Below are 71,633 nucleotides of genomic sequence, written 5' to 3' on the forward strand. Positions count from 1 at the left end.
ATGGCATAGGTGCAGGACCCGGTCAGTCAGTTGGCAACCCTGCCACACAGTCTCAAACAAAACAAAACAAAACAAAAGGAAAGGAAACAAACAGGCTTTGCTTTCCATGGTCTTTCATTCACTTACTCGTTTAGTTATTCTGCAAACCAGCCTGCTCAGAGAAGCCAAACTTGGGTTGGCTAGCCTCCCCTCCACCTGCTCCCTCCTCCAGCCCCGCCCGAGGCCCCCTCCTCGGTTGGCTAAAAGGTGCTAATTGGGCTCCGGGGAATCCGCCCACAAAAGCCTTCGCAATTAGGCGGTTTTCTTTTTAGGGGCGCAAAAGAGCCTCTGGATCGCTCCAGGTCGCAGGTAAGAGGTGGGGAGGCGCTTGGCTGGAAAGGGGGCCAGGTGCGGAGCTGTTTCAAGTCTCCTCCTGTGCTGTGTGTGTGTGTTTACCCCAGAAGCAGCCTTTCCTAATGCCCTGGGGACTACAATTGCCATGCGGCTGCCTGCCTGGTTAATTGAGCTGGCTGTTGTAGTCCGCCGGGCGCGAGGCGAGTCGCTTTGGGAACAAGGCTGCCTGCTAAGGCGTGCCAAGAATGAGATGCGTTTAGGTAGCAGGTGCTGCGGGTGAGCGCAAAAAGGGCCCCCGAAGGATTTGGGGTGCGCGTGTCTTTGGGGGCGAGGGCGCAGCGGCAGAACCCGGCTCCCCCCCCGCAACACACACCGCGTGGTTCCGAGTGCGCGCTTGCTATAGGGCACGTGGGACCCAAAAGCCTGGGATCCCCTCTCCAGATCCATTTCAGAGAATAGGATCCACAAGTATTTTGCTGCGCGCCTTTCCTTCTCCAGATCCTGCTCCTTCTTTGCGCCCTCCTAGGTCGGTTGCTTTATCCTAGCGAGTCTTTCTCAAACCCGAGTAAAATGATCCAAAAACGGGGGGGAAAGTTGGATAACGCACGAATTTAATACTGTATTACTAAACGCAGAGGCATTTAAAATATTTTTTAAATTATGTAATGAAAGGGTATCCTTTTGGGAAGCAGAGTCCCTCCCATCAGAGTTTGAATCAATTTCCCCTTAAGCCACAATTCGCTAGGTTACTTTTCTCAAGCCAGCATTGGGGGTTCTGTTAGGAGCAGGGTGTGGTTTGAAAAAGAAGCTCAGTTTTCATGGAGAAGAGGGCTGCAAGGTTTATTTCCAAAAGGCAACTGGACTTTTTTCTTTTTTGAATATGTTTTGCTTTTTTCTTGAAGCCAAACCTTGGGGGGGGGGGGGGGGGGAGAATCCGACTGGGTTTTGGAAATAAACCAACCAACCACGTGGGACTTCTTGTAGCTAAATTCAACTTGATGCTGTTGATCCTTGACATCTTGCTAAGGCCCATAATGTGTTTGGGATTGGATGAGTTTGAATGAATGGGTTTAATGTTGGGAAATTTTAAATTTTGGGGTTTAGGGCGGGGCATATAATTTTATCTGTAGTTTTGTAATTGATTTTATGTTGCAAGACACCCTGAGTCCCCTGGAGAAGGGCGGCCTAGAAATTAGATAGATAGATAGATAGATAGATAGATAGATAGATAGATAGATAGATAGATAGATGAGAGAGAGAGAGATACAGATAGATAAGATAGATAAATAGATAGATGATAAATAATAGATGATATTAATATAGATAAATGATTGATAGATAAATAATAGATGATAGATGCTGTAGATGATCGATACATAAATGATAGATGATAGATAGATATAGAGAAATGATAGATGGTAGATAGATAGATAGATAGATTAGATGATAGATGCTGTAGATGATCGATACATAAATGATAGATGATAGATAGATATAGATAAATGATAGATGGTAGAAAGATAGATAGATACATAGATAGATAGATAGATAGATAGATAGATAGATTAGATGATAGATTAGATGATAGATAGATAGATTGATAGATTAGATGATAGATAGATAGATTAGATAGATAGATACATATATAGATAGATTAGATGATAGATAGATTAGATGATAGATACATAGATAGATAGATTAGAATCTAAAACCCCTTACGCAATCATCCACATTCATACCATTCAATCATTCATTCAACTCATGGTCCCTATGCCTGTCGGCAGAAATGGCTCTTCAAAACTTTACGAAATACTAGGAGGATGGAGGCGGTACATATCTCCGAAGGGAGTTCGTTTCAGAGGGCTGGGGCCACCACAGAGAAGGCTCTTTCCCTAGGCCCCACCAGATGACATTGTCTGGCTGACGGGACCTGGAAAAGACCAACTCTGTGGGACCTAACCAGCCTCTGGGATACATGACGCAGAAGATGGTCCCATAAGTAATCTGGTCCTAAGTCATGTAGGGTTGTATAGGTCAATATAGGTCAACAATCAACTTGCTGAATATTTATTTATTTGATTTTTTTAATGCCGCCCTTCTCCTTAGACTCAGGGCGGCTTACAACATGTTAGCAATAGCACTTTTTTAACAGAGCCAGCATATTGCCCCCACAATCCGGGTCCTTGTTTTACTCATCTCAGAAGGATGGAGAGCCATCGTGGGGCTTCCTAGATTCGCCCACTTTTCTGCAACACTCCGTGGCCTGCATTGGCTGCCGATCAGTTTCCGGTCACAATTCAAAGTGTTGGTTATGACCTTTAAAGCCCTGCATGGCATTGGACCAGAGTACCTCCGGAACCGCCTGCTACCGCATGAATCCCAGCGACTGATAAGGTTCCACAGAGTTGGCCTTCTCCGAGTCCCGTCGACCAAACAATGTCATTTGGCGGGCCCCAGGGGAAGAGCCTTCTCTGTGGCAGCCCCGGCCCTCTGGAATCAACTCCCCCCCCCGGAGATTAGAACTGCCCCCACCCTCCTTGTCTTTCGTAAATTACTCAAGACCCATCTATACCGCCAGGCATGGGGGAGTTGAGACACATTTCCCCCAGGCTTTTTTATATTTATGTTTGGGTATGTATATGTTGTTTGCTTTTTTAAATATGATAGGGTTTTATGTGCTTTTTAATATTAGATTTGTTTTCGCTGGAATATTGTTTTTATTATTGTTGTGAGCCTCCCCGAGTCTTCGAAGAGGGGCGGCATACAAATTTGTTTGTTTGTTTGTTTGTTTGTTTGTTTATTTATTTATTTATTTATTTATTTATTTATTTATTTATTTATTTCCGTAGACTCGGGGCGGCTCACAACACATTAAAAGCAGTTTATAACAAATCTAATAATTTACAATATAAAATATTAAAAAAACCCATTATTAAACAGACACACACACAAGCATACCATACATAAATTGTATAGGCCCGGGGGAGATATCTCAGTTCCCCCATGCCTGACGACAAAGGTGGGTTTTAAGGAGTTTGCAAAAGGCGACGTGGGTAGGGGCAGTTCTGATCTCTGGGGGGAGCTGGTTCCAGAGAGTCGGGGCCGCCACAGAGAAGGCTCTTCCTCTGGGGCCTGCCAACCGACATTGTTTAGTTGACGGGACCCAGAGAAGGCCCACTCTGTGGGACCTAATTGGTCACTGGGATTCGTACGGCAGAAGGTGGTCTCGGAGATATTCTGGTCCGATGCCATGAAGGGCTTTACAGGTCATAACCAACACTTTGAATTGTGACCGGAAATTGATCGGCAACCAATGCAGACTGCGGAGTGTTGGTGTGACATGGGCATATTTAGGAAAGCCCATGATTGCTCTTGCAGCTGCATTCTGCACGATCTGAAGTTTCCGAACACTTTTCAAAGGTAGCCCCATGTAGAGAGCATTACAGTAGTCGAACCTCGAGGTGATGAGGACATGAGTGACTGTGAGTAGTGAGACTCGGTCCAAATAGGGCCGCAACTGGTGCAACAGCTGAAAGATGGTTCTCTAATGTGAGCTGTGGATCGAGGAGGACGCCCAAGTTGCGGACCCTCTCCGAGGGGGTCAATAATTCCCCCCCCCCCAGGGTAATGGACGGACAGGTGGGATTGTCCTTGGGAGGCAAAACCCACAGCCACTCTGTCTTATCTGGGTTGAGTTTGAGTCTGTTGACACCCATCCAGGCCCCAACAGCCTCCAGACACCGGCACATCACTTCCACTGCTAATAAATTGAATTGAATTGAGTTTAGGAGTTCCATTTTAGCTGCTCCCAATTTGATTCTGGGGTGAGTGGGTGAGTGGGTGGGTGAGTGGGTGGGTGGGTGAGTGGGTGGATGGATGGATGGGTGGGAGGAAGAATATTCTGGGAAATTGCACATGTGCTCAAATAACTTGACTTCCTATTGTTTCACAGTGAACCAGCCATGTTGGGTTCTAGAAGATGCCACGGGACAGAAGAACCTCAACCTGCAGACCTGCCCTTCACCCCCCCGATTTTATGTCCACTTCCCGACTCAGTAAGAGTTGCCAAAAGACCAAAGTGGCCCATCCTCTTCACTATCCTTTTTCTTTTCGTCACCACTGCCGCCAGCAAGGAAGATAAACACTTTTTAAATTCAGTTTCTGCTACCAGTTGGCCAAGTGGCAACGTCACAACCATCTCAGCGGAGAAACCCACAAATCCTGGACACACCCAGTGGGTCCAACTGACAACGGACTTGTCATTTAGTAGGTTAATTAATCAAACTGGTGTAAGTCAGAGAAACGCCGGGAAGACTCGTACCTCTCTTTCTCAACATCTCGACTCTTTCAGTGATGATGGAAAGAGGACCAGAAGATCTTACTCAACACCGTCCAGCTTTAAATCAGTAAGTACAAGTCTTCAGGATATGGTTTCTTCTACTGGATCAGAGACTTCTGGCACCGTGGAGGGAAGATCAGTATTTCTCCCATCAAGAAGTGAAGGAACATCTCAGAGCTCTGGTGCTTCCAAGTTCTTCAGCTCTCGTAGCGATAACGTCCTGGGTCCCACGTCTATTCCATCCCAGATGGCAAGCTCAAGAAAGACCACCATTGACCAGGCACCCACATATAATGAACACTATGATGCTTCTCAGTTGGCTGCTACCAACCCACCAGCAGATGTCATCATTCCTGTAACTCAACATCTCTCCTCCATTTGGGTCTCTGCTACACACCCAGTTGAAACCAACACTCGTGTTCCTATGCCTACATCTGTAATCTCAGAAGAGACCACTGGGGTTTCCACTCGGCAGCAAGTTGAACCTTTGAGCCTCAGTTGGTCTTCACGTGGACCCATTTCCGGAAGGATTGAGCCCCGTGAGCTTTTTCCTCCATCAACCTCAATGGCTGGACCCCATCTTGAGAATTCCACAGCACCCCATCCTTATGAAGAAAATGCCCCAGCCTCGCCGTCTATCCATAAGTTCATTACAGTGGTGACTTCTTCAACCCAACGATCGACAGCAGATTTCATCTTGCAGGCATCTCAACGGCTTGAAGTCAGTTTCACGACGCCATTGACAAACTCCAGTCCACCAGGCTCATCAGAGTTGTCTCTTGACGTGGCTAATAATGAGAGTGATAGGATGGTGCCAGGGTCTCCTGATACTATTCCTATGTCTGTAGCTGAGACATCAAGACACAAAGTTTCACTTGGAGTGACACAACTTGCTTTTGCAAGTGCAACTGTTGGCCTTCTGAAGGAAGCCAACCCTACTCTTGAACCCCGGAGTTCTCTGTCGAAAGAACACATTGAAAGCTTTCCAACAACTTCACCTTTTGGAACTTCAAAAGGAGATGAGGTCTCCTTGGCTTCTCGTAATATGCTAACTATCTCTCTTGTGGAAGCCATCAAACTGGAACCAAAGGACAACACTGTTTCCATAGTTGAAGGTTACATTGATCCTACAGTGAGCACCATCTCAAAAGGCGAAACTGATGCAACTAGTGTTGGGGTCAATGTCTTGAATCATCAGACTTCTTCACCGCTTACCACATTGCTTTCTGGAAATGCTAAAACTGGACCCTGGGTTTCCTTTCAAACCGATCTGTTGGAAAGTACAAACCATGCTACTGATTACAGGAGTCCATTAGAGACCCATGGAACAAAGAGACCGACCTCAGAAAGTATGAAAGAGATACCTACCTCGAAGTCTCCTCTAACTGCTACAGAACCTGATCCAGTCAGAAAACTGACCAATGTTCAGCCAGTAGATACCTTGCCAAAGAGGGGAACTGGAGCTACTCCATCATCTCCTCTAAGTTCTACCACTCCTGCTTCCAAGATGTGGCAAACATCAAAGGATTCTTCTGAACCTCAGACAGTTACAGATTTGCTGGTGACAAAGGTATTTAGTCTTGGTACCACAAAAACTGACTCTGCTGTTCCGTCACTCCCATATTTAGATATAGGAGATGTTCTACATCCAATTGGAGCAACTTCAACTAGACTGACCTACACTGATCTTTCAGAAGGACACAGCATTAGTGCTGCAGTGGAATCTTTTGGTAGCCCTTCTGTTGAACAGAAGTTTTCCAGTCTATCACAATCTCACCCCACAGTTTCTCTTCCAGATTTGATAGAAATTGATAGATCTTTAATCATGCCATTCCACCGTTCTTTATCATCCATTCCCTTCTCTAGAACCAGTGTTGCCAAGTTAACATCGAAAATGTTTATTAACGTTACGGAGGGCCACCTAGCCAGAAGAGAGCAGATGAGACCTAGAGGTACAAAATCATTTGGTGCCACACCACTTTCTCTAGAGTCACGGAATACAGTGGGTGGAATAGCACCGTCTTTACCTACAAAAGTTCCTACAGTTGGCTTACGTACGTCTTCTGAAATGGCCACCTTGAAGGACACAGGCACCTCCACTGCAGATAATATACAAACAACCAGAAGAACAACTTTGCCCGTTCGTAGCTCAAGATTCACCACCTCCAGCAATTTTGGTATCCCTGCCTATCCCTCTTTCCTGGAGAACAAATCCAACCAGGCAACGGCTATATTTTCTGCTACAACCACGCTGGGGGCCAGTCAAAGAACTCTTCCAGTTGAGTCAAAAACTACTTGTAGGAACATCTCTTGCCCAGGGAGTATCTTCACGCCACCTCCAAGTATATCGACTCAAAGCATGACTTCCCAACCGCTCTTGGGTAGAAAGTTTTTGAGTCCTATCTTAGGGACAACGGAGCCCAAGAAGAACATGACCCTTGCTGATGCCAAGGTGTCCCGATCAGAAGAGAGAGACACAACTACAATACCCAGAACAAAAATTGTGACACAAGTCCAAAGTGATCATTCTTCACAACAGCCGAAGTCCAAATTCACCACCTTGCCGTTGGACCCATCAGCGAAGGAGAATTTGACCCTGGGTAAATTGGCTTCAACTCTTCCACCAGTCCGTGTGCTGTCTTTGTGGTTTCGTCTCATCAAAATAGATTACACCGTTTCCCTGATGAACAAGTCTTCGGAAAGTTATAAGAAACTGGAAAGAGAAATAAAATTAATAGTAAGCATTTTCTTCTTATCCCCTTCTTTTCCCTATCTGGAAATTTCTTTTTTTTTAAATCCACTGTTGATGTTCTTGCTAGATTATTCATGCACCGATTTCAGTCTACAATATTTCCATGATTGTTTAGCGGCCCTCGAGATTAATTGAAAGATAGCAAACAGCCAGAATTCTTCATATTGCATGATAGGTAACTAGGATATTTGATCAAAGATCAAAAAAAGGGTTTTTAGGAGGCAAACACTCCTGACTTTTGGGACCTAGCTGTAGAGATTTTATTTATTTTATTTTATTTATTATTTATTTATTGGATTTGTATGCCGCCCCTCTCCATGGACTTGGGGCGGCTAACAACAGTGATAAAAACAATATGTAGCAATCCAATAATAAAACAATTAAAAACCCTTATTATAAAAAACCAGACATACATACTGACATACCATGCATAAACTGTAGAGGCCCAGGGGGAAAGAATATCTCACTTCCCCCATGCCTGATGGCAGAGGTGGGTTTTAAGGAGCTTACGAAAGGCGAGGAGGGTAGGGGCAATTCTGATCTCTGGAGGGAGTTGGTTCCAGAGAGCCGGGGCCGCCACAGAGAAGGCTCTTCCCCTGGGTTCCGCCAAACGACATCGTTTAGTTGTCGGGACCCGGAGAAGGCCCTCTCCGTGGGACCTAATCAGTTACTGGGATTTGTTCGGCAGAAGGCGGTCCCGGAGATAATCTGGTCCGGTGCCATGAAGGGCTTTATAGGTCATAACCAACACTTTGAATTGTGACCGGAAACTGATCGGCAACCAATGCAGACTGCGGAGTGTTGGTGTAACATGGGCATACCTGGGAAAGCCCATGATTGCTCTTGCAGCTGCATTCTGCACGATGTGGAGTTTCCAAACACTTTTCAAAGGTAGCCCCATGTAGAGAGCCATTACAGTAGTCGAGCCTCGAGGTGATGAGGGCATGAGTGACTGTGAGCAGCGACTCCCGGTCCAGATAGGGCCGCAACTGGTGCACCAGGCGAACCTGGGCAAATATTAAATATTAAAAAGTATCAAAGAGATTTGAGGATTGGGTGAGTAGGCCTCTTGAAACACTGCTCCTCGGTGTAATGTGATATTATCAGGGGTGGGATGCTCCAGGTTTGCTCGTGCAAACTCGTACAGCTTAACTTACCATTCCAGGCAAGTGATCATCCAGAACTTCTGAAGGTAGGTCTTCAGAACTTGCTATTGACAAGGGTTGGAAATATACTGCTCAAAAAAAATAAAGGCAACACTTAAACAACACAATATAACTCCAAGTAAATCAAACTTCTGTGAAATCAAACTATCCACTTAGGAAGCACCACTGATTGACACTCAATTTCACATGTTGTCAACACATTCAACTTTGTACAGAACAAAGTACAGTGATACCTTGTCTTACAAACAAACGCCTCGTCATACAAACTTTTCGAGATACAAACCTGGGGTTTAAGATTTTTTTGCCTCTTCTTACAAACTATTTTCACCTTACAAACCCACCACCGCCGCTGGGATGCCCCGCCTCCGGACTTCCATTGCCAGCAAAGCACCCGTTTTTGTGCTGCTGGGATTCCCCTGAGATTCCCCTCCATGGGAAACCCCACCTCCGGACCTCTGTGTTTTTTGCGATGCTGCAATTTCACTGATGCTCCTTCACTGGGAAACCCCAACTCCGGACTTCCGTTGCCAGCGAAGCGCTCGTTTTTGCACTGCTGGGATTTCCCTGCAGCATCGCAAAAACACAGAAGTCCGGAGGTGGGGTTTCCCATGGAGGGGAGCCTCAGGGGAATCCCAGCAGCACAAAAACGGGCACTTTGGCTGGCAAAAGGGGTGAGTTTTGGGCTTGCACGCATTAATCGCTTTTCCATTGATTCCTATGGGAAACATTGTTTCATCTTACAAACCTTTCACCTTAAGAACCTCATCCCGGAACCAATTAAGTTTGTAAGACGAGGTATCACTGTATTCACTTAGAAGATTTCATTCATTCACATCTAGGATGTGTTCTTGGAGCGTTCTCTTTATTTTTTGAGCAGTGTATAATTTCCATGTCTTTGTTCATCCCAAAATTTAACATTAAAGAGACCTTACTGAGATTTGCAGTTCTTACTTTCTTGATCTCGTATAGCTCGATACCTACCATTGCAATAAACGTGGTTGTTGAAAAAAGAAACGTTTTGTAATAGCCATGAATTATCCAGGTAGAGTTTTCTCTACTGGCTCCCTACATTCTTAACATTCTTCTGGGCAAAACTACTCCTTTAACCCTCTATTTTAATGTTCCTCCAGTTGAAGAAGATGCTGTCTACCTATGAGAATTTTCTCTACGCAAAGGTTCTTCGTTTCTTGTGAGTATGCTTCCAAATGTATCACTCGGTTTTTAGACACAAAGAGAGCCATGGAATTAAGGATAAGAAGGGGATGAAATACCAGTATGGAGCCTCGAGGTGATGAGGGCATGAGTGACTGTGAGCAGTGGCTCCCGGTCCAAATAGGGCCGCAACTGGTGCACCAGGCGGACCTGGGCAAACGCCCCCCTCGCCACAGCTGAAAGATGTTTCTCTAATGTGAGCTGTGGATCGAGGAGGACGCCCAAGTTGTGGACCCTCTCTGACGGGGTCAATGATTCCCCCCCCCCCGGTAATGGACGGACAGATGGAATTGTCCCAGGGAGGCAAAACCCACAGCCACTCTGTCTTATCAGGGTTGAGTTTGAGTCTGTTGACACCCATCCAGACCCCAACAGCCTCCAGGCACCGGCACAACATCATACAGCTGTGGCAAACCGGGAATCGTTTTCCAGTGGTTGCATTAATTAAGACAACCTGGACGGCAATTCCTGGAATTCTAACATGCTAGGAAAGTGTTGTGAAGGTCCTACCCATCCCATCTGACAAAACAGTGTCTCTAGATGTTCTCCTGAATTCTGTCCCATAGGAGGGGATCTCTCATGGTGGAGAGCCAGCTGGTCTTCCAGGCAACGGGCTTTTTGCCCACCCTCTCGGACATCCTGCGGACAATTGTGACAGAGATTAAGATCAAGAGAACAGATGACTTTTTTAACTGGAAGATAGATTTGAGATCTTTGAACTTAAATGGTGAGTCACTAAACAATGGACGTCCGTCATCTTTGGTCGTGGCCATGATTTAACCTTTTTATTTTTCCTGCAAACAGTTTTAAAAATTTTCTCCACAATCAACATACAGCTTCATATACCTTCAATACCTCTTAATGTACATATATCATTATGTACAGGTTTGCTTTATACTGTATTACCTCATCTATATCCAACTTTTGTCCTTCTACTTCCTTCTTTCTAACTCAGGCGGCTATTCCGCCTCTACTACCTACTTACTTTCAATTCAATTCAATTCAATTTATTAGATTTGTATGCCGCCCGTCTCCGAAGACATGGGGCGGCTCACGACAATGATAAAAACAATGTTATAGTGAAACAAACCTAATATTAAAAAGAAATATATAAAACCCTATCATATTAAAAACCAGACAACACATACATACCAAATATAAAATATAAAGAGCCTGGGGGAAAGGTGTCCCAAGTCCCCCATGCCTGGCGGTAAAGGTGGGTCTTGAGTAGTTTACAAAAGACAAAAGGAGGGTGGGAGAAGTTCTAATCTCCGGGGGGAGTTGATTCCAGAGGGCCGGGGCCGCCACAGAGAAGGATCTTCCCCTCTTCCGCCAGACGACATTGTTTAGTTGATGGGACCTGGAGAAGGCCAACTCTGTGGGACCTTATAGGTCGCTGGGATTTGTGCGGTAGCAGGCGGTTCCGGAGGTACTCTGGTCCAATGCCACGTAGGGCTTTAAAGGTCATAACCAACACTTTGAATTGTGACCGGAAACTGATTGGCAGCTAATGCAGGTCACGGAGTGTTGTAGAAACGTGGAATACTTACTCCATCTCCCTCTTCCTCCTACCTTTCCTTTCTCCTTCCTCCTTTTCCACTCTTCCTCCTCTCTGTCATTCCTTCCTACTTCCCTTTCACCCTCTAAATCCTTCTCTGTGGATGGTTCTATTATCATTACATAACAAATTAAAATTTGTCTCAAGCTCTTACCTATCATGATTGTCCCTGTTTATAAACATAGAAACATAGAAGACTGACGGCAGAAAAAGACCTCATGGTCCATCTAGTCTGCCCTTATACTATTTCCTGTATTTTATCTTACAATGGATATATGTTTATCCCAGGCATGTTTAAATTCAGTTACTGTGGATTTATCAACCACGTCTGCTGGAAGTTTGTTCCAAGGATCTACTACTCTATCAGTAAAATAATATTTTCTCATGTTGCTTTTGATCTTTCCCCCAACTAACTTCAGATTGTGTCCCCTTGTTCTTGTGTTCACTTTCCTATTAAAAACACTTCCCTCCTGAACCTTATTTAACCCTTTGACATATTTAAATGTTTCGATCCTTTTCCTTCTGTCCTCCAGATTGTACAGATTAAAATCTCCTATCTAATATATTTAAATCTTGGCTTTCCATATATGTATTTTATCTTGTGCTGCCTCTTTATCCTAGTCTTGTCTCCTGCAACTACCACCAACCAATTCATTTTTTCCCCAGTTTAACCTTTTTAGATACTTCTGATTGAGTCTTCATTTACATAAACATTGGGCTTAGTTAAGGAACTTAATTTCCTTCCTGCAACAAGGCAGTAGCAAGCTTCCTTTGCATACTGAAATTTATTTGTTTTGATTTATATCTATTGGTTGATTTGTAATTGATGTAGAACGGGAAGATGCTTCTGCTTATAGTCATGTGTCTTAGAATTGTCCTCTGTTTTCCCTAGGCATCAAGTTGAAAAATTTAGAACCTGAGAAGTTGCCTGTATTTTTCACCCTCCTGGAACAGGGGTCGCTATCAGCTTTTGGTGACGAGAACTTTGTCCAAAAACACTTGGAAAGTGTGAAGATCAAGGTAATGGAACAAGGTCTTTGACTTCAGGCATGGAGGACCTCTGAGAGAAGAGAGGCCCATGGTGGATGAGTTTAGCCAGTCCTGCTTGGTTAAATTAGATGAGTAGGTTTCACCAATGTTTAGTCTACTTCTTCCAAGTTCAGATCTCAGATAATTTTCCTTGATGAACTTCTGTGCCAGGAAACTCGAAGCTTAATGAAGTATAGATATGTTCCAAGATTTAGGGAGGGATAAAAAATTAAGAACTTACCCGTAAAGGTCTTAAGTACAGTGGTACCTCTACTTAAGAACTTAATTCGTTCCGTGACCAGGTTCTTAACTAGAAAAGTTCTTAAATAGAAGCAATTTTTCCCGTAGGAATCAATGTAAAAGCAAATAATGCGTGCAAACCCATTAGGAAAGAAATAAAAGCTCGGAATTTGGGTGGGAGGAGGAAGAAGAAGAGGAGGAGGACAGTTGCTGCCCAGAGCGAAGGGAGTGTTTCTTTTCTCTGGGCGCTGGCAGAGGTTTATTCCCTCTCCAAGCGCCCAGAGAAAGGAAAATGCTCCGTTCGCTCTGGACTGCCAAAGCCTCCTTAAGCACCACCAAAAGGCTCCTCTGGCAGCCCAGAAAAGCCCGAGATATCTAGGATTAAAAGGGGAATGGCAGGAAACTGGCCGGGCCTTTGTGCCGCTCTCAAATTTCCTGGGAAATTTTTCCGGGCTCAGGTTCTTAAGTAGAAAATGGTTCTTAACTAGAGGCAAAAAAATCTTGAACACCCGGTTCTTATCTAGAAAAGTTCTTAAGTAGAGGCGTTCTTAAGTAGAGGTACCACTGTATATGTCTGTTGAGATGCAGAGTTAATCCTTAATTCTGCAAACTGAATTTATGACTCAGTGATACAATAATTTCTGCCCATACAGATGAAACTGTTGCTTGCAACCCAATATGACGTTCATTTGATCTCCCTTGTTGATAACCGGTAAGTAGCAAAATTCTGGAAAGGGACCATGAACTTTCACATCAGACGTGCCTGAATTATGTTTGTCTTGTATATATGTTAGATTGGGGGATTTTTTGGTGTGTGTGTGTTATAATGGGTTTGTTAGGGTCATGGGTTTTTTTAAATTGTTGCTGTCTGACTTCTTTTTTTTATTGTACTATTGTATTATTTTTATTGTTGTAAGCTGCCCATGTCCTATGGGATTGGGCGGCATAGAAGTTGATTAAGTTAAATTATTTTTTCGGAGTATAAAGTACAGTATACCAGAATATGTTCTGTCGAGCTCTCTGGTAGAATCCTCCCGAAAATGCACAGATACAATTTCAGACACACACACGTTTGAAAATTCAAAACAGTGTTCTTTATACCAAAAATGCAAATAAACTAAGCCCTCTTTGTATAGCAAAGAGCCCTCGTCTCCAAACAAACTGGTAATTTGTACAAGTCCCTTATCAGTTCTGAGACACTTGCAGCTGTGAGGCAATTCACAGTCCTTCTTCTTCCTCCACAAAATGAAACACACTTTGCTCTGGTTTAGTTTCAAAGCGGGGGAAAATCAGCACACAAAAGTCAAAGTCAGCAAAGCAGTCACGAAACACAACGATCAGATAATCCTCCACAATGGCCAAACCCACAGGCTGCTATTTATAGCAGCCTCACTAATGACCACAGCCCCACCCAATGGGGAAAACCCTGCAAAGACTTAGGGCTTGGAAAACATTCTTTGCAGAGAGAAACAATGAAAAAGCTTGCAAGCCAGTAAGAGCTGGGAACATCGTTAGCAGTTAGTTAGGGCTGAAAAAAAGCTACGTTCAGAGTATAAGAGGCACCCAAATTATCAGCCTCTTCTAGGGAGGAAACAGGTGCGTCTTACGCACCGAAAAATAAGATAATTAAATTCTCCCAAAAAAATAGTGGGCTGGATATTTTCCAGGCTGGACACTTGACCAATCCAAAACAGCTTTATGGGTTCAGTTGAAGATTTTAAAAAAATATTTTTTTTGCTTATAGTCAAATGTATATCAAATGCTGAATTTTCACATCATCTGGAAGTCAAGTTTTAATTAACAGAAAGTAACACAATTTCTCTTGTACAGAACTACCCAAGGTGGCATTGTTATAAATGGAAATCTCTTCATCAACACCGAGATTCATGTGGACGTCGACTGGATCCTCAAAGCCCTGATTGGGCTTTCAAACATTTCTGTGGACCTCAGCTCCCTCTCCATCAATGGTCAGTAGGTACAACTCCATGACTGACCTCAGGTTGTTGGGTTCAGGTGAGAGGTACATTTTTCCTTAAGTGCAACTCTTTGAATTCCAGGTTCAAAGCTCAGTCTCCAGGTCTTCCCCGTTTCCTTCTTGATAACCAACAGAATATTCAATGAGAAGATGTTGGACCGTTCTTCTGAAGAACGTCAGGACTTTGCAAAGGATCTTTCCGATACAGTAAGTGAGATTGAACGGTTGCTGGAAACCCAAATTGATCTTTTGCTAAATACAGTGGTACCTCTACGTATGGACTTAATTCGTTCCGTGATCAGGTTCTTAAGTAGAAAAGTTTGTAAGAAGAAGCAATTTTTCCCATAGGAATTGATGTAAAAGCAAATGATGTGTGCGATTGGGGAAACCACAGGGAGGGTGGAGGCTCTGTTTCCTCCCAGGAGATTCCTGGAGAGGCCCCATGGAGGCTTCTTCCTGCCTTTTCCGGCCCTGTTTCCTCCCAGAGATTCCTAGAGGCCCCATGGAGGCTTCTCCCCGCCTTTTCCGGCCCTGTTTCCTCCCAGGAGATTCTTAGAGGCCCCATGGAGGCTTCTCCCCACCTTTTCCTGCCCTGTTTCCTCCCAGGAGATTCCTAGAGGCCCGATGGAGGCTTCTCCCTCCCTTTTCCGGCCCTGTTTCCTCCCAGGAGATTCTTAGAGGCCCCATGGAGGCTTCTCCCCACCTTTTCCAGCCCTGTTTCCTCCCAGGAGATTCCTCGAGAGACCCCACGGAGGCTTCTCCCCGCCTTTTCCGGTTACAGTTTTGGAGGCTCGGGTTTGTAAGTGGAAAATGGTTCTTGGGAAGAGTCAAAAAAATCTTGAACACCCGGTTCTTACCTAAAAAAGTTCGTAAGTAGAGGCATTCTTAGGTAGAGGTACCACTGTAATTTCATAATTTTTTTAAAATAAAGACTTATGGACTTCCAAATCCCAGAATTCCTTGGTGGCTGGGAAATTCTGGGAGTTGAAGTCCACAAGTCTTAAAGTTGCCAAGTTTGGAGACTCCTGCCAAGTTGGAACTGGGACCAGTCTAGGGCAGGAGTGACGAGGGGGTGTAATAGGTGAAAAGGTGATGAGTATACAGCTTGTAAGAGGGTTCACCTTGTCCAATTGCTTTCCAGCTTATGCGGATACTTGGCAAATACGAAAACCTCCTCCAAGTAGCAATCCGTAATATCACGTAAGTTAATTGAATTCTCTGTCTTTCATAGCCTGCTGATTAGGTTGGTGATGACATTTGAGATCGCCTTTCTTCAACTTAAGTGTCTACCAGTTTGGTTGGGTATTCTGTTTCAAGTAGAGGAGTGAAGGGCTCTTCTGGTGAAGTATCTTTGGACATTTTCAAGGGTGTGATTAGACAATTTACAACTGATCTGATCTAACAGTAGTTCATACATTCAGATACCAAAATGTCCTTCCTGTTTAGTGACTACTACACCTTCAACTACAGCAACACACGAGCATGTAATAGATTTAAACTAAATGTCAACTGCTCTAAACTAGGCTGCAGAAAATACGACTTCAGCAATAAATAGAGTGATCAACGCCTGGAACGCTTTACCTGATTCTGTGGTTTCTTCCCCAAACCCCCCAAATCTTCAACCTCAGATTGTCTATACAGTAGTTGACCTCTCCCCTTTTCTAAGAGGTTTGTAAGGGGCGTGCATAAGTGCACCATTGTGCCTACCATCCCTGAACTATTGTCTTCTTTTATCATTATAGAAACATAGAAGATTGACGGCAGAAAAAGACCTCACGGTCCATCTAGTCTGCCCTTATACTACTATTTCCTGTATTTTATCTTAGGATGGATATATGTTTATCCCAGGCATGTTTAAATTCAGTTATTGTGGATTTATCAACCACGTCTGCTGGAAGTTTGTTCCAAGGATCTACTACTCTTTCAGTAAAATAATATTTTCTCATGTTGCTTTTGATCTTTCCCCATTATTTACTACTTCTGTTATTTATTTGCCATACAAATATATAACATAATATAAATATAAAGTAGAGATAGAAAAGATAAAAAGACATTAGGCAGGAACGGTAGGCACATAAGTGCACTTATGCACGCCCCTTACAGACCTCTTAGAAAAGGGGAGAGGTCAATTGTAGATAATGTAAGGTTGAAGATTTTGGGATTGGGGGAGGAAACAACAGAGTCCGGTAGTGAATTCCAGGGGTTGACCCCTCTATTGCTGAAGTCGTATTTTCTGCAGTCTAGTTTGGAGCGATTTACATTTAGTTTGTATCTATTGCGTACTCTTGTGTTGTTGTTAAAGGTGAAGTAGTCGCTAACAGGGACTTATACAAACTACAATCCTATACTTGTTCGACGAAATACATAAGTAAATAAATAAAGGTGGGCTTGGAGAACAAAGTAGGGGCAGTGGACGAACCTAGCTGGTCACTGTGAGATTAGCAACCTGGGTTTTAACACCAGGTGTGAACCAGATCAACTTCCTTCAGCATGGTCTTTCTCTTGCAATTGTAGAGGTGGCTCCCTCGTTTGTTACGGGGATGTGATATTCCAGCAACCAGCCCCAAGCAATAAGGACGTTCTCCAGACGTTGGCGGTTTCGGTCGATCCGAAGAACTACCTAGATTCCTCGAGTTTTCAAGTGGATCGGTTCTCCTTTACTGTGGCAGGTAGGATTTCAGGTTTTTTTTTTTAAAAAAATAATTTTTATTGAATATATAAATATTAAAAAAGACATTTACAGTGTTCCCTCGATTTTCGCGGGTTCGAACTTTGCGAATAGCCTATACCACGCTTTTTCAAAAAATATTAATTAAAAAATACTTTGCGGGTTTTTTTTCTATACCACGGTTTTTCCCACTCGATGACATCATACGACATTGCCAAATTAATAATTTTTGCAAATAAATACAAAAAATTATTGTTAATAAATAATTATGTTTATAAATATCAGGATCACTAAGTGTCTTATTCAATGGTGAGTACCAGTAATAATGGTGAGTAAAGGGTTATTAAGGGAATGGGAAATGGTAATTTAGGGGTTTAAAGTGTTAAGGGAAGGCTTGTGATACTGTTCATAGCCAAAAATGGTGTATTTACTTCCGCATCTCTACTTCGCGGAAATTTGATTTTCGCGGGCGGTCTCGGAACGTATCCCCTGCGAAAATCGAGGGAACCCTGTATTTATTTATTGGACATACAGTATATGCCACTCTTCTCCAAGCACACAGGGCAGCTTGCCCATCACCAAGCAACATTCGTACCCCCTCCACCAAGATTTATATTTTCTACATACCATTTTAACTTAAGAGCTTAATACAGTATACCTATTTACATATTATAAAGTAATTCTAATTTATTCTTTATACCTTGGTCTTGAATTCTAGTAACCATGTATCCTCTTACCTTGTCCCATCATCCCACCGCCAGCAACATATAAAAAAATACAAAATGCAATAACAGATCCAAAAAGTCCACTATTAAATAATCTAAAAGCCTCATTAGCAATCTACAAAACCCATTTAATAAAAACCATACCCTCACACTCATTTATACCACAGTCAGATTCAAATTGTTAAGCCCAACGGCCCCAGATGAGTTTTTAAGGCCTTCCGGGGGGCAGTGGGAAACTCTGGAGGGAGTTGATTCCAGAGGGTTGGGGCTGCCACAGAGAAGGCTCTGTCTAGCTGTTGGGACCTGGAGAAGGCCGACTCTGTGGGACCTGACCGGCTGCTGGGTTGTATGGGGCAAGAGGCGGTCCCATAAGTAAATCTGGCCCGATGCCATGTAGGGCTTTAGAGGTCGTAACCAACACTTTGGTTTTTTAAAAATAAACTTTATTACATTTTCATAAAAAGACAAACATAACATACATAAAACAGTTATTTGGGGTTACAATTACCCCTCTTAGTTTGAAGTCACACTAATACAGAAATAAAAAATTCACTCTTAGCTTATAATATTAATATAATAAATCAAATATATATATATTAAAAAAATTGTTATGATACCCTTATTTCGTAAAACGTTGACAAGATAAAACTATTTTTAATATCCATACATGCTTCCAAATTATCTAAGTTTTATTTATTTTTTCCTCTTTTACTTAACCATATATACAGTTTATTCCAGATCTCATAAAATTCTGATTCGTCCTGGTTATTTAACTGCCTTGTCATCATGTCCATTTCAACACACTCTATAATTTTATTTATTATATCGTCTTCCTCGGGAATGTCTCCTCCCTTCCAATTCTGTGCAAATACTATTCCAGCTGCTGTTAAAATATGAATAATTTTTTTAAAAAAATATCCTTTTAAAATTTTTGATTCGTTATTCCCAATAAAAACAATTCTGGTGTTTTCTTAATATCTAGTAAAGTAATTTCTTTTATCCATTTTTCTATTACCGGTATATTCCAATATGACTTGGTTTTTTTTACAAGTCCACCACTGATGAAAAAAGGAGCCTATTTCTCGCTTACATTTCCAACAATTAGGGGAACCAACACTTTGAATTGTGTTTGGAAACCAATCGGCAAACAATGCTGCTCCTGGGTTTGCTTCCCACTGGAGCCACTGAGCCTTCTTACCGTGGCAACCTTGGGCAGGTCCGTTAGGAGCTACTATGAAGTTTGCCATGGGCATATGATCTGATTTAACTTTTTTTTTAAATTCCTCAGGTGCTGGGCTGGAGCCTTACTCGAAAAAAACAGGTGTCCCCCTCTATGCTGTGATCATCATCATTTTAATTCTCTTCGTTGTCATTGCTGTCCCCACCTTCCTTTGGCTGGTAAGAGCTGCAGCCAGGGGTCACTAATCAAGACGTTTGGCGGGCCCCAGGGGAAGAGCCTTCTCTGTGGCGGCCCCGGTCCCTGGGCGAAAAATGGGTGTTTAAGAAGATATTGGACATTTGCAATGGCTATCCAGGGCTCCTTTACAGAAATCCAAAAGATTGTCTATATCCTGTTATAACTCACATCTTGCTTTATTCTTTCTTTCTTTTCCCTGAAGCCCAAAGTGCTTGCTCGCCGTGGCAAAATTAGAATCAACCGAGAGTCTTTTTCAGGAGTGGATATAGAAGCATTTGAGCTGGATAACCCAGGATATCAAGCAAATGTTGAAGAGGTAGGTTTGGGGTGTGGGGATTCTTTGCAAACAGGCCTTTGCATGAAAAAAAAAATCTAACAAGATCACCAGTCCAGGGGTCTCCATCCTTGGCAACCATAAGGCTTGTAAGACTTCAGTTCCCAGAGTTCCAGAGCAAAGATGGTTGAGGAAATCTGGGAGTTGAAGTCCACAAGTCTTAATGTGGCCAACACTGGAGACTCTGACTTAGATGAACCTTCTGGCCTCTTTCAATTCTATCATTCATGGCTGGCTGGGGAATTCTGGGAGTTGAAGTCCATAAGTCTTAATGTGGCCAAGGCTGGAGACCCTGACTTAGATGAACCTTCTGGCCTCTTCCAACTCTATCATTCATGGCTGGCTGGGGAATTCTGGGAGTTGAAGTCCATAAGTCTTAAATTGCCAAGGTTGGAGAACTCTGATCTAATCCACCCGGGGTGGATAGATAATCCTCATCTTACAACAGTTCATTTAATGACTGTTCAAAGTCACACACACAATAAGTCAGAATAACAATCCAGATGTTAAGTACAAAGTCTTTCTTACCAGTTGTCTTTGTCATAATCGGTAAACAAAGATATCAAGCCTAAACACATTTTAGCTAGAATACATGACTACATGTAGAGAATTGCAGAGCAAACCTATCAGTGAGTAGCCAGACAAAGAGAAATAGAGAGGGAAATAAGATGCAACACCTGCAGCCAATATTTATTTATTGATTGATTGATTGATTGATTGATTGGATTTGTATGCCGCCCCTCTCCGGAGACTTGGGGCGGCTAACAGCGACAATAAAACAGTGTACAATAGTAATCTGATATTAGAAATGATTAAAAATCTATTAATATAGAAACCAAACATACATACATACATACATACATACATACATACATACATACATACATACATAAACCATGCATAGAATTGTAAAGGCCTAGGGGGAAAGAGGATCTCAATCCCCCCATGCCTGGCGGCAGAGGTGGGTTTTAAGTTGCTTACGAAAGGCAAGGAGGGTGGGGGCAGTTCTAATCTCTGGGGGGGAGTTGGTTCCAGAGGGCCGGGGCCGCCACAGAGAAGGCTCTTCCCCTGGGTCCCGCCAGGCGACATTGTTTAGTTGACGGGACCCGGAGAAGATCCACTCTGTGGGACCTAACTGGTCACTGGGATTCGTGCAGCAGAAGGCCATCCCTGAGATAATCTGGTCCGGTGCCATGAAGGGCTTTATAGGTCATAACCAACACTTTGAATTGTGACCGGAAACTGATCGGCAACCAATGCAGACTGCGGAGTGTTGGTGTGACATGGGCATATTTGGGAAAGCCCATGATAGCTCTCGCAGCTGCATTCTGCACGATCTGAAGTTTCCGAACATTTTTCAAAGGTAGCTCCATGTAGAGAGCGTTACAGTAGTCAAGCCTCGAGGTGATGAGGGCATGAGTGACCAATATATTGCCAACCTAACAGTTATGGGCAGAGTCCTAACATGGGGAAGTTGAACAATTTGCTAACAACGGGGGCAAGGACCCCTGCAAAATGGGAGATAAAATTCACTTCGCCAATGTCTCGCTTAGCAGCAGGAATTCTGGGCTCAGTTGTGGTCATAAGGCTTGAGGACTAACTCATTTTCCTATAACCCACAGGCAAAGATCAAGGACTCCTGCTTTGGACACCAGAACGCCTGAACCAGAACAAAAATGCAACCATTTCTCTCTGTCAATGCTGCAATGCAATCCCTAGACAATTTATTAGGTTGAAAGCCGAGTTTTATTCCATGGGAAACTCTTAAAACCAGCTAGGTCAAAGGCAACGTGGTGTTGTTGTTTTTTGCTAGGAGCTTTTAAGGAAAGGCAGCTTGGAGACATTAAAGGCCCACTTTTCTATTGGATCTCAGTGGGGTAGATATCCACACTCGAGGCGTTTTCTCTCAAAGCAGCCATCCCAGTTTCTTTTTAGTATATAACACGTTGGATCTTTTAAACAATGTCTTTAAAGTAATTTCTTGCTCTCTTTGCGCGAAAGAGAATGGAACGATTCCATTTCCCCTGTTTTGTTCTCAGTTGGAAAAGTTTGGGGCAGGTGGGAATGGGAACTGCATTTAGTTAGAGTTTAGGAGCAAGTAGAAAGATCGCCTTTGGTTTAAATTGCCTGACGGTTGAAATGTCAACAACGCACGGTGTGTAGACGCAAATCTTCTAGGAAACTTAAGGAACGTAGCACCGTCATTTTTAAATGATGATGTGATATATTGTTGGCTGTGCAGCAGGTAAAAAACACAAATCCGGATGGCTGGTTGGATTTGAAAAAACGGGAGGATTTTTGATCCCTTCTGGACAATTGGTCCCCGTGTCCAAAACGATGGAGAAAAGATGTTTTCTGTGCTCACGCCCAAATAATTTAGCAAATAATTTAGCAGATAATGCTCCAAGGGGATGATTCGATGCACAGATCGGATTGGCTCCAAATTAAGTCTTTGCAGAACTAGAGTGTATGCCAGTTCCTCATTGCCATTCCGAGCCAAATTTCTGTCTTCCTCTTTTTTGGACTTTTTTTTAAACCCTAAAATAACCTCCCGACCAAAACTTGATTCTCCAAAGCTGCTGTTTTAGCAATGTTTGAAGCTAAGAAATTTTTTTACGCCCGGTGTATTCTTCAAGAAGCAACCAGACCCAAATGGTAGAGGACTCAACAAAGGCAAAGTGGATATTTTGGTGTGTTTTTTTTAAATTGCAGTATTTATGACGTTGAGGATTGACAGCTCCTGTTTTAATTCTTCATTTTATCTCCGGCTTGACAATTTTCCTACCTCAATCGCCTTACTTGTATTTTGCTGCTTCTCCGGGGGCTGTCGAACCACAGCTCCCATCACCTCGGAAGGGATGGGAGTTGTAGTCTAAACTCTTCCTGAAGTTTCATTGTTGTCTTAATCACAGCTGCATCCATTCTGCATTTTGGGGAAAAGGTGAAATGTCCACTTTGCTGAGTTGCCCTTCGAGACAGAGGCAGCCCCTTTTAACGGCTGAGTTTCTTTTCTCTCCCCCCTGGCATTACAACCCTCCCCCCCCTAACTCCTACTTCCTTAATCTCACCATCTGATGGACTCCATTGTTTGTTTTAATAGCGAGCAAGTCAAACCTGCCTGGTGAAGTTGACTTAACTACTTCTTCCAGGCTTCCAGCTACCAAAACGTTTTCTTGTATTAAAATCCAGTCCTGAATAAATTGTAAGAAATTGCCTGAGCCTCACACCTTATTTAAGTATCCGGTGCGGGAAGCCATGGATTTGGGGAATAGGTGGGATGTGTCTACAGGTGGCAAAGAAAGACGTTTTCTCTGAAATTCCTGGGTCATTGACAGCTGCAATGGAGCATCCACAACTGTTCCTACTGGTAATTGTCCTCACTGTCAAGAAATTTCTCCTTAGGTCTCGTTTGCTTCTCTCCTTGGTTAATTTCCACCCATTATTTCTTGCCTTGCCTTCTGGTGCAGTTAATGGTGGTTACTTGCCTAAACCACAATTGGCAAGACTCCATCCAAACTGCTGAATCAAGACAACAAAACAGGTCGCTATTTGGTGGTTGGGTTCACATGTACAGTGTTCCCTCGATTTTCGCGGGGGATGCGTTCCGAGACCACCCGCGAAAGTCGAATTTCCGCGAAGTAGAGATGCGGAAGTAAATACACCGTTTTTGGCTATGGACAGTATCACAAGCCTTCCCTTAACACTTTAAACCCCTAAATTACCATTTCCCATTCCCTTAACAACCATTTACTCACCATTATTTATTTATTTTTTATTTATTATTTAGATTTGTATGCCGCCCCTCTCCGAAGACTCGGGGCGGCTCACAACAAGATAGAACAAATCATAAATAATCCAAATAACTTTAAAATATTTAAGATTAAAAAAGAGCCCCATATACTAACAGACATACACACAAGCATACCATGTATAAATTGAACATGCCCGGGGGAGGTGTTTCAATTCTCCCATGCCTGACGGCAAAGTTGGGTTTTAAGGAGTTTACGGAAGGCAAGGAGGGTAGGGGCAGTTCTAATCTCTGGGGGGAGTTGGTTCCAGAGAGCCAGTGCCGCCACAGAGAAGGCTCTTCCCCTGGGGCCCGCCAACCGACATTGTTTAGTTGATGGGACCCGGAGAAGGCCCACTCTGTGGGACCTAATCGGTCGCTGGGATTCGTGCGGCAGGAGGTGGTCTTGGAGATATTATTACTGGTACTCACCATTGAATAAGACACTTCGTGATCCTGATATTTATAAACATAATTATTAACAATAATTATTTTTTTTGTTATTTATTTGCAAAAATTATTAGCTTGGCGATGACATATGACGTCATCGGGCAGGAAAAACCATGGTATAGAAAAAAACCCGTAAAGTATTTTTTAATTAATATTTTTTGAAAAACCGTGGTATAGGCTATTCACAAAGTTCGAACCCGCGAAAATCGAGGGAACACTGTATCGCTAAACCAAACTATGTTTTCTGATCTATGTTTCTGCATGACCTTAATCTGGACACCTCTTCAGACCTATTTGACCAATTCAAGGCAGCTGGTTAGCACACAGCTCACGTAATTTTATTGCACCCCATCCAGAAAAATATGGGTGTTCTAAGAATGTCACAAATAAATTAAAAAAATAACTGCCAACCACTAAAAAGTCCTTAAATTCGGTTAATCTATTCTCTTCCCCAAACTTGCAAATATTCCCATGAGATCAAACATTAAACAAAATTCCTTTGAAGGTACTGTATTTAAAATTTGAGCTATAGTTTGGAGAAGACTTAACAATGTTTATTATTGAAAGTTGGGAACTTAAAGCCTTCTGCTTTATCTCTGTTGGTTAATTAGACAGCGAAACATTTTAATTATATGTTGTGGATGATGTGTTTTCTTCCTTTAAACAAACTTCTAAAGGATCCCAAGAAATTGGAGTTTTATCTTGTGTTCTCCACGCAGAAGGCAATCTAACTCTGTTCGTTCTATTGTTTGTCTCTGGTTACCTTGAACTTTGAATTCATTTCAAGCATTCCCTGCTTTTTATGTTTACTTATGGGTTTGACTCCCTGGGGCCCCAATGACCACCTTTATCAAATCTTTTAACGGCTTAAGAGTTTGTGGTTTGTTTGTTTTTTAATTGTCTGCCTTTGTAACAAAAAAATTTAGGACTTATTTGGCTCGGTGAGCTGGGGGTCACCCTGAGATGAACTCGGGGAGAAGATCTGGTTAATAGGAAGATGCTAGTGGAAGGTTGAAGTTAAGATACTACAAATATTCACTGTTATGGGTTCAGCAAATAAAAGTTAATTTCCTTGGCACGGTGGCCCTCTACTGGCGCTTGGTGGCAATGACTACACATCCTGATTTGGAAATTGAAATCTGATTGGGACACGTTGATATATGAAATAGCCAACTGTAATATATGTGGGGGAATGTGGGGCCATTGTGTGTTAATATCTAGCTCAGGCTGACGATCTGAATGTGTAATTTGATAGGATGAATGTGGACGATTGCTTTTTATGAATTTGGGTGTTTAAGACTATTTTTAACTTTAGATAGAAACAAGATTGACAACAGAAAAAGACCTCCTGGTCCATCTAGCCTGCCCTTATACTATTTCCTGTATTTTATCTTAGGATGGATCTATGTTTATCCCAGGCATGTTTAAATTCAGTTCCTGTGGATTGACCAACCACGTCTGCTGGAAGTTTGTTCCAAGCATCTACTACTCTTTCAGTCAAATAATATTTTCTCACGTGGCTTCTGATCTTTCCCCCAACTAACTTCAGATTGTGTCTCCTTGTTCTTGGGTTCATTTTCCCATTAAAAACACTTCCCTCCTGAACCTTATTTAACACTTTAACGTATTTAAATGTTTCGATCATGTCTCCCCCCTTTCCCTTCTGACCAGGGCTAAAGAGTTTTGGGAAGCTTAACTTTGGATTGTGTTCTGGCTTGGTTGCAGGGATGGTTCTGACCAGTTATGGATCTGGCCTTTCCTCCCTCTCCTTCTTTTTCCCCTTCCTTCCTCTCCTTTTTCCCCCTCCCTCCCTCCTTCTTTCTTTCTTTCCTTCCTTCCTTCCTTCCTCCCTCTCCTACTTCTTTTTCCTTCTTTCCTTTCTTTCCTTTATTCCTTCCTTCGTTCATTCGTTCCTTCCTCCCTCCCTCCTTCGTTTGTTCGTTCCTTCCTCCCTCTCCTACTTCTTTTTCCTTCCTTCCTTCCTTCCTTCCTTCCTTCCTCCCTCTCCTACTTCTTTTTCCTTCTTTCCTTTCTTTCCTTTATTCCTTCCTTCGTTCCTTTGTTCCTTCCTCCCTCCCTCCTTCGTTCGTTCATTCCTTCCTCCCTCTCCTACTTCTTTTTCCTTCCTTCCTTCCTCCCTCTCCTACTTCTTTTTCCTTCTTTCTTTACTTTCTTCTTTCCTTTATTCCTTCCTTCCTTCCTTTGTTCCTCCCTCCTTCCTTCCTCCCTCCCTCCCTCCTTCGTTTGTTCCTTCCTCCCTCCCTCCCTCCCTCTCCTACTTCTTTTTCCTTCCTTTCTTCCTTCCTTGCTTCCTTGCTTCCTTGCTTCCTTTCTCCTTCCCTCCCTCCCTCCCTCGTCACACCAGATGCGACAGAAGGACTATCTATCTGCCTTTACACCTTAGCTTACATTCTGGATCTCTACCCCATCCCACCCCCGCCCCGATGCACAGACCTGCAAATGAACAACCTTCAGTACTTGTCAAACAAACAAATGCAAACAAACCAAGATTCAGAACAAAAGTATTTATAAAAAGTATTAAAGTGACACATTTCCATTTAACATAGTCTCAAAAACAAAAAAAAGAGGGCAAAAGCTGTGGAACCGTTCCCATTTCTGCATAGACCCCCAGGTGCAATGGGGCCAGTCCCTCCTAGCAGGCTACACCTTGCGAGAGGCTTTCACAGAAGAGGAGAGGAGGACGAGTAAGCAAGGTGGAAGAACTGCTACCACCCGGGTTGGAATCAAGACCTGCGAGGGAGAAACCAAGAGAGGGAAGTCTTTAACACCAGGTGCAAATGCAGGAACGTCTCCTCTTCCCTTTCTGAACTTGGCTAAAGAGTTTGGGGAAGCTCAACTTTGGATTGTGTTCCGGCTTGGTTGCGTGGATGGTTCTGACCAGTTATGGATCTGGCCTGGAGGGGGAGCTCTCGCTTCACAATCTGGAGGCTGTGAGTTCCATCCTAGGTCTGGGCACAATGAGAGCATATGAACAACATGAGTCCCAGTGACCAATTAGGCCCCACAGAGTCAGCCTTCTCCAGGTCCTGTCAACTAGACAATGTTGCTTGGCGGGGCCTAGGGGAAGAGCCTTCTCTGTGGTAGCCCCGGCCTTCCAGAAAGACCTGGCTTTTCCGGCAGGCCTGGAGCCGTTAGCTCCAAACTTGACTGTAAAAAATACAACTTCAGTAACTGAGTTATCGAAGTGTGGAACTCATTGCTGGACTCTGTAGTGTCATCCCCAAACCCCCAACACTTTACCCTTAGATTATCTACGGTTGACCTCTCCAGATTCCTTAGAGGTCAGTAATGGGCGAGTACAAGTGCACTAGAGTGCCTTCCGTCCCCTGTCCTATTGCTCTTCTATATCTCCTATACCTTTTTTCTATTCCTATATCTCTTCTTCTATTCTTTCATTGATATGTTTTATTTCTATATCTTCTCTTCTTTCTTAGATATATTTTACTATGAGTATCTCCTCTATAACCTTCATCATGTATTTACTATATGTACAGTGTTCCCTCACTTTTCGCGGGGGATGCGTTCCGAGACCGCCCGCGAAAGTTGAATTTCCGCGAAGTAGAGATGCGGAAGTAAATACACTATTTTTGGCTATGGACAGTATCCCAAGCCTTCCCTTAACACATTAAACCCCTAAATTGCAATTTTCCATTCCCTTAGCAACCATTCAGATTATTACTCACCATGTTTATTTATTAAAGTTTATTAAAAAATTTTTTATTAAAGGCAGACGAAAGTTTGGCGATGACATATGACGTCATCGGGTGGGAAAAACCATGGTATAGGGGAAAAAACCCGCAAAGTATTTTTTAATTAATATTTTTGAAAAACCGTGGTATAGACTTTCCGTGAAGTTTGAACCCGTGAAAATCGAGGGAACACTGTATACCCAATATAACTCTCATTGTGCAATGGACAAAATCAATCAATAAATAAATGATCACCCTGTCCCACAACACTTCTCCCTGGCCTGTAGGCCAAACCTGGCAGATATTATAGGTCCATTCTTGGATCAAACTAACTCTGCTAACAGTGAACCAGTTTGAAGATGACGTGTCCAAGTTCTGATCCCAGGACAGTGGAGGACACATGTCAGTCCAAAGCCATTTTAGTCGGGGGTCTTTGGCCTGCCACACTTTGCGCTATTTTAAAACGTATGCTTAGCTGGGGGAATTTGGGAGGGCCATTTGCATAAGAGAAATTCCTTCCAGATGGTCAAGGTCATCCTTGGTCTTTCTACTCCTGCACCTGCATGGAAGGAGATGGGAATTGCTGCCAAATTGGCAGATGAAGATTGGCCAACGTGATGGGCTTGGGGGTGTAGGGACAAGGGCTTGACCTTTCAGCTGGGTGGAGAAACCCCTGGGACTTTAGATTTGGGTTTCTCCCAGATGTGCCAATGACTCTGTTAATAAATTGGGACTTTGCCTTGGACTCTGATTTAGTTTTAGATGTTATTTGGAACCCTGACAAAACATTTGTTTTAAAGGGTCTCCTGGTGGCTCTCTCAAAGCTAGAGCATCCCTCAAAATAATTGGACTCAGCCTTTCCACACTCCCAGAGAGAAAGTCGTTGCAGAGGCTTACTGGGAGATTTTGCAGTTTGTGGTGGCCACAAAGCGCCCGGTGTAGTGAACGTTGCACCTTACCACGTTGTTGGTGAAGTCTGATTCCATCACAATATATTTGGGATTTACCTGAACCTGAGAGGTTGAGAGAAGGTGAAAAAGCCAATCAACCTCTTTGATACTGGGAAGAAGGCAAAAGTCCCCCATAACAACCAGCCAATGCACTCACTCGCCCACCCACCAATCAACTAGCCAATCGGCCAGTCAATAACCAGCCAATCATCCAGTCAATAACCAACCAATCAACCAATAAATTAATCAATCAATCAATCAATCAATCAATCAATCAATCAGATAATCAACCAGCCAATCAATCAATCAGTCAGATAATCAACCAACCAACCAGTCAACCAGCCAACCAAACCCACCAACCCACCCACCAACCAACCAACCAACCAACTAACCAGCCAACCAGCCAGCCAACCAGCCAGCCAATCAAGCAAGCAAGCAAGCAAGCAAGCAACCAGTCAACCAACCAACCAGTCAACCAACCAACCAGTCAACCAACCAACCAGTCAACCAACCAACCAACCAACCAACCAACCAACCAACCAACCAACCAACCAACCAACCAACCAACCAACCAGCCAGCCAACCAGCCAACCAGCCAATCAAACAACCAAACAACCAATCAACCAGTCAAACCCCCCAATCATCTTCTTAGATAAGAAGGGCACCTCAATTTGTCCCTTGGTTCACTCATCAATATATTTTGGCCCACCCCCAATTAAATGTCCCTGGAGCAGCATTTTTAACCTCAATCGCTTAAAAGATGTATGGGCCAACTCTCAGAATTCCCTAATCAATCAATAAGCTAGAGAAGCTCTGTCTGGCTTTTATGGGTGTTGCAACACAACCTGGCCGAGGTTTGAAAGCACCACTGTGTCTGTCTTCTTGACGTGTCTGACTATACTGGTGACGCCCCCAAAAGCCCCCCTTCTGCAACTGGATTTCTCACTTTATAACACAATCTTTACTTCCCTACAGAATAGAAAGCAACATTTGGGAAGTTCAAAGTTTTGTGGCACACCTTTAGGATATAATTCCCAGGTTGAACATCTGTGATATCAATCCACTGGCAATCTATGTCAGCATTGTAGGTGTCGTAGCAACCTGGACTCAGACCCTGAAAGAAAACAAAAATATTTCTTGAACTTTTTAAGTGGATAATTTTTTAAAAATCTTGAGTTCAAGTCTTGATAACATTTTGAAAGATAATAGTTGTTGGGCTGGGAAAAGATGCTTGATGGGAAAATAGGCATGACACAAAGAGAATAAGATCTTCTCCTCCTCCTCCTCTTCCTCCTTCCTCTCTTCCTCCTCCCTTCTTCATCAAGGATAGAACCAAAGACTAGGACTTCAACTTCTAAACTTTATTTTATTTTATTTTTTATTTTATTTATTCATTTGTCCAATACACAATACATATGGAAGAGAATAGACATGAAGTAATATATATATATAAAGATAATATGCAAAAATAGAGGAGAAGATATATGAAAGGAAGAAAATATATATGATATATGAGATAAAGGAAAGACAATTGGACAGGGGACGAAAGGCACACTGGTGCACTTATGTACGCCCCTTACTGACTTCTTAGGAACTTGGAGAGGTCAATCGTGGAGAGTCTAAGGGAGAAATGTTGGGGGGTTAGGGGTCTGCCTAATTTGATCTTCAAACTACACACACACACAACATTTGGTTAAATATTGAAGGTTTTACAGCCACTGAAACCTCCCAACACTGGGCTGCTCAGATTTTTTAAATATCCTTTTTATGTAGCACAATTTTAAACACCCACTCCCAAATATATGCACTTGACTCTAATGCATCTGTTCTAAGTAATTAGCTCTTCCCAAAACCCAAGAGTTGGGTCCAAAATGTCAATCTGGACTCTAGTAATAACATTGCTATCATACCTGTACAGGTTTTGGAAGCCAGAAATAATGGGGGGGGGGGACGGCCATTATTTCTCAATCATTAAAAGATTGTCTTTCCTTGTGTGAATTTGAGATTTCTGGGAAGTGAACCCACCTGGGTGTGTGAAGTGCAGGCGTAACGCTTGAGATTCCCAAAGTCACACGTGGTGTCTTCCAAACAGAAACTAGCTTTGTGGCCTTCTGCCACTTTCTTCCCCGTGGTAGCATCCAGCAAGTCGTAATGGCTGAACTCATCCATACTGTGGTAATGCCTGGAGAAGATAGAAGGATTGTTTATTTATTGATTGATTGACTGATAGACTGATAGACTGATAGACTGATAGACTGATAGATTGATTGACTGATTGACTGATTGACTGATTGATTGATAGAGTTGAAAGGGACCATGAAGGCCATTGAGTTCAACCCCCTTCCCAAGCAGGAACCCTATAGCACACCAGTCAAGTGGCAGTTCAATCTTCTCTTAAAAATGTCCACAGTGTTGGAGTTCACAACATCCACTGGTAGGTTGTTCCATTGCTTGATCGCTCTGACCGTCAGGAAGTTCCTCTTTATCTCCATGTTGAATCTCTCCTTGGTCAGCTTCCAGCCGTTGTTCCTCGTCCGGCCCTCTGGTGCCCTGAAGAATAAAGTGATCCCCTCCTCTCTGTGACATCCCCTCGTATTACTTGTAGACTGCTATCATGTCCGCTCTAGTTATTCTAATATTGGATTGTTACATGCCGTTTTTTATCACTGTTGTTAGCTGCCCCGAGTCTACGGAGAGGGGCGTCATACAAATCCAATAAATAATAATAATAACTTTGCAGACAGACCGGGGTTAAGGGTTTACTCAATAGGCTTAAACATCCCAAAACAAGCAACTTGCACCTAACCAGTTTTAGTGCTGGGTGGAAAACGCAGCTGCTAGGTGGAGAACAATCTTGGTTAAGCTGGTTGGGTGAATTCAACAAGAGCACCGCAAACTTTCACACCCTGGTTTCGGATGTTGAGCGACACTTACTGATGGCAGCTGTGCCATTCCCACGTATGACGGGCTCGGTTAGGCAGGAAGTCCGCTGTCCCCTGGTTCTTCACCCGTTGTGGGAAACGCAGTAACACACGGACATCGTAATCGGTTGCTTCCGCAGTGTAAGCCGTGCTATGGATATGAAGATGAAACTGTTATTACCCAATTTTGGCACCAAAATATATATATTCAAATTTGGTTGGAGGAAATTACAAAACAAAAAATAAGTATGAAACCGGAAGCATCTCGACTGGGAACACTGGACCAAAAGGTGGAAAGAAAATATTACTATGTCATATTACATAGTCTCTACATGGGGCTACCTTTGAAAAGTGTTCAGAAACTTCAGATCATGCAGAATGCAGCTGCGAGAGCTGTCATGGGCTTCCCCAAATATGCCCATGTTACACCAACACTCCGCAGTCTGCATTGGTTGCCGATCAATTTCCGGTCACAATTCAAAGTATTGGTTGTGACCTATAAAGCCCTTCATGGAACCAGACCAGAATATCTCCGGGACCGCCTTCTGCCGCACGAATCCCAGCGACCGGTTAGGTCCCACAGAGTTGGCCTTCTCCGGGTCCCGTCGACTAAGCAATGTCGTTTGGCGGGGCCCAGGGGAAAACCCTTCTCTGTGGCAGCCCCAACCCTCTGGAACCAGCTCCCCCCAGATATCAGAGTTGCCCCCACCCTCCTAGCCTTTCGTAAGCTCCTTAAAACCCACCTCTGTCGTCAGGCATGGGGGAATTGAGATTTCCCTTCTCCCTAGGCTTATAGAATTTATACATGGTATGCTTGTATGTATGAGTGGTTCTTTAAATTGGGGTTTTTTTAGATTGTTTTTAATATTAGATTTGTTTACATTGTCTTTTTATATTGTTGTTAGCCGCCCTGAGTCTTCGGAGAGGGGCGGCATACAAATCTAATAAATACAAATACAAATCTCCTGGGCGGAAACAGGGATGGAAAAGGCAGGGAGAAGCCTCTGTAGGGCTTCTCTAGGAATCTCCCAGGAAAAAACAGGGCCTCCACTCTCCCCGTGGTTTCCCCAATCGCACACATTATTTTCTTTTACATTGATTCCTATGGGAAAATTGCGTCTTCTTACAAACCTTTCTACTTAAGAACCTGGTCATGGAACGAATTAAGTTCGTAAGCAGAGGTACCACTCTACTGAAAACGAGATGTACCAACTGAAAATATAATAATTAAGAAGATTTTATATTTTGTGGAACTAGACAATAAGTAATTCGATAGATAATATATCCATGATAACTTATTGGTTAGTGTGGCCAGTTTGATTTTTTTTTAACTTGTAAAAATTGCTCTTAATTTGTTGATATACCATCCAGTGTTGCTCTGTTTTGCTTGGCCATACAGGTTGAACCAATGGACGAGCAAATGAATCAGTGATTAAACAAAGAAGTGAAACATGGAGAGCGTTACCTGGCGAGGCACTTCTCTTCCGCTGCGCAACGGAGTGAGTAAAGGTGAGCTCTCTGAACATAAGTGGATGCTTGGACATAGTTTGGGTCCGGTACAAGATCAGGTAGGCCTAGAGAAGGAAGCAAGGGGTCAGGATTCCAAATAGCACCCAAAATTAAATCGGAGTCCAAGGCAAAGTATTCCTCAAAGTTCCAATTTATTAGCGGAGCCGTATTGACACATCTGGGAAAAAACTGAATTTAAGGACACAAGTGTTTCTCCACTGCTAATCAGTCACTAACCACTAACCACCCTCCCCATTGAAATGAACATATCAAGCCATCTATTTGCCTACATTGGCCATTATATGAGTGCCAGCTTGATCTAGTGCAGGCAACTCGACAGATATCAAACACCTTCTTAAAAACTTCTACTCAAACCAACCCAAAATGGTTTTTTATCCCTTCTTCTCCCTCCCAAAATCCAAACCTCCTTTGACTTCTCTTCAAGTAAGGCTCCCCAGTGGCTGACATCAGCAGAATTTATCAATTGAGAGAGAGAGAGAGAGAGAGAGAGAGAGAGAGAGAGAGAGAGAGAGAGAGAGAGAGAGAGAGAGAGAGACAGGAAATGAGAGCTAAACTGGTGACGTGATCCCTCAGAGGAGATTGGACCGAAAAACAAAAAGGCATTGTTCTTTTTCCTTTCTATTTTATTTTCTAGTGGAAAAACCAGTCGGACGGTGGGAGGTAGGGGAGGACTAACGGGGTGCTTGTTAAAACCCATAGCCTTTCTTTCTTTCTTTCTTTCTTTCTTTCTTTCTTTCTTTCTTTCTTTCTTTCTTTCTTTCTTTCTCTCTTTCTTTCTTTCTTTCTCTCTCTCTCTCTCCCCCCCCTGTGTCTTTTTGTTCAGGATCTCAAACCATGTGGTCCTGCCCACCATTAAAAAAAAATCTTTCCAGTTAGCCTCCATGTTTTTAGTTTTTTTCTCCTTTCTATTTTCTTCTTTCTTTCTTTCTTTCTTTCTTTCCTTCCTTCTTTCTTTCTTTCTTTCTCTCTTTCTTTCTTTCTCTCTCTCTCCCCCCCACCTGTGTCTTTTTGTTCAGGATCTCAAACCATGTGGTCCTGCCCACCATTAAAAAAAACATCTTTCCAGTTAGCCTCCATGTTTTTAGTTTTTTTCTCCTTTCTATTCTCTCTCTCTCTTTCTATCTATCTTTCTTTCTTTCCTTCCTTCTTTCTTTCTTTCCTTCTTTCTTTCTTTCTTTCCTTCTTTCCTTCTTTCCTTCTTTCTTTCTTTCTCTCTTTCTTTCTCTCTCTCTCTCTCCCCCCCCGTGTCTTTTTGTTCAGGATCTCAAACCATGTGGTCCTGCCCACCATTAAAAAAAACATCTTTCAGTTAGCCTCCATGTTTCTAGGTTTTTTCTCCTTTCTATTCTCTCTCTCTCTCTCTTTCTATCTTTCTTTCTTTCTTTCTTTCTTTCTTTCATTCTTTCTTTCCTTCCTTCTTTCTTTTGTCTAGTACATAATGAGTAGAAATAACATATCAATATACAAGGAAAAAGCATTAGAAAAGCATTGGGATAATAGAGAATAAAATTAACATTAAAACAATGGAGTTCATATCCATAATGCAAGTAAACATAAAGAGACATTAGGACAGGGGACGGGAGGCACACTGGTGCTCTTATGCACGCCCCATACTGACCTCTTAGGAATCTGGAGAGGTCCACAGTGGACAGTCTAAGGGTAAAAATTTGGGGGTTGGGGGATGACACTACAGAGTCAGGTAGTGAGTGCCATGCTTCGACCCCTCGATTACCAAAGTCGTATTTTTTTGCAGTCGAGTTTGGAGCGGTTAACATTAAGTTTGTATCTGTGGTGTGCTCATGTGTTGTTGTGGTTGAAGCTGAAGTAGTTGTTGACACGGAGGACGTTGCAGCAGAGGGTTTTATGGGCTATGCTTAGGTCGGGTTTAAGGCGAGGTAGTTCTAAGCTTTCAAGACCCAGGATTGTAAATCTAGTACTCTTGGGGAGTTTCTAGTTTTGTAGGGCAGTGTTTCCCAACCTTGGCAACTTGAAGATATTTGGACTTCAACTCCCAGCATTCGCTGGCTGGGGAATTCTGGGAGTTGAATTCCAAATATCTTCAAGTTGCCAAGGTTGGGAAACACTGTCGTAGGGTATACTTGGGGAGAACCGAACTCAGGTATGTATTTCTTCCAAACACCAGAATTTATCTATCTATCTATCTATCTATCTATCTATCTATCTATCTATCTATCTATCTATCTATCTATCTATCTATCTATCTATCTATTTGATTTGTATGCCGCCCCTCTCCGAAGACTCGGGGTAGCTAACAACAATGAAAAGACAATGTAAACAAATCTAATATTAAAAGACAATCTAAAAAACCCCAATTTAAAGAACCACTCATACATACAAGCATACCATGTATAAATTCTATAAGCCTAGGGGGAAGAGAAAATTTCAATTCCCCCATGCCTGACGACAGAGGTGGGTTTTAAGGAGCTTTCGAAAGGCAAGGAGGGTGGGGGCAACTCTGATATCTGGCGGGAGCTGGTTCCAGAGGGTCGGGGCCACCACAGAGAAGGCTCTTCTCCTGAGTCCCGCCAAACGACATTGTTTAGTTGATGGGACCCGGAGAAGGCCAACTCTGTGGGACCTAACCGGTCGCTGGGATTCGTGCGGCAGACGGCGGTCCCGGAGGTATTCTGGCCCGGTGCCATGAAGGGCTTTATAGGTCAGAACCAACACTTTGAATTGTGACCGGAAATTGATCGGCAACCAATGCAGACTGCGGAGTGTTGGTGTGGCATGGGCATACCTTGGGAAGCCCATGATTGCTCTCGCATCTGCATTCTGCACGATCTGAACTTTCCAAACACTTTTCAGAGGTAGCCCCATGTAGAGAGCATTGCATTAGTCGAATGCTTTTGGGGTCTTCAGCTTATCTCACAAACGTGCCCACCCCCCCAACTTCTTTCCCGCTGACCAAGCCAGGGTTTAGTAAGTGGAAAGCAGAAAGCGGGACATGCAATCACTCCAACGCCTACTCAGGCATGAAAGGGGGGGGAAACCCCCACCAAAAATCCCCAGTGGGACATTGAGGCAAGAATGCTAAATGGAGCAGTTGCTAAGAGACCGCCGTACATATACAGGAATGCAAGGGAAATAAATCTAATCAGAGGCATGTGGTTGGAGCCAAGGCAGGCGGTTAGCATCTGTTGGTCATTTGGTCAGTTGGAGGGGTGGGGGTGGTGTTAGGGGAAAGAGTGGGTGGGTTTTAAAAAAAGCTATAGATTGCTTATCTGAGGCCTCACTTTGTCTCAGACCACCGGTCTTAAGGAATAATAATAATAATAATAATAATAATAATAATAATAATAATAATAGAAACATAGAAACATAGAAGTCTGATGGCAGAAAAAGACCTCATGGTCCATCTAGTCTGCCCTTATACTATTTCCTGTATTTTTATCTTAGGATGGATATATGTTTATCCCAGGCATGTTTAAACTCAGTCCCTGTGGATTTACCAACCACGTCTGCTGGAAGTTTGTTCCAAGAATCTACTACTCTTTCAGTAAAATAATATTTTCTCATGTTGCTTTTGATCTTTCCCCCAACTAACTTCAGATTGTGTCCCCTTGTTCTTGTGTTCACTTTCCTATTAAAAACACTTCCCTCCTGAACCTTATTAGACATAGAAACATAGAAGTCTGACGGCAGAAAAAGACCTCATGGTCCATCTAGTCTGCCCCTATACTATTTTCTGTATTCTATCTTAGGATGGATATATGTTTATCCCAGGCATGTTTAAATTCAGTTACTGTGGATTTATCTACCACGTCTGCTGGAAGTTTGTTCCAAGGATCTACTACTCTTTCAGTAAAATAATATTTTCTCATGTTGCTTTTGATCTTTCCCCCAACTAATTTCAGATTGTGTCCCCTTGTTCTTGTGTTCACTTTCCTATTAAATAATAATAATAATTTATTGGATTTGTATGCCGCCCCTCTCCATAGACTTGGGATGGCTAACAACAATGATAAAAACAGCATGTGACAATCCAATAATAAAACAACTAAAAACCCTTATTATAAAACCAAACATACATACAGACATACCAGGCATAACTTTTAATGGCCTAGGGGGAAGGAATATCTCAACTCCCCCATGCCTGGCGGTATAAATGAGTCTTGAGTAGTTTACGAAAGACAGGGAGGGTGGGGGCAATTCTAATCTCCGGGGGGAGTTGGTTCCAGAGGGCTGGGGCCGCCACAGAGAAGACTCTTCTCCTGGGTCCCGCCAAACGACATTGTTTAGTCGACGGGACCCGGAGAAGGCCAACTCTGTGGGACCTTATCGGTCGCTGGGATTCATGCAGTTGACTCAAAAGCAGAACAAACATTAGGGAGTCTGATTTGACCCTTGATGCTAAGCTACAAATCAGGGTTTATTTGCAAACCACAGCTTTGGGGCAGTGTGCAAACCGAGCCAGGGGTGGGTTTTAGCTTGCGGATTCTTTTAGGGACGGATTTCCTCCATTGTTGGAGCCAGGGGACATTTCAATGAGGAGCGGGGTGGGGAACTTATGTAATGGTGTCCTTTTTGAAAACTATGGCAGCTTTTCCTCCTACCTACCTACCTACCTATCTTTTTTCTTTCTTTATTTCCTTCCCTCCTTCCTTCTTTTCATCTATCTATCTATCTATCTATCTATCTATCTATCTATCTATCTATCTATCTATTTTTCTATCTCTCTCTATCTATCTATCTATCTTACTCATCTATCATTTAATTTATCATCTATCTATCTATCCATCCATCCATCATCTCTCTATCTCTCTGTCTATCATCTAGTTATCATCTAATTTATCATCTATCTATCTATCTATCTATCTATCTATCTATCTATCTATCTATCTATCTATCTATCTATCTATCTATCTATCTATCTATCTATCTATCTATCTATCTATCTATCTATCTATCTATCTAGTCTGTCTATCTATCTATCTATCTATCTATCTATCTATCTATCTATCTATCTATCTATCTATCTATCTATCTATCTATCTATCTATCTAGTCTGTCTATCTATCTATCTATCTATCTATCTACCTACCTACCTATCTTTTTTCTTTCTTTATTTCCTTCCCTCATTCCTTCTTTTCATCTATCTATCTATCTATCTATCTATCTATCTATCTATCTATCTATCTATCTATCTATCTTACTCATCTATCATCTAATTTATCATCTATCTATCTATCTATCTGTCTGTGTGTCTGTCTGTCTGTCTGTCTACCTACCTACCTACCTACCTACCTACCTACCTACCTACCTACCTACCTATCATCAGAGGCTATTATTGATGGGAATAACAGCCAAACCAAGAAAACAGGCAATGTTTTTATTCTTCAGTAGAGGGCGCTAAAATACAGAAACTCACTTCACCCCTGGAGTTGATGGGGGTAAAAAACCCACCCTTTTAATTAAAACAAAACCACTTTTAAAAACTTTCAGTGCCAAAATGAAAATCCTCTCTGCGTCTTTGACCCAGCAGCAACATAGGAAAACATCATTGCGGTGGGAAGCAAGGCTAGAAAACATGCAAAAGTGCATCAGTTGAGTAGAAAGGGTTTGGATGAAGCTGGGTGGGAAATTAGTGGTGGGTTGCTACTGGTTCGCCCCGGTTCAGACGAACTGGTAACGGCGGAGGCAGCAAGCTCTGCTCGCCTGATGTCATCATGGATCAATGTTTCCCAACCTGGGCAACTTGAAGATATTTGGACTTCAACTCCCAGAATTCCCCAGCCAATCTCTCTCCCACATGCACCCTCACCGAGGTTTCATTTGCTGCTCATTAAAAGCCAAATCTCACTCTGCGCATGCACAGAAGCAAAAATATTGCCCAAAATCGCCAAAATCTCACTCTCGCGTGTGTCCTCGTGTGAGATTTCTCTTGCTGCGTAAAAGCCAAATCTCACTCTGCGCATGCACAGAAGCAAAAGTATCACCAAAAATCCCTGAAATCTTGTTCTCGCGTGTGTCCTCGTGTGAGATTTTGCTTGTTGAGAACCCAAATCTCACACTGCCGGGCACAATGTCCTCAGAGGGCACACCTGCCGAAGGTAAAATGAGCAGCCCTTCCCTGGTGTAGGGAACCACTGAACAGAACACATCATGCAAATGGCATCGGACCAGAATATCTCCGGGACCGCCTTCTGCCACACGAAGCCCAGCGACCGGTTAGCTCCCACAGAGTTGACCTTCTCCGGGTCCCGTCGACTAAGCAATGTTGTTTGGCGGGACCCAAGAGAAGAGCCTTCTCTGTGGCGGCCCCGGCCCTCTGGAACCAGCTCCCCCCAGATATCAGAGTTGCCCCCACCCTCCTTGCCTTTCGCAAGCTCCTTAAAACCCACCTCTGTCGTCAGGCATGGGGGAATTGAGATATTCCCTTCCCCCTAGGCTTATAGAATTTATACATGGTATGCTTGTATGTATGAGTGGTTCTTTCAAATGGGGTTTTTTAGATTGTCTTTTAATATTAGATTTGTTTACATTGTCTTTTTATATTGTTGTGAGCCACCCCGAGTCTTCGGAGAGGGGCGGCATACAAATCTAATAAATACTAAATGGGAAGGGACTCTGGAGGTCTTGCGTTCCAACTTTCTGCTCAAGCAGGAAATCCTGTAACATGCCAGAAGAATGATTGTCCAATCCCTTCTTGGAAACCTGCAGTAATGGAACACCCACAACTTTGGGAGGCAAGCCGTTCCACTGATTAATTGTTCTCCTTGTCAGGAAATGTCTCCTTCGTTCTAGGATGGATCTTTCCTTGATTAGTTTGGCATTCCTTACTGGAAGACATCTGGAGAACAAAGGGCAGGGGAGGCATCATCTTTGTCACTCTTCTCTGCACTCTTTCTAGAGCCTCAACATCCATCGTGGTGACCAAAAATAAAAACTTAAAAAAGCCAGGGAACTCTCCTTGCCCAGCATAAGGGGGGGCGTTTGCCCAGGTTCGCCTGGTGCACCAGTTGCGGCCCTATTTGGACCGGGACTCACTGCTCACAGTCACTCATGCCCTCATCACCTTGAGGCTCGACTACTGTAACGCTCTCTACATGGGGCTACCTTTGAAAAGTATTCGTGCAGAATGCAGCTGCGAGAGCAATCATGGGCTTCCCCAGGTATGCCCATGTTACATCAACACTCTGCAGTCTGCATTGGTTGCCGATCAATTTCTGATCACAATTCAAAGTGTTGGTTATGACCTTTAAAGCCCTTCATAGCATCGGGCCAGAATACCTCCGGGACCGCCTTCTGCCGCACGAATCCCAGCGACCGATTAGGTCCCACAGAGTCGGCCTTCTCTGGGTCCCGTCAACTAAACAATGTCGGTTGGCGGGCTCCAGGGGAAGAGCCTTCTCTGTGGCGGCCCCGACTCTCTGGAACCAGCTCCCCCCAGAGATTAGAACTGCCCCTACCCTCCTTGCCTTTCGTAAACTCCTCAAAACCCACCTTTGTCGTCAGGCATGGGGAAACTGAGATATCTCCCCCAGGGCCTATACAATTTATGTATGGTATGCTTGTGTGTATGTCTGTTTAATAATGGGGTTTTTAAATATTTTAAATAGTAAATTATTAGATTTGTCATGAACTGTTTTTATTGTGTTGTGAGCCGCCCCGAGTCTACAGAAAGGGGCGGCATACAAATCTAATAAGTAAGTAAGTAAGTAAGTAAGTAAGTAAGTAAGTAAGTAAGTAAGTAAGTAAGTAAGTAAGTAAGTTAGTTAGTTAGTTAGTTAGTAAGTAAGTACCAAGTAAGTAAGTTAGTAAGTAAGTAAGTAAGTAAGTAAGTAAGTAAGTAAGTAAGTAAGTAAGTAAATAAATAAGCAAGACAGAAAGACCTTCACATGGATTAGAGCAGTGTTTCCCAACCTTGGCAACTTGAAGATATCTGTACTTCAACTCCCAGAATTCCCCAGCCAGTGAATGCTGGCTGGGGACTTCTGGGAGTTGAAGTCCAGATATCTTCAAGTTGTCAAGGTTGGGAAACACTGGATTAGAGAATAAATAAAAGTATAGGATGTGATCCTATAAAAGAATTGAAATGGAAATGGTTGCATAGCAAGAACAACTAAATGTGCACAACAGCAGGTGAAATTGATGGTCAATCAGTGTTGCTTCCTAAGTGGACAGTTTGATTTCACAGAAGTTTGATTCACTTGGAGTTATATTGTGTTGTTTAAGTGTTCCCTTTATTTTTTTTTGAGCAGTGTATGTTGGGCCCGATTGGCAAAAGAAAGCTCAGGACCGTTTGGGTTGGAAAAAAAGCAGAAGAGGACCTCATCCTACATTACATAGACAATGGCTAAAATGATGATGATTTTTCTCATCACCATTGCTCTGGTCTTGAAACCACCCATTTTGGTTCTCTTAATCCCAAAAAGAAAGAAACTAAGCCGCCCCAATTTTGGGGACGCCACAAAGTCCCACAGTAGATCTCCCCACTCTTCCCGTAGCCAAAGACTCACCGCGTCCGTTCTGATTCGGTCTGTAGATGCTGCCCACGCTCATGCGCCCTTGGTTGACTCCTTGGTTGTCTGGAATCAACTGGGGGGTTTCAGAATTCCGGATAGGAAGGTAGGGCTCAGGCCGAGGGACCCCATGGGGGTCTAAGGGCCGGAAAGGAGGCTGGGGCTCCATGTTGCGAGCAGGGACGTAGGGCTCTTCGGGAACCTGCCCAAAAGGAGGATACTGCCTTGCCCACGGCTCATTCCCGTAGCCGGTGCCAGCATTGGCAGGCGATCCGGAGTGGACATGCGAGTTATCTGTGAGAGGGACCCCTTGGCCCTGGTTTTGGGTGGATGGATAGGAATCGGGGACATTTTGGTCAAAGCTGGTCCCAGTGTCATGGTAGAGGCTGTGAGAATACCGTCTGTCTAAGCCGTCTGGAGACGGGAGCTGTTGGGCGGAAGGCACATGGGGCCGCTCCTGGACAGGAGCGTAAGGTTGAGCTTGGTAGGGATTTTGGTTCTCCGTATATTCTTCGTACCTCGCTCTGGGTTGAAAAGGGTTCACTACTCCAGCACTGGCTGAAGCGGCCGCCACAGCCCCGCCCCACGTCCCAGTGGTACGGTAGTAATTGTGGCCCTCGTCGTAGGCTCGGGGCACCTGCGGGTCATAGGTCTCGTACTGGTTGGCGTAAGGGGGCTGAGGGTAGGATCCCTGTGGGTAGAGCTGTCCAAACGCGACATACGAAGAGGACGCAGCGCCCACCTGCCGCTGATGAGGAACGGCCAACCACGGACGATGGGCGTTGGAGTTGCTGTCTACGGCGGTGCCATCTCTCCAGTTGTCAGGTACCTGCCCAAATCCGAAGGGGTGCCTGGTTTGCCCCCGGACTGTATCCGATCCTGACCTGATGGGTAAGGTTGGCACTTGCCTCCGAGTGTTCCCTGCGCTCCGTTGTCCTTGGTTGGTGGCCGCATCGGCTAACATCACTCTGGCGCTGCTCTCGGCTCTTACGTGGCTGGCCGGGACGTACTCAGAGCCGGAGTTCAAGAGACTGTACAGCCTTCCGTTATTCTCCCACTGGATCATCTGCCTCCAGTGACCATTGTCCGCATTGTCCTGTTGAGGGTATTGTCCACGGACCAGCAGGAACGCAGCCGAACCCATCAATACCCAGAGGTCCCAGAAGCTGTGAGCTGTCATGTTGAGGCGGATCAAGAGGCCTTACCTTGTTGTTTGTAGGAACGAAAAGAAAAACACCTCCGCGAAACAGCCCAGCGGCCAAAGAGTTCTGATGGCTGGCTTCTCCCCTTCTCCACTTCCCTTAGCAAACCGATCTCAATGCTGTCCATTCCTCGCTTCGGCTAAGATGCCCCAGCGGTTCTCTGCAAATTTCATCTTGAGGCTGGGGAGGAAAAAGAGCCTGCAAAGAATGAGGTTTTGGAGCAAAGGGGAGAGAGAAAGAGAGAGCAAGAGTGAGAGAGAGAGAGCGAAAGACAGAGAGGGAGGGGGAGAGAGAGAGAGAGAAAAGAAAGAAGAGAAAGAAGAGAGAGAAGAGACAAAAACCTCAAAAGTTTTTGTTGACTCTGCTCTTCTCTGTGTTGGGTTTTGTTTTGTTTTTTACATTGCCTGTTTGCAAAACGTTGGTGGATCTCAGTTGCTGGATGGTTTTTGTTCCTGCTCTGAATGAATAAGCAACTAACTCTCAGAAATGCTGGGGATGTTTTAGGGCTCTTTGCAAGCAATCTGCGTCACAGGGTCCTAAAACCAGCCAGGTTTCCTCTGTTAGCGTTACTCTCTTCCACGAGCCTGAAAAGAAAAGTTCCCGAGAAAAATGAGATGGCACATTTCCGAAATAGGCCAAGAAAGAGCGGCTCTATATCCAAGCTGGGCAGCTTTCTTGGGCCTCCTGGATCCTGGTGAAGGGAAAAAGGGACAGTGACAACTTCTCCAAGTCAAACCAAACAGTTTGTAGCACACATTAGGATTTTAAGCTGGAGAGCGTTGAAGGTACTCAGGCTCTTTAATACATCTTCTATCTCAGCCCTGCAAATATTATTTTATTTTCTTAGTTGAGAACCATCGGAACGAATGCCTGCCCTTTCTGTATGCTTTTTAGTCGACAGGAATTGTTGGGCAAAAGCTTGCTCTTTAAAAAAAGTCACAAAAAATCATAGAATCACGGGGCTTTACGGGACTTTGGAGGTCTTTTAGTCCAACCCCTGGCCAAGAAAAATCTTATACTAGTTGGGGGAAAGATCAAGAGCAACATGAGAAAATATTATTTTACTGAAAGAGTAGTAGATCCTTGGAACAAACTTCCAGCAGACGTGGTAGATAAATCCACAGTAACTGAATTTAAACATGCCTGGGATAAACATATATCCATCCTAAGATAAAATACAGAAAATAGTATAAGGGCAGACTAGATGGACCATGAGGTCTTTTTCTGCCGTCAGATTTCTATGTTTCTATGTTTCTTATACCATCCAAGAAAAACAGTTGTCCAATCTTTTATGGAAAATCTCCAGTGATGGAGGACACGCAACTTCTGGAGGCAAGTTGTTCTATTGATTAATTATTCTCACCATTGGGGAAATTCCTCATTTCCAGGATGCATCTCTCTTTGTCAAGCTTCCATCCATCCTGCGCTCAGGAGAACAAACCAGCACTCTTTTCCCTGTGACATTCTGGGAGTTGAGGTTGACAAGTTTGGAGGCCCCTGAGATAGATGAATAAATGCTGTGAGGAAGATCTCTACATGGGGCTACCTTTGAAGAGTGTTCGGAAACTTCAGATCGTGCAGAATGCAGCCGCGCGAGCTACCATGGGCCTCCCTAGGTACGCCCATGTTTCATCAACACTCCGCAGCTTGCACTGGCTGCCGATCAGTTTCCGGTCACAATTCAAAGTGTTGGTAATGACCTATAAAGCCCTACATGACAGTTTATACATGGAATGTTTGTGTGTTTGTTTGCTTTTAATAATGGGGTTTTTAGTGTTTTTAAATTATTAGATTTGTTCTTACATTGTTCTTGTTATTGTTGTGAGCCGCCCTGAGTCTACGGATAGATAGATAGATAGATAGATAGATAGATAGATAGATAGATAGATAGATAGATAGATAACCAGAATACCTACGGGACCGCCTTCTGCCGCATGAATCCCAGCAGCCAATTAGGTCCCACAGAGTTGGCCTTCTTTGGGTCCCGTTGACTAAACAATGTCGTCTGGCGGGACCCAGGGAAAGGATCGGACTGCAGGCGGTGTAGTTCCAGATTGTCCAAGCCCAGAATTTCAAGACTGGTAGCATAAGAGATTTCACAGAGAGCAAAGGAGAGGAGTACTCTTCTTGTGAAATACCTCTGGACCTGCTCAATCGTATCAATGCCCGATATGCAGTGTGGATTCCAGGCAGGCCAGCTGTATTCGAAAATTGGTCTGGCAAAGGTTTTGTATTTTAGGTTTTGTATTCTTTCCAAGGTGAATTATTTTCTTGACATGCCTAAATATCCTCCCCCTTGTTTATTTGCTTCTCATACATTTTGGAACAGCAAGTAAGTTTATCCAAGTGGGTTACATTTCTAGTTGGGTTTTGTTCAAGAGCAGGGAAAGGGTGAATCAACCCTGGAGCATTTCCAGTGAAAATCAAGGACAAATCAATAACATCTTTCTTCAACTGAAGGTTGGCCCTGCGATTAGGTACCGTGACATGAACATCCTCGGCTGCCAGTTTGCAGAGCACAAAAGTGTCGGCTTACCCACAATATTTTCTTATGCTTTGGAGGCTGTTTCCTGTCGAAGCAACCCGCTAACCTTTCCCTTCTTTCTGCCTGGTCCGCTCTGAAGTCAATTTCCAATCCAAAAATTCTGCTTCGTTTCATTCCTAAAAAGGCCCCTGTTGATTTCCACCCCTCACCCCTCACTTTGCCTGCCAATGTCCCAGAAGGGAGTTGAACAACTTTGCAACTTTGAAGCACGTAATGCTCAGCTATGCGAGAAACGGATTCGCAAAATGCCACACCAAAAGAACTTTGGAGAAAACAGGTGCGAGTGGCTGTGGGTCCTGCCTCCCAAAGACAACCCCATCTGTCCGTCCATTACCCCGGGGGGAGAATCATTGACCCCCTCAGAGAGGGTTTGCAACTTGGGCGTCCTCCTCGATCCACAGCTCACGTTAGAGAAACATCACCAGTTGCGGCCCTATTTGGACCGGGAGTCACTGCTCACAGTCACTCATGCCCTCATCACCTCGAGGTTCGACTACTGTAACGCTCTCTACATGGGGCTATCTTTGAAGAGTGTTTGGAAACTTCAGATCGTGCAGAATGCAGCTGCGAGAGCAATCATGGGCTTTCCCAAATATGCCCATGTCACACCAACATGAAGGGTGCCATGAAGGGCTTTATAGGTCATAACCAACACTTTGAATTGTGACCGGAAACCAATTGGCAACCAATGCAGATTGCGGAGTGTTGATTATTATCAAAGAAAATGAGGCCACCTGTGGTTGGGTGGGGCTGTGGTCATTAGTGAGGCTGCTATAAATAGCAGCCTGTGGGTTTGGCCATTGTGGAGGATTATCTGATCGATGTGTTTCCTGACTGCTTTACTGACTTTGACCTTTTGTGTGCTGATTTTTCCCCACTTTGAAACTAAACCAGAGCAAAGTGTGTTTCACTTGGTGAAAAAAGAAGGACTGTGAATTGCCTCACAGCTGCAAGCTAAGTATCACAGGACTGATAAGGGACTTGTACAAATTACCAGTTTGTTTGGAGATGAGGGCTCTTTGCTATACCAAAAGAGGGCTTGGTTTAAGGGAATTTTCGTTATAAAGAACATTGTTTTGAATTTTCAAACGTGTGTGTGTCTGAAATTTGTACCTGTGAAGTTTTGGGAGGAGTCTACCAGAGAGCCCAACAGAACACTAGGTAACATCATCCATCCTAGAAGGAGGAGGAGGAGGACTGTGGGGTCCTTGGTGCTTCCTGAGCTGACTGTTTTCTTGCAGACGTTTCATTACCGAACTACGTAACACCATCAGTTTTGGCAAGGCATGGAGATTTAGGATGAGCCAAGTGCTGGAAATCAGGGATCATTCAAAAAAAGATGGAGCAATAAATCAGAGCTGGAGGAAGCAAAACCAGATCTCAAGTCTATAGTCCACGGTCCAAAGACATTCCATGTTTTGGTAGCGTCAAAGAGCCTCTCTGAGGGTCTTTTGAGTGGCTAGGTTGCTGCGAATAGAAACGGTGGAGAGATTGCTGTGGTTTTGATTTAGGCACCTGAGGTCGAATAGGGTGAATGGAAGAGGCAGACAGAAGTGGCTTCACAACAGCAGCTCTTTATTTGGCAACTATGTACAACTCAGCAAAGGCTCTTTCTGACAGGTAGCCATTTTATAGTGAACTGCCAGACAGTCTATCCAATCAGCAGTCAGTATTTTCCTTCCAGAATGGAGGACCTGACAGACATTTTATAGCGAGTTGCCAGGCAGTCTAGCCAATCAGCAGTCAGTATTTTCTCTCCAAAATGGAGGACGTGACAGCCATTTTATAGTGAGTTGCCAGGCAGTCTAGCCAATCAGCAGTCAGTATTTTCTCTCCAAAATGGAGGACATGACAGCCATTTTATAGTGAGTTGCCAGGCAGTCTAGCCTATCAACAGTCAGTATTTTCCCACCAGAATGGAGGAGCCTATGTGCTTCACTCTGAGAATGTAGCCCCTGAGTTAATGTGATTTTGTGCCTGATCTGCTCTTGGGTTTGAAAGTAGACTAAGTTTTTTCAACCCATGGAAGCAGCTTGAGATGGAAACGACCTGGTTACACAGGAGAAAAATATTACAACCAGGTCCAATAGAACATCTGGTCACAAATGCTTCTAACCACAACCAAAGTGGTTTCTGACCAAAATAATTTCACCCCCCCACACGGCTGGGTCACGACCAATTCGGTTTGCAACCAAAGTTATGGAACATGACCAGAAGTTTTCCTGTATTCAGTTTGTTCCTTGGATGGGATTCAAAGATCTCATTTTAGGGATGGAGAGAACAAGAGAGATCACCCAAGGGATCTAACTTGAAGGAGATTGAAAGGATTGACCCCACGGCCTTAAGGATTCTTGAGGGACCGTTGAGGATAGACCAGAAATCTCACTGTTGCTGCTAAGTATCCACATCCCTTTCTTAAACTTATCATCGCTCTGGGTGTAAAATTAACCATATCAACACTTTCAAGTGTCCGCAGCTTTTAACTTGACTTCAGAAAATTCCCCTGAGCCCGGCCTCTCAGTTATGGGCAGAAAGGAAGAGTATATAAATAGTAAGTCTATCTTAGCCTATTTTCCACGCTTGAGGGGAAAGGGGAGCCTTGCTCAGCCCCTTCTCCTCGCAAATCCTCAGAGTGCTGAAGTTGCTTGGCCCGGTGGCAGAAACCCCGAGCGGTGCAATTTTATTGCGTTGTTTATATATTGAGGCGAAGAGGAAACCGAGCCCGTTGCTACACGTACTGAGCCTTGCTTGGTTTAAATCGCATGGCGTTGCTTTTAAACACACACACACAAACACAAATGTGAAGGAGAACTCAGATGTCAAGCCCTGAAAGCTGAGGTTTCGTATCCTCCAAAGCCTTTTGGCTCCTGGCAGGCCGTCCCATCGTGGGAAGGCCAGGCGACCGAAAACCCAATTTATCGGAGGATTTTTGTGTCTTTAAACTCTGGCCGTGTTTTAATTTATTTTCCCCCTGCTGCTTCCAATTCTCAGCTGAAAGGCTGCTCCAGGAAGGAGGCCAGCTCAACCAAGTCGAGGGGGAGCCGCAACCCACCCCCACCGAGCTCCTGATGGGAAGTCGGTGGACGGGCCACCACCGCTGCTTTTCAAGTTGCATCTGGGGGACAGCTGTCCCTCCAGCCTCGTCTCCAAACAAACCCAGCCTCAAAATCAGGGCACCTTGTAGAAATATGTCCTATCTTGGCCTATTTTTCCAAGTTTGTTTTCTTCCCCCCCCTCCTCTCCCCCCTTAGGGATTGGAAATAGCAGAGCTGATGTCATAAGCGGAGACGCTCTGCCAGAAATGAAATCTTGGATAAACTTGCAGGCTCCACTTCATCCTGTCCTGGCTTCCCATCCGTTTTTATCTTCCCTTCCCCCTCCAATGTGGTACAGGAGGAAGGCTGTGGATAAGGGAACTGGGTACGTTTTGCTCAGTCCTTCTCAAATAGTGGGGTGCACCCACCTGGGTGGGGGGGGGGGCACGGAGCAATGTCAGGGATGTGTGTGTGACCCTGGGGAACATGTGTGTTCTCTATCTGTTCTGCCGGGCTCTCTGATAGGAGCTTCCCGAAAATTCAAGGGTACAAATTTCAGACACACACACGTTTGAAAATTCAAAACAATGATGTTTATCCCAAAAGTCAAAATAAACAAAGCACTCTTTTTGTATTGCAAAGAGCACTCTTCCCAAAACAACCGGGTAGTCTGTACAATTTCCTTTAAGCAGTCATTAAGTACTTAGCCAGCAGCTGTGAAGAAACTTCACACCCCTTCTTCTTCCAATGGTGATACACACACACGTTGCTCTGCTTTGGTTTCCAAGGCGTGAAAAAGCAACAAAGTCCAGCACACAAGATTCCTGACGAACTGCGAACAGATATTCTTCCACAATGGCCAAACCCACATGCTCCTATTTATAGCAGCAGCACTAATTACTGGAGCCCCACCCAAACACAGGTGGCCTCCCTTATTTCCTGTAATATGTTCTTACTTGGTCTCTTCTATGCATAATTCTGCGCTTGCGTGGGTCCAAATTGTCATCATCTGAAGCAATAGAAGATAAGGAAGATTGACTGCCTTGGCTGTGTGCCAAGCCCTCCTCTGCCGAGTCATTCCCATCTTCTTCTTTGTCCGAGGAAACTAAACTCTGAACTGATTCTGTTGGCAATAACACAGGCGTGTGACATGTTGAAGTTTCCCCTGCATCCACCTCCCCATTCCCTGGGGCAGGAGCTGGGCTAGAGCCAACCACAACACTATCACACAATACTAGGATGAGGGGGCCCTCCCTAAAGCTCACAGATAAGAAAGTGAGGACAAATCAAGGGAAATATATCTTTACCCAGAGGGTCATTGGTTTATGGAATTCACTTCCAGAAGAGGTTGTGACAGCTGTCAGCCTGGAGAGCTTCAAGGCAGGATTAGACAGATTCATGGATGCCAAGTGTATCATAGGTGGTTATTGAAATGGATGTCCAAGTACTGCCTCTATGTTGGTTGAGGCAGGCAGGATTCCCTTGAGTACCATTTGTTGGGGATCAAGGAAAAGGGAGGGTCTTGCCTTCTCTTTCTGCTCAAGGTCCCCATGGACAATTGATGGATCACTGTGGGACACAGAATGCTGGACTCGAAGGGCTTTGGCCCCATTCAGCATGGCTCTTCTTAGGTTCTTATGTTCTCTCGATCAATTCCCCTGGATGGGGAGTGTTTTCCCAGTTGCACGCTGCTCTGAGCCCGGAAGAGAAGGCAGCCAGGCAGAGTGGGCTTATCTGGGTATTTGTCATGGAATTGTTTAACTCATCTGCCTGTTTTCACTTTCCAACTTTTTACCCATGTAGATTCAGACTACCTCTTCCAATGAATGAGGTATTGTAACTGGCCACTCAGGAGTCTAAGATTTGTTTCATCTCCTAATGCATCTCTCTCTGTATTACAAGGCGGGGAGGCGGTGGCAGGGTTTGTGGCCTGAATTCAGATCTTGTCACCGGTTTTAGTAAGCTGCAATGGAATACTGGGTGGATTTCCCCCAATATTCTAGGCAATGCAAGCACCTGCACACAGGACTTTCTGAAGCCTGGTAGGTGACAAAAAAGTGCCCGAATGGGCAAACCGGACGTTCAGGAAAACGCACTTCCGGTTTGCCCGTTGTGCTGTTTTTTGCACTCTGGGGGTTCAGGAAGCTTCCCTGAACTCTCCGGAGTGCAAAAAACTGCACAACGGCAAATTGGAAGTATATTTTTCCAAATGCAATTCTGGTTTGTCTGTTGAGGGATTTTGTTTGCGTCTGTGGCTTCGGGAAGCTTCCCTGAAGCTTCTGGAGGATAAAATGGCCTTTCCCAAGGCCAAAAATCAGCTGGCCAGCGCGCATGCTGAAACATTATAAAGTCGCGTCTAATATGGCTCTGAGTACCACCTGTGGCATCCGTGTTGTAGGTTCGCCGTCACAGGACTAGGGGAATGGCCAATTAGCCCCCAGTCTTAACTCCCGAAGAGACCTCCTCTGGAGTAACCATTCCTGTCTGTTGGCAGTTCTGCGCGCTCATGCATCAAGAAGAGGAGAAGCATCTTCTTCTTCATCACCGCTATGAAGTGCTGGAGGTTCCGATGAAGCTTTGTCTCTGGCACCAAGTCTTCGCCATCCTCCCCATGATCTGATTTGGGTGCCAGCTGTGCAGGTCGCTGGCGCATCACCAAATGGATTGTTCTCTTGAACAGGATCCGCTCTCAGCTGCACCGACTGCTCGCTTTGCTTTAAGTCCACAGATGATTTAAATGTTCAGATTGGATCGGATCCAAGCAGGGCTAACTCATCTGTGTTCCCACATCCTGGGGGCAGTTCTAACTGTATCCTGGGCTGTGGTTCTTTTTTGGCCTCTCTGAAGGCGACCGCTGAAGCATTGATGCCCCCCAAGACAGAAACTTGCATTCCCCAAAACAGATGGACCTCCACCTCAGATTTAGATCAGGGGAAGGGGATTTGGGGCCATCCAGATGTTGTAGAATGGCATCTCCTCATTCTTAGTCATGTTGCCCGAGGCTGCTGACAGTTGTGCAACATCTGGAGGGCCCTAACGAGGCAAGTTTGGAGAAGAGTGTTAGTGTAAAAAAAAAAAAATCCAGAGAAAAGTGCCGTTTCTCCCACTGTAGCAAGGAAATACCGGGGAGAGGTGGAGTCGAGCGATCCCGTTTCAGATTACTTCAGCCTTTGAAAATGCAAATAAACTGTGGGTCTGCCTTCAGGCCAAGGGGGTGTGATGAGAAGATCAGAGCCTCCAAGCAGCTGCTCTCTTCTGGCTTCGGCGCAGCTGAAGGAGCAAGCTCTCTCCTGCCTCCAGCCTTGTCTTCAACCGTCTTGAGTTTCCGCAGGGTTGGGACCCTCACGTTCCAAAGAATGAGCACCAGCCATGGTGGGGAAGGTGGCTTGAGGAGAGGCTCTGGCGTGACAAAAGGAGGCTTTCTCACCACCAGGGGAAGAAGACAGCACGCCGGGCTTGACCTACTTTTTTTCTGGCAAGGAGAGCTCATTCCAAAGAGTGAATAAGGCAGGGTTCCTAGAAACTGGGAAGTTTGAAGAGATGAGTCAGGTGGAGAGGACACCATGACACTGGGAGCCGAGAGCTTCGGGAGGAGGCTCTGCTAGAGTTCACGCCAACTTATTCTTGATCCAGCAGAAGTCATCTTTCTGAATCGAGCATTTCTGTTTGATTAAATGTATATGTTGGATCTCCATGACCTACTGGGGTCATGGATAAGGATGCAGTGATGTAGGGCTAGTTCCTTCTCCTCCTCCTTTTTTCACTCTTCTTCCTTCTCCCTCCTCTTCCTCCTCCCTCCTCTCTTCTTCTCCTCCTCCTCCCCCTCCTCCTCCTCCTCTTCCTTTTCTTCTTCTCCCTCTTCTTCTTCTTCTTCTCCTCTTCCTCCTCCTCTTCCTCCTCCTCTTCTTCTTCTCCCCCTTCTTCTTCTTCTTCTTCTTCTTCTTCCTCTTCCTCTTCCTCTTCTTCTGGCTTGTATAAAGAGAAAGGTAGAACAGTTTGCTGAGATACAATATGTTTATTTGGGATGGGGGAATATGGGAGGAATTGTGCCACCACAAAAGGACAATGTTATAGGGGAAATTTTCAGCACCGCAATCCAGAGGTGTTGAAAGACAGTTGGGCTGCCCACAGCCCGTGGCCTCCCTGTCCCCAACCTAGATGAATAACTCCCCAGGTTACTTGTGGTAGACCACAGCCTCAAACCTTCAAGCTTGTAGCCTTCTCCTACCACTACTCACCCTGACCAATGGACAGACCAGAAAATTCTACCCCTGCTCCTGAAACTTCTCCACGCTCAAAGCTTTCCAAGCTGCCTATCTTAGTGGTCATCCCACTCTCTCATGTGCCAACAATGCTTCCTCACACATATTGCCCCCCCCCATGCTTGTAAATACAGCAAAGCAAATATTATAATAGCTTTGCAAACCCCAGAGAGCCTGTCATTCAAATCCTCTTCCTAAAAAACCTCATTTGGTTTGCAAAAACCAAGACTGCCCCACCTCCAGTGGGGAGAAGGCATGCTTTAGCTAAGATCCATATAGACTCTGCTAATCTTTACTTAGTGTGTTATAAGCTCCTGTGGCACAGATATGAGTTACTGGCACAAGAGAGATGTCTGTGACGGATAAATATTGGCCGTATTATCTAAATATTGGCTGTACCATCTATGTATGAGTCCCATTTTTGAGACTTCTATGGGGAATGAAGATTAGGCCCCATCCTGTCCGATGTTTATAGTTTTGGGTAAGAACAATTGCAAATCAAGAAAGAAACACATTAGACTTAAAAGCCAGAACTTTTCCTGCTAGGGGACAACAAGGGACACACATGAGAAAAATGCCACCTATCTAATGCTCCATATCTTCACCGTGGCTCAACATGGCTCAACACTGGAAGAATAAGAATCGGTGATCGGTTCCTAAGGGTACGGTCAGGTACGCAGAACTGGCAGAAACAATTTGATTTCCCCTCCTTTTTTCTACCGCATTAAATGAGGTTGAATGTGGATAATTTTACATCTGTGTATGTGTGTGTGTACATACACTTTATATTGTAGATAATGTATATTTTTCTGTGCCTGTGTGTAATATATATATATGACCCTGGGTTGGGCCGAGAGGCAAAAAAGGAGCTGCGATGTTCCTTCAATACACCAGGGTGATTCAACACAAAAATATGTAACCCTTCCCTTGTGCAGAGCTGAAGGGATTGGATACTGTAGCCTAGAGGTTAATTCTGCCTTCTGCCGCACGAATCCCAGCGACTGATTAGGTCCCACAGAGTTGGCCTTCTCTGGGTCCCGTTGACTAAACAATGTCGTTTGGCAGGTCCCAGGGGAAGAGCCTTCTCTGTGGCAGCCCCGACCCTCTGGAACCAGCTCCCTCCTGAGATTAGAACTGCTCCCACCCTCCTTGCCTTCCGCAAACTCCTTAAAACCCACCTCTGCCGTCAGGTCTATACTGTTGTGTGCATGTTTTTTTAAAAAATTATCGGTTTTTAGCTTTCTAATGATTGAATTTGTATTATATATTGTTTTCTGTTGCTGTTGTGAGCCGCCCCCAGACTGTGGAGAGGGGCTGCATACAAATTTAATAAATAAATAAATAAATAAATAAATTCTCTGCCTTACAAGGCAAAGGTTGCAGGTTCAAGTCCCAGTGAGGGTATGGCTAGCTGATGAGGCCAAAATAAGGCCGAAATAGATCTATCCTAGTCTCCCTTAATTTTCAAATTCAGCAAAAAAACAAACATGTGACACACGTGATATATATACACACACACACACATATGGCATATATATATATAATTAAATAGTATGTTTTGGATGTTCAGTAATAGTAAGGGAAATTGTACCTCTTTGAGGCAAGGAGAAGCCAGGTACCCTAACCCTGACGTCAAATTGTCCACCTTTAAGCCAGTCATATGACCTTTAAGCTACCCTCTAGTCACATGATCGTCAAGCCACTCCCACCTGGTCACATGGTCGGCAAGCCAGACCCACTAAATAAGCCACGCCCACAGTGTTGTCGTAAAAGTTTTTGCAGCCTTTCACTGATAAGAATATACCCTCAGAAGAAGATGTTTTACATAAAATATTAATGTGCGCGGAGATGGACAGACTAACGCTTGAACTAAAAGAAAAAAAAATTGACACTGAGTACAGTATTACGAAACTTGGAACAAATTATATCATTGGTGGGAAGAAGGGAGAAACAAGATTTCAAACTAAGGAAACTCAATGGAGAAGTAAAATACATGTATAGGGATCCCTCGTTTTTCGCGGGGGATGCGTTCCAAGACCACCCATGAAAAATGAATTTCCGTGAAGTAGAGGAAATATATTTTTTAATGTATTTAACGAGTATTTGGACTTTTAAAACCCACCCTTTGCATTAAACAGTCATTCTATAATGTTTCTCAGCTGGAACTACATGGGATATCCTACCAGTTTCTTTAATAGAGTACAGTAGTACTGTAGAAGAATTTTATGAATTTTCAATGGATTTAATGGATTTAAACCCCCTTTGAAAACCTGCGAAGTAGCGAATCCACAAAAGATGAACCACGAAATAGCGAGGGATTACTGTATATATATACTGTATATAATTTGTCAACAGTAGAGTTTTTAAGATGAATATTGATGTAATAATTTAGGGTATTTAAGTGTAAATATTAGAAGATTCATCACATATTTGTTATTTCTTTTTGCTGTTGTTTGTTATGTGTGTTTTATCACACACTTCTTAAAATTTTAAAAACTGGCCATTTTTCTTTTGAAGAAAATGCCACCCCCGATCCAGGAACCGATGGATCAGTCCTAGTGGGCTTGGTGTGTCCAACAATATTGTTGTGGAAGTTTTTGCTGTGGGATATTCCTTATATCTCTTAAAAAGTCTGGGGGATTTTTTCTTTAAAGCCATTTTGCTGGCCAGGAGATTTGGACTGTGCACTAGATGGTGCCATAACGCAACTGTTGAATCTCACCATCTGAAACATCTCAGAAAGAAGATTCAGAGTGTGCTTGACTACACTGGATTCTTTTATATAATCCGTTTTTTATTATTGTCTCCATTTCATGTTTAACCAATTGGGGGCTCTGTGTTTGAAAGAACAGCTCAGGGACAGAGTGTCGTGGAGAAAATCTACTTATGTCAAGATTAGGAGTTGAAAAAAAAAAAGATAGCACATAGTCAGTCCGTCTGTCCGTCCGTCCATCCATCCATCCATCCCCCATAATTCCCCCATGCCTGGGGATATAGGTGGGTCTTGAGTAACTTGCGAAAGACAAGGAGGGTGGGGGCCGTTCTAATCTCCGGGGGGGGAGTTGATTCCAGAGGGCCAGGGCCGCCACAGAGAAGGCCCTTCTCCTGGGGCCCACCAAATGACATTGTTTGGTCGATGGGACCCAGAGAAGGCCAACTCTGTGGGACCTTATTGGCCGCTGGGATTCGTGCGATAGAAGGCGGTTCCGGAGGTATTCTGGTCCAATGCCATAAAGGGCTTTAAAGGTCATTACCAACTGCGGCGCCTAAAACACGATTTAAGTATTGCCCACAAGATCATATGCTGCAATGTCCTTCCGGTCAACGACTACTTCACCTTCAACCGTAACAACACAAGAGCATGCAACAGATTCAAACTTAATATTAACCGTTCCAAACTTGACTGTAAAAAATATGACTTTAACAATCGAGTTGTCGAAGCGTGGAACTCATTACCGGACTCAATAGTGTCAACCCCTAACCCCCAACATTTCTCCCTTAGACTCGCCACGATTGACCTCTCCAGGTTCCTAAGAGGCCAGTAAGGGGCTTACATAAGTACACTGATGTGCCTAACGTCCCCTGTCCAATTATCTTTCCTTTTCTCATATATCTTATATATTCTCTCCCTCTCATCTACTTCTCTTTTACTTACTATCCTTATATATATTACTTAATGTCTATTTTCTTCCATATGTATTGTATATTGGACAAAGAATAAAAATAAATAAATAAATAAATAAATCACCAGGAGATGGTGAGTTCTAGTCCTGCCTTAGTTATGAAAGCTGGTTGGGTGACTATGGGCCAATCACCAAATAACAAAGCAATGAACGCTGCAGTTTAAATCATGATAATTATTTAGTGGCATTTTTTGGGTGGAATAATTTGATTGGACCTTGGACTTGATTGTTCTCGTGTTCTAAATTGCCTAACAGCGTGACTCAGAAACTTACTTAATCCGCTGGCGACTTTGCCAGAGACCTGGACCTGACCTTGGTGGAGAACGCGATGCTCAACTATGGATGCAGGGTGTCTCCTCCGAAGAGTCAAGAATCCTGCCTTTTGCCTGGGAAGAGGAAAACGAGTTTTCCCCTCCTCTCCAAATGATTTATTCTCAGGAATGGCAGGAACACGACAGATGGGTGGACACAGTGCTAAAGAATCATTGTTATGGTTATTATTATTATTTGGTTTCCTGGAAATTCTCTTTTCCTCTTGGCTTGCGATCGTTGGGCCGTTGTTCTAAATTGAGGGTTGACTTCCTTTCGGGCAATTCTATATTTTTGCTGGAGGTGGCAGAAAACGTTCCAGCAAACACACATTGTCCTAGTTACAACACCCGGTCTCTCTCTTTTTCAAACTCATTGGCAGACGAGTTGCTGGAATCTCAGGAGGCTTTCTCGGTGTGTGTGTGTTTGTGTGTGTGAGGGCCAGAAGCTGCCTTCTAGCAAAAGTTCAACTAAGTGTGTGTGAAAAGCAGGAAGGGAAGTCTTTTTCGGAAGGTTCATTTGCCTTAATAGCTGCCGACCCTCCAGCAGCAACCTTTGCAAAATGCAATTAAACCGGGTAATGAATTGAAACAACAGTAGCAGGGCCGTCTCTCTCTCTCTCTCTCTTTCCTCTCTCTCTCTTCCCCTGGCAGAACTCAGCGTCTTGTGAAATATACAAGGTTGCTCCTGATTACAGAAGGGGTTAGCAAAACACTGGAGAAGATAATACTCTGGCGGGACCCAGGGGAAGAGCCTTCTCTGTGGGGGCCCCGACCCTCTGGAACCAGCTCCCCCCTGAGATTAGGATTGCCCCCACCCTCCCTGCCTTTCACAAACTCCTTAAGACCCACCTCTGCCATCAGGCATGGGGGAACTAAAACATCTCCCCCTTGCCCATGTTGTTTTGCCATTTGATTGATTGACTGTGTGCCTGTTTTTTTATATATATTGGGACTGTTTTATGAATTTATTAATTTTAAATTGTAATTAGATTGGTGGGCATTGGATTTGTTATTATGTACTGTTTTTTATTATTGTTGTGAGCCGCCCCGAGTTTGCGGAGAGGGGTGGCATATAAATCCAATAAATCTAATCTAATCTAATCTAACTATGTAGGAAGAGATTAAGGACAGCTGAGAAGTTTGACAAAGTCCTTGAGGGGGCTTCTTTATTTTATTTGTTTGTTTTTTGGTTTATTTGCCAAACAAGTATAGGATAGTAGTATATATAAACATAACATAGAAACATAGAAGATTGACGGCAGGAAGATTTATCAGGAAAGACTTAATGAATTCAATCTGTATGGTTTGGAGGACAGAAGGAAAAGGGGGGGGGCATGCATGGTTGAAACATTTAAATATGTTAAAGGGTTAAATAAGGTTCAGCAGGGAAGTGTTTTTAATAGGAAAGTGAACACAAGAACAAGGGGGCACAAGCTGAGTTTAGTTGGGGGAAAGATCAAAAGCAACATGAGAAAATATTACTTTACTGAAAGAGTAGTAGATGCTTTGAACAAACTTCCAGCAGACGTGGTTGGTAACTGAATTTAAACATGCCAGGGATAAACATCTATCCATCCTAGGATAAAATACAGGAAATAGTATAAGGGCAGAGTAGATGGACCAGGAGGTCTTTTTCTGCCGTCAATCTTCTACATTTCTATGTTTCTAATAGCCGTCTCAATATTTTTTAAAGGACTTTTTAAAAACCCCAACTTATAGGTTACTCAAGAGTTACTCAATGGAGTGTTACTCAATGGAGAACATGCTTGGTACGTCTTCCTCCTCCTCTTCCCCCTTACAAACAACAAGGTGTAAGATGGGTTGGGCTGAGAGAGGGGGGACTGACCCAAACTTATCCAGCTGACTTTCATGCCTAAGGCAGGACTCGAATTCCCCGTTTCCTGGTGATTGGCCCAAAGTTACCCAGTCGGCTTTCATGCCTAAGGTGGAACTAGAACTCACCAAGTTCTGGGGACTGGCCCAAAGTTATCTAGTGGCTTTCCTACCTAAGGCGGGACTAGAATTCACTGTGCCTTGGCATCGTCCTCTCGAGCAGCTTTGTTGAGATGACCTCATTGTCTTATCACCCATGATGTGGTCAGCCAACACAAGCTTCCAATGTAAGCAAACATTCTGTTTATTGACGGATGACTAGATTACATGCAGAGGAGGGACATTAGGCTTCATGGCTCATCCGGCAGCTGGCTAGGGCTGAACTTGTCTGGCCTCTCCAGCTTCATGTCCTCGGTTGATTGTTGGAAAAATCTTATCTCCTCTGAGAACCTCGAGTGGAAACTGTAAGAAAGGACAACAAGTACAGTGGTACTTAATTCATTCCGTGACCAGGTTCTTAAGTAGAAGCAATTTTTCCCGTGGGAATCAACGTAAAAGCAAATAATGCGTGCAAACCCATTAGGGAAGAAATAAAAGCTTGGAATTTGGACGGGAGGAGGAGGAGGAAGAAGAGGAGGAGGAGAGTTGGTGCTGAAGGAAGAAGGTGAGGTGAGCGGAATAAAAAAAAATCCAAAACTTTAAGGCTTTAAAAAAAAAAAAGAGGGACTCTGAGGCAGCGAGGAGGAGCACGCACCTCCAATACACCCGGCACGAGGCTGCCTCCCATATACTGGCTGCTGCTGCTACCTGCTTCCTCTTCCTTCCCATGCTGAAGGGGCTTCCCTCTCCTCTCGCTTACTTGCTTTATAGCTGGCGCCTTTCCTTCGCTGTGGTGACTCCTCGGCTGCCCAGAGCGAAGGGAGCGTTTCCTTTCTTTGGGCACTGGCAGAGGTTTATTCCCTGTCTGTTGTGGTTGGCTCTGGCCCAGCTCCTGCCCCAAGGAATGTGGTGGTGGACGCAGGGGAAACATCAACATGTCCTAGGCCTGTTTTATTGCCGACAGAGTCAGGTAGTGAAGTTTCCTCGGAAGAAGAAGAAGGTGGGGGTGACTTGGAAGAGGGGAGTTTGGCAGACAGCCCAGGAGGAGATCATCCATCCTTATCATCCCTGAATTCTGAACAAGAATGTATGACACATCCACGCATGCGTAGAGTGATGCATAGGAGACAACAACTGAAGGATTATTACAGGAGATAAATGAGGCCACCTGGGATTGGGTGGGGCTGCTATAATTAGTGCTACATATAAAAGAGCAGCCTGCTGTTTTAGCCTCATGGCAGTTTATCTGATTCATAGTTTCGTCAAGATCGTGGTTTTTGCTGTTCAAGATTGTGTGTGGACTTTCTGGACTTTAGAATTGGACTCAATTTCCCAGTTATTGGGTGAGCATTTGGATTACATTTCACCTGTGCCTTGTGTGTACCAGAAAATCCCTTTGACATTTAAAAAGGGAGCTGTTTCTGTTTTTCTGTTGATAAAGACTTTTGGGTTTTGCTTCTATCGTGTGGTGTGTGTCTTTCTGCACGAATTACCCTGTAATTACGGGCGGTTCAGACTGTCCAAGCACCCAGAGAAAGGAAAATGCTTCGTTCGCTCTGGACTGCCAAAGCCTCCTTAAGCGGGAAAGTGATCGAAGTCTGGGAAAATGCTTGTCAGTCGACAGTTGATTTATCACCAGCTTCTCATGTACTTAGAAAGCAAGGGCTGGGCAGCACAAGCAAGCCATCAACACAACCCAATCAACACCACAAGGCCACAAACAACAGGCACTATAAATACCACACACATCAAACAGCACACACAGATAAGATCCCTGAGGATGGGCTCCAGCACAGAATATCTCCGGGACCGCCTTCTGCCGCACGAATCCCAGTGACCGGTTAGGTCCCACAGAGTTGGCCTTCTCCGGGTCCCATCGACTAAGCAATGTCGTTTGGTGGGACCCAGGAGAAGAGCCTTCTCTGTGGCAGCCCCGACCCTCTGGAACCAGCTCCCCCCCAGATATCAGAGTTGCCCCCATCCTCCTTGCCTTTTGCAAACTCCTTAAAACCCACCTCTGTCATCAGGCATGGGGGAATTGAAATAAATAAATAAATAATAAATAATAAAATAAATTCCAAAATCTCGGGAGACAAAATCGCTTTTTCTGGGGATCAGCCCAGATTGGACCTTGCAAATTAGAATGAGCTCATCTGGTCTTGTTTCCTGCCTGGTCTCCCTGAGAAACTTGACATCCAACCTTGAGGGTCTTCTTCATTGACCCCCACCTCTCTTGGGGACTGACCTACATATGCTTTCGGAGACAGGACGCTCCGACTTCACCGTTCCTTCTCGCCGCTTCGTCATTTGAACCCAGGGCCATCGTCTGGTGTATTTTGCGGCCCAGGAAAGGCAGCGGCAACCTCATCCTAAATTGCCATAGCAAACTCCACCACAAGTACCGCCTCTTGACGATGCCTCCGTAACATGTGGTCCAAGCCAGGATGACCGCTTTCTCGGTCCTTTCTCCTTCCTCTCTCTCTTCTCCTTCCTGCTTTCTCCCTGCCTTAACTTTACTCTTCTTCTACTAAAGAGCTACAGGGTGTAAATCAGCCAGCTGTTTCGCCCCCGAAGGAAAAGTATGGCAGTTGGAAGACCAAGACTCTAGAATTCTTCTTTGGTTCTCCTGGCAACTCCCTTCTGGCCGTTGGTCCTGGTTTCCTGGTCTTTCCTGGGCAGGCTCACCCAACAAGGCTCACACCCTGACAAACCCACCCAGCTGTGCAAAATATCCAGAAAGCAAGAATGCAATTCATATTTCATGATATCTGGAGGATCTTTAATGTCCCCTCCTCTTGGAAAGTTTAAGAATTTCCCCATCCTCTTTTTTATTTTATTTTTCATTTTTATAAAGGTCTCTTTCCCAATAGCATAAAGATCTCTTTATTTTATTTTTAAGATATCTTTTTGAAATATCTTTATAGACATCTGTTCTGTCTGGGTCACTCCAGAAGCCAAGACCAACCCAAAAAGAGAAGCCAGACACACCAGTAAAAGGCAAAGGCAGTTTATAAAATTCAAGAAAAACACAGGTAACAGAAAATGTCCTTACAAACAGGAAAATGCTGTATCTTCAGATATATCCACGAAGGCAAAAGTCCATGCAGCAATACAGGATTCTTGCTGCCAAGACGAGGCTGTAGATAGCAGACCTACACCTCCCACGGGTCTTCCAAACTGCTGGGCCACAAGCCAGGAACAGAGACGCCGAGAACAAAGCAGGACACCGTAACTCCAACTGATAACACTCCACATGGCTTCAAGGGCTTGCCTGTCTTTTAAACCCTGCTAAGGAGGACCACACCCAAGCCCAGCTGTTCCTAATTCAGTGCTGATAATACTTCTTTAATTGCTCCTTTCTCTGATCTGAACGTCTCTGTCGCATGTCAATGACGGCTTGTGCTTCATCACCTAATGACTCCAAGCTACTGGCTGGGGAAAGGCCCACCCCGGGGCTCTCATGCTGTTCTCCTTCATCCCATTCCTGACTTTCCTCTCCCCCGTCCGACTGTTCAGCCCCCTCCTCTTCACTGTCATCCTCCTCCGGGCATGGAGCCAGCAGAGACACAGCCGGTCCCTGAGCAGCCTCAGGCTGAACCACAACAACATCTAAAGTACCTTTAATGCTTCCCCTCTTGGAAATTTTTAGAATTTCCCAGCCTAGTTTTTATTTTTAAATAAAATAAAGAGATCTTTAAAGATATTGGAAAAGAGAACTTTTTAAAGATATCTCTTCCAAAATCTTTAAAGATCTGTTTATTTTATTTTTAATCTTTAAAAATGTATCTTTTAAAATACCTTCAAAGATATCGAAAGTGCCTTTAGTGCTTCTCCTCTTGGAAATTTTAAGAATTTTCCATCCTCCTTTTTTATTTTATTTTTCATCTTTAAAAAGATCTCTTTTCCAATAGCATTAAAGATCTCCTTATTTTATTTTTCATCTTTAAAAAGATCTCTTTTCCAATAGCATTAAAGATCTCCTTATTTTATTTTTCATCTTTAAAAAGATCTCTTTTCCAATAGCGTTAAAGATCTCCTTATTTTATTTTTCATCTTTAAAAAGATCTCTTTTCCAATAGCATTAAAGATCTCCTTATTTTATTTTTCATCTTTAAAAAGATCTCTTTTTAAAATAGCTTTATAGAAATCTAAAGTACCTCTTAATGCTTCTTCTCTTGAAAATTAAAGAATTTCCCAGCCTGGTTTTTTATTTTTAAATAAAATAATGAGATCTTTAAAGATACTGGAAAAGAGATCTTCTAAAAGATCTCTTTTCCAATATCTTTAAAGATCTCTTTATTTTTCTCATTGGCGTAGCCCGAATCACTTAATACTTAATAGTATTAATTAATAGTGAACACTTAATAGTTCACTAGCATAGCAACTGCAGTGATTCACTTAACAACTGTGGCTAGAAAGGTCGTAAAACAGAACAAAACTCACTTAACAAAAATCTCACTTAACAGCAGAAATTTTGCACTCACTTGTGGTCATAAGTCAAGGACTAGCTGTCTTTGATGATTTGTATTTTTGGGGTGGATAAAGAAGCCCCCATGCACAGGTCCAAGGTTCCCTCTTGCTCTCAAATTCGGGAATCAAGTTCTTATCAGCTCCACGAAGCCATTCCTGTTTATTGTTTGATTGTTTATATCTCCTGACTCTTGACTATGTTTTTATCCTGCCTTTATTATAGGATATTATCCCCTATTATTATCCGCTTCTTCTCCCCCACCTCGTTTCGGTTATGAATGAGTGCGGCGTCAAAAATTACAGGCATAAATATCTATCGAGCGGAATATGATCATAATATGACTTTCAATAAACAATAAATCCACCCTATTTCTCTTTCTGCATGATTTGGCTGTTTGCTGCGACTCGCTATTTCTATTTTCCCCGTTTCGGCAACATCTCATTCTAAGCGTTTTTCTTAACCATGTTGGAAGGGAGAAAAACTAACATCCATGATCAAAGGTGGCCCATCTGCTTTGAATACACACATGCAGACACAGAGTGAGAGAGAGAGAGAGAAAGAGATAGAGATAGAGAGAGAGAGAGAGGGAGGGAGGGAGGCAGGGAGGGAGAGAGAGGGAGGGAGAGAGAGAGAGAGGGAAGGAGGGAGAGAGAAAGAGAGAGAGAGGACCGTTGATGGAGGGAGGGAAGAAAGGAAGGGGTCAATGAACAAATTGAGCAGCATTATATAAGATCAACTACGGTGTGTCTTCAATGGGGATTTTAATACTCTGATGACATTAGTAGAGGACTAACGAAATCTTAGTCATTTTAGTAGTCTTTAATACATTTTAAACGTTCCAGAGATCGTGATGGCTGTTTATTTATAAATACTCCTGGAACTCGCATTTTTAGAACAATTCTTGATATATATACAATGCTCGAAAAACTTAAGGAAACATTCAAATAACACATCCTAGATCTGAATGAATGAAATATTCTCATTGAATATTTCATTTGCACAACTATTCCATTTGCACAGCAGCAGGTGAAACGGATTGTCAATCCGTGTTGCTTCCTAAGTGGACAGTTGGATTTAACAGAAGTTTGATTTACTTGGAGTTATATTCTGTAATTTAAGTGTTCCCTTTATTTTTTTTTGAGCAGTGGGTGTATGAATCCCCCTGGTATATCCAATCATGGGAGGAGCCCAATGCAACCCAGGGCCATTTACAAGGCAGTTAATTAATTTATTCATAGCCGACAAACTATATTCTGTATGTGTCACATGTTTTGGTTGAATTTGAAAATTAAGGGAGACTAGGATGGATCTATTTTGGCCTTGTTCTGGCCTCATCAGCTAGCCATACCCTTCCCTGGTACAAAGCTGAAGGGATTGGATACTGTAGCCTAGAGGTTAATTCTCTGCCTTACAAGGCAAAAAGGCTGCTAGTTCAAATCCCAGTGAGGGTATGGCTAGCTGATGAGGCCAGAACAAGGCCGAAATAGATCTGTCATATGCTGTTGTTACGGTACTTTCAAATTCAGCTAAAACAGGTGACAGTTTGAGCTTCCTGAGTTGGCGCAGAAAGAACGTTCTTTGTTGTGCTTTTTTGATGACGTTTTTGATGTTAGGTGACCATTTTAGGTCCTGAGATATGATAAAACCTAGAAATTTGAAGGTCTCTACTGTTGATACTGCGTTGTCTAGTATTGTGAGAGATGGTAGGATGGGAAGGTTTCTCCTAAAGTCTACCACCGTTTCTACGGTTTTGAGTGTATTCAGTTCTATATCGTTCCGGTCACACCACGAGGCTAGTTGTTCAACCTCCCTTCTGTATGAGGTTTCACTGTTGTCTCGACATTTAACAACGTCAAACAACAACATCTGCCTATCTCAGATCTTTGGGAAGGTCTCAATGGATGGATAAAAATGCCCAATCCAATCTGAACATTTATTTATTTATTTTATTTATTTATTTATTGGATTTGTATGCCGCCCCTCTCCGCAGAGTCGGGGCGGCTAACAACAGTGGTAAAACTACATGAACAATCCAATTAATAAAAACAACTAAAAAACCCTTATTATAAAAAACCAAACATACCATGCATAACTTGTAATAGCCTAGGGGGAAAGGATAACTTAACTCCCCCATGCCTGGCGACAAAGGTGGGTCTTAAGTAATTTGTGAAAGACAAGGAGGGTGGGGGCCATTCTAATCTCTGGGGGGAGTTGGTTCCAGAGGGCTGGGGCCGCCACAGAGAAGGCTCTTCCCCTGGGGCCCGCCAAACGACATTGTTTGGTCGATGGGACCCGGGGAAGGCCAACTCTGTGGGACCTTATCGACTGCTGGGATTCGTGCGGTAGGAGGCGGTTCTGGATGTATTCTGGCCCAATCTGGCTTTCTATGACAATGTCTGCTTTCCTTCAAGAAGAGAGGTTGAAAAGCCCTGGGGATACCTTCCCAGATGTTTACCAGCAGGTAAAAAAAAAAAGGTATGATTAAACAGCCTTGCTATTTCCAAGGAAAAGTTCAAATAAATCAAAATAATTGTCAGGGTTTTCCCCCCGCTCTTCTGCACCCGAAGGGATTTGATTTCTTGGCAAGTAACTGTATATATATATTTTTAATATCATACTTACTTACTTACAGTAACCTAGACTTGAAAGACGTTGTAGATGATCCTATCAAATTGGCAAGGCAGAGGATGAAAGAATGATGGAGCTTGCCCGCAAAGCAACCGATTGGGGTGGCGTTTGGACTTTAAAGCAGAATATAATTAAATACCTTAACGCTGTTTTTGATCAGAGGAATCAAAAGCAGATAAAAGCTAAAAATAAATGAAGTTCTCTAGCTATGATTAAACTCAATCAGGCATGGGAGGTGTTGTGTGTGTGTGAGAGAGAGACAGAAGGAGAGAAAGAGGGAGAGAGATGGTCCAGCCATAATTTAAAGAAATGTCATTTGCTATGAAATCAAATGAGACCCAGGAGATGCTTTGAACAGAATTCTCTCCTTTTCTTGTTTTAAAAAAGTTTCTGATAACTATCCAGGGCCTCCCCATGACAGATCTGAATCATGCGGGGCGGCAAAGCTTCAATTTCCCTTCCCCTAAGACGCATGATTAAAATTGCTTGCTTCAAAGCGAAATATACAATTATCCCACAGGCACGGAGGTGTGCGTTTCACGAATTGAAAATGATAACCGGCGAAGATGGCGTAGGTGAAGATTAAGGGTCCCAGGGTAAGTTTCCTTTGAAAGAAGACAAAACTTTCCCCCCCCCGAAAAGGTTGGACTTCAAAAATAGGTAAATCACCTGGAGGTAAAACTCGAAGTAATTTACAGGAGATAATCGGAAGGTTTGACTGGAATTAGATAATAGCGGCAATGAAATTCTCCAGTTGTAAAGAAGAAGAAGACGAAGAAGACGAAGAAGACAAAGATGAAGACAAAGAAGAAGAGGAAGAAGAGGAAGAAGAGGAAGAGGAGGAAGAGGAAGATGAAGAAGAGGAGGAGGAGGAAGAGGAGGAGGAAGAAGAAGAAGAAGAAGAAGAAGAAGAAGAAGAAGAAGAAGAAGAAGAAGAAAAACTGCATGATATAATTTGGCTTCTACTCGTAGCCTCAATCTGAGGTGGTCAGTTGCAATTAAAACAGGTACAGTGGTACCTCTACTTACGAACTTAATTTGTTCCGTGACCAGGTTCTTAAGTAGAAAAGTTTGTAAGAAGACGCAATTTTTCCCATAGGAATCAATGTAAAAGCAAACAATGTGTGCGATTGGAGAAACCACAGGGAGAGTGGAGGCCCTGTTTCCTCCCAGGAGATTCCTAGAGAGGCCCCACGGAGGCTTCTCCCTGCCTTTTCCAGTCCTGTTTCCTCCCAGGAGATTCCTACAGAGGCCCCACGGAGGCTTCTCCCAGCCTTTTCCAGTTACAGTTTCGGAGGCTCGGGGTTGTAAGTGGAAAATGGTTCTTAAGAAGAGGCAAAAAAAAATCTTGAACACCCGGTTCTTATCTAGAAAAGTTCGTAAGTAGAGGCCTTCTTAGGTAGAGGTGCCACTGTAATTTGCCTTCTACTCCCAGCCTCAATCTGAGTTGGTCAGTTGAAATTCAAAGAGGTATTTCTTTGTCATCTTTTTTTAGTTTGATTTTAGCTGAGAAAATAGCTCATCCCCTGTTTGTCCTTCTAAAGCTTTTTCCTGTAATCAAAAGATTTTTTTCCCCTCCCTGGCTTGGCCCTTAAAAGAAAAAGAAAAGAACAAGAAAAGATTAAAAGAAAAATCAAACATGAATTTTCTCCACTTCTTCCTGATGGAGTTAATTCTTCAGACATGGTCGCCTGGAACAATTTCACGGAGAATTATCTTGAGAAAGGGGCTGTTTCACTACTTCAGTTCCATCTTTCCCTACTTTTAAATTGGGTTTTCCTTTGAAGTCTTAAATAAAGCCACGGAGTGACATACCCTTGTACAAAGTATGTAAAGATGGCCCTGAACTATTAGACAAAAGTCTTTTCTACGGCATCATTAAATGGAAACGTAGGCAAGTTAATATGACAATCATACGTGTATCTGCCCAGAAATGTATTGACTTTATTGAATTTAACTGACTTTATTCCCAAATGCACTTGGGGAAAAAGGACTCCTCAATCTGAGTATTGCATTGGCAGTTCTGTGTTAGCAAAAACTTCAGAAGAGAAGGATTTAGGGGCAGTGATTTCTGACAGTCTCAAAATGGGTGAGCAGTATGGTCGGGCAGTAGGAAAAGCAAGTAGGATGCTTGGCTGCATAGCTAGAGGTATGACAAGCAGGAAGAGGGAGATTGTGATCCCCTTATATAGAGCGCTGGTGAGACCACATTTGGAATACTGTGTCCAGTTCTGGAGACCTCACCTACAAAAAGATATTGACAAAATTGAACGGGTCCAAAGACGGGCTACAAGAATGGTGGAAGGTCTTAAGCATAAAACGTATCAGGAAAGACTTAATGGACTCCATCTGTATAGTCTGGAGGACAGAAGGAAAAGGGGGGACATGATCGAAACATTTAAATATATTAAAGGGTTAAATAAGGTCCAGGAGGGAAGTGTTTTTAATAGGAAAGTGAACACAAGAACAAGGGGACACAATCTGAGGTTAGTTGGGAGAAAGATCAGAAGCAATGTGAGAAAATATTATTTCACTGAAAGAGTAGTAGATGCTTGGAACAAACTTCCAGCAGACGTGGTTGGTCAATCCACAGTCACTGAATTTGAACATGCCTGGGATAAACATATATCCATCCTAAGATAAAACACAGGAAATAGTATAAGGGCAGACTAGATGGACCATGAGATCTTTTTCTGCCGTCAGTCTTCTGTGTTTCTATGTTAATACCTGTAGGTTGGAATCTTTTGATGTTACTTCTCTATCCCAGTATTTAAACAAAAGCAAAAACAGAAGGGTTTTCTTAAAAAAAACAAACCTAGAGTTTTTCTTTAAAAAACAACAACCCCAGAGGTGTTTTTTATGAAGAACGATTGCAGGAACTGGGAATGGCTAGACTAGAGAAAAGAAAGGACTAAGGGTGATGTGATAGCAGTATTCTAGTACAGTGGTACCTCTACTTAGGAACGCCTCTAGTTAAGAATTTTTCTAGCTAAGAACCGGGTGTTCAAGATTTTTTTGCCTCTTCTTATGGACCGTTTTCTACTTAAGAACCTGAGCCTGGAAAAAATTCCCAGGAAATTTGAGAGCGGCATGAAGGCCTGGCCAGTTTCCTGCCATTCCTCCTGGGTTTCTCTCTCTGGTGCAGTGTATGGGAGGCAGCCTCTGTGGTTTCTATTCCTAACCCCAAAACCTTAACCTTAGATCTACAATTGACCTCTCCTCCTTCCTAAGAGGTCTGTAAGGGGCGTGCATAAGCGCACCATTGTGCCTACCATCCCTGTCCTACTGTTCTATTGTCTTCTTTTATCATTACTTTTCTAATGTTATGTTTAGACAAATTATCATCCTATAATTGTTTGACAAATATACACTGCTCAAAAAAATAAATAAAGGGGACACTCAAAGAACACATTCTAGACCTGAAAGAATGAAATATTCTCATTGAATACTTTGTTCTGACCAAAGTTGAATGTGCACAACAGCATGTGAAATTGATTGTCAATCAGTGTTGCTTCCTAAGCGGACAGTTTGATTTCACAGAAGTTGGATTTACTTGGAGTTATATTGTGTGGTTCAAGTGTTCCCTTTATTTATTTATTTATTTATTTATTTATTTATTTATTTATTTATTTATTTATTTATTTATTTATTTATTTATTTATTTATTTATTTATTTATTTATTTATTTATTTATTTATTTATTTATTTATTTATTTATTTATTTATTTATTTATTTATTTATTTATTTATTTATTTATTTATTTATTTATTTATTTATTTATTTATTTATTTATTTATTTATTTATTTATTTATTTATTTATTTATTTATTTATTTATTTATTTATTTATTTATTTATTTATTTATTTATTCATTTGTCCAATACACAATACATATGGAAGAGAATAGACATGAAGTAATATATATAAAGATAATATGTAAAAATAGAGGGGAAGATATATGAAAGGAAGAAAATATATATGATATATGAGATAAAGGAAAGAAAATTGGACAGGGGACAAAAGGCACACTAGTGCACTTATGTACGCCCCTTACTGACCTCTTAGGAACCTGGAGAGGTCACTTGTGGATAGTCTAAGGGAGAAATGTTGGGGGTTAGGGGTTGACACTATTGAGTCCGGTAATGAGTTCCACGCTTCAACAACTCAATTGTTAAAGTCATATTTTTTACAGTCAAGTTTGGAGCGGTTAATATTAAGTTTGAATCTGTTGCGTGCTCTTGTGTTGTTGCGGTTGAAGCTGAAGTAGTCATTGACCAGTAGGACGTTGCAGCATATGATCTTGTGGGCAGTACTTAAATCGTCTTTTAGGCGCTGTAGTTCTAAGCTTTCTAGACCCAGGATAGTTAGTCTATTTTCGTAGGGGATTCTGTTTCGAGTGGAGGAGTGAAGGGCTCTTCTGGTGAAGTATCTATGGACGTTTTCAAGGGTGTTGATATCCGAGATGTGGTATGGGTTCCAGACAGATGAGCTGTATTCGAGGATGGGTCCGGCAAAAGTTTTGTAGACTCTTGTGAGTAGTGTGAGATTGCTGGAGCAGAAGCTACGTAGGATCAGGTTAACCTTTTTGGCGATATTGTTGCAGTGGGCTTTTGAGCAGTATATATATATAAAAAAAATAAATAAATAAATAAATAAATAAGTACACCGCCCAGAGTCCAACTGGAGTCGGGAAGCATATAAATTAAATCGTTCCTTCATTCATCCATCCTCTTAGTTGCTTTTCTTCGCACCTTTTCATTTTCTGGGCTCAGGTGCAATTTGGGTGGCGAGTCCAGGATTCCATCATTTGAGGACGTGGAAGGAGTAGGATTTAATGAAGTGGCTCCTGTCTCCTGGGCTTTCTCCCAAGCAGTCTCCTTGCGCGGCTGGCATTTTCAAAAATCTGGCGACACACGCACAATCTTTTCCTTCCGCCCGGCTGGCAATTCTGCCTCCTTTTTCCATTCCATTTAGCAATTAACACGGACTTCCTCACTCCCCACTGTCTCCCTAAACCAGCCACCCTTCCCCACACCTTCTGCTTCTAATGAAGCTTATAATTAACATGGCTTCTGTTTTGGTTTTTTTTGCTTTAAAAAAAACCCTTCCTTGTTTTCATGCCAGCCATATCAGGAGAAAAAAGAAAGCACTAAGATTCCAGTGGATGGCAATAATAACCACAATACCTTGGAGCGATGCTTAAGGCCCATTTTCATTGGCGCAGAGCAGTGTTTCTCAACTGTGGCAACTTAAAGATATCTGGACTTCAACTCCCAGAATTCCCCAGCCAGCATTCGCTGGCTGGGGAATTCTGGGAGTTGAAGTCCAAATATCTTCAAGTTGCCAAGGTTGGGAAACACTGGCGTAGAGAAGTCAAATTTGGAGTGCATAGAAACAGAGAAACGTAGAAGATTGATGGCAGAAAAAGACCTCATAGTCCATCTATGCCCTTATCACCTCGAGGTTCGATTACTGCAACGCTCTCTACATGGGGCTACCTTTGAAAAGTGTTCGGAAACTCCAGATCGTGCAGAACGCAGCTGCGAGAGCCATCGTGGGGCTTCCCAGATTCACCCACGTATCTACAACACTCCATGGCTTGCATTGGCTGCCGATCAGTTTCCGGTCACAATTCAAAGTGTTGGTCATGACCTTTAAAGCCCTACATGGCATTGGACCAGAATACCTCTGGAACCGCCTGCTACCGCACGAATCCCAGCGGCCGATAGGGTCCCACAGAGTTGGCCTTCTCCGGGTCCTGTCGACTAAACAATGTCGTCTGGCAGGTCCCAGGGGAAGAGCCTTCTCTGTGGCGGCCCCGGCCCTCTGGAATCAACTCCCCCCGGAGATTAGAACTGCTCCCACCCTCCCTGTCTTCCGTAAACTACTTAAGACCCACCTATACTGCCAGGCATGGGGGATTTGAGACACCTTTCCCCCAGGCTTATTATAATTTATGTTTGGTATGTATGTGCTGTTTG

The 71,633-nt window shown here is 43.5% G+C and overlaps 2 protein-coding genes and 1 non-coding gene across 3 annotated transcripts; 2 read left to right on the plus strand and 1 right to left on the minus strand.

Annotated features, from left to right (window-relative positions):
- The first annotated feature begins 478 nt into the window (after positions 1–478).
- On the plus strand, positions 479–22,961 carry LOC139173171 (mucin-3A-like). Its single transcript, XM_070762768.1, has 13 exons — positions 479–609; positions 4,286–7,409; positions 9,721–9,779; positions 10,369–10,529; positions 12,253–12,380; positions 13,283–13,341; positions 14,460–14,596; positions 14,687–14,811; positions 15,746–15,804; positions 17,119–17,273; positions 19,286–19,395; positions 19,617–19,730; positions 21,371–22,961. Exons 1-13 carry the CDS (start codon positions 479–481, stop codon positions 21,410–21,412), a joined length of 4,404 nt encoding a protein of 1,467 aa, XP_070618869.1. The 3' UTR covers positions 21,413–22,961.
- A 3,534-nt stretch (positions 22,962–26,495) lies between these two features.
- LOXL1 (lysyl oxidase like 1) lies at positions 26,496–43,311 on the minus strand. Its single transcript, XM_070762627.1, has 7 exons — positions 41,580–43,311; positions 33,032–33,140; positions 31,580–31,717; positions 30,671–30,827; positions 29,664–29,759; positions 28,593–28,708; positions 26,496–26,736 (listed from the first exon to the last, which is right to left on the minus strand). Exons 1-7 carry the CDS (start codon positions 42,760–42,762, stop codon positions 26,730–26,732), a joined length of 1,806 nt encoding a protein of 601 aa, XP_070618728.1. The 5' UTR covers positions 42,763–43,311; the 3' UTR covers positions 26,496–26,729.
- A 9,665-nt stretch (positions 43,312–52,976) lies between these two features.
- Positions 52,977–53,056, plus strand: LOC139173649 (small nucleolar RNA snoR117). The gene has a single exon (XR_011560081.1). It is a non-coding gene; the product is annotated as a small nucleolar RNA snoR117 (small nucleolar RNA).
- The last annotated feature ends 18,577 nt before the right edge of the window (positions 53,057–71,633 follow it).

The sequence above is a fragment of the Erythrolamprus reginae genome, chromosome 10, assembly GCF_031021105.1.
Source record: "Erythrolamprus reginae isolate rEryReg1 chromosome 10, rEryReg1.hap1, whole genome shotgun sequence".
NCBI classification, from domain to species: Eukaryota; Metazoa; Chordata; class Lepidosauria; order Squamata; family Dipsadidae; genus Erythrolamprus; species Erythrolamprus reginae.

Bases quoted from the DNA above. Each gene is read 5' to 3' on its own strand.
- LOXL1 (XM_070762627.1), bottom strand. From the start codon at position 42,762: ATGACAGCTCACAGCTTCTGGGACCTCTGGGTATTGATGGGTTCGGCT. The intron at 33,141-41,579 runs GTGAGTCTTTGG...TTCCTTCTCTAG, and splicing joins ACCGAATCAGAACGGACGCG to GCCTACCTGATCTTGTACCG. The intron at 29,760-30,670 runs GTGGGTTCACTT...GTTTTCTTTCAG, and splicing joins CCTGCACTTCACACACCCAG to GGTCTGAGTCCAGGTTGCTA.
- LOC139173171 (XM_070762768.1), top strand. From the start codon at position 479: ATGCGGCTGCCTGCCTGGTTAATTGAGCTGGCTGTTGTAGTCCGCCGG. The intron at 15,805-17,118 runs GTAAGTTAATTG...TTGCAATTGTAG, and splicing joins GTAGCAATCCGTAATATCAC to AGGTGGCTCCCTCGTTTGTT. The intron at 19,731-21,370 runs GTAGGTTTGGGG...TATAACCCACAG, and splicing joins ATCAAGCAAATGTTGAAGAG to GCAAAGATCAAGGACTCCTG.